Source organism: Furipterus horrens, unplaced genomic scaffold (genome assembly GCF_987537825.1).
Source record: "Furipterus horrens unplaced genomic scaffold, mFurHor1.1.pri manual_scaffold_5, whole genome shotgun sequence".
Taxonomy (NCBI): Eukaryota; Metazoa; Chordata; class Mammalia; order Chiroptera; family Furipteridae; genus Furipterus; species Furipterus horrens.
Window position 1 is genome coordinate 130367918 of NW_028327175.1, and position 60948 is coordinate 130428865.

At 37.4% G+C, this 60948-nt stretch overlaps 1 protein-coding gene, 1 non-coding gene and 1 pseudogene across 4 annotated transcripts; all 3 read left to right on the top strand.

Annotated features, from left to right (window-relative positions):
• Positions 1–7734: 7734 nt before the first annotated feature.
• Positions 7735–52217, top strand: ZNF248 (zinc finger protein 248). 3 transcript variants are annotated; one of them, XM_090277808.1, is made up of 5 exons: positions 7735–7774; positions 37934–38047; positions 38556–38682; positions 38966–39061; positions 49914–52217. In XM_090277808.1, exons 3-5 carry the CDS (start codon positions 38646–38648, stop codon positions 51398–51400), a joined length of 1620 nt encoding a protein of 539 aa, XP_090133934.1. In that variant the 5' UTR covers positions 7735–7774; positions 37934–38047; positions 38556–38645; the 3' UTR covers positions 51401–52217. The 3 variants fall into 3 exon arrangements, with proteins under 3 accessions (XP_090133934.1, XP_090133932.1, XP_090133933.1); XM_090277806.1 differs by lacking the exon at positions 37934–38047 and having other exon boundaries at positions 7741–7774; XM_090277807.1 differs by lacking the exon at positions 37934–38047 and having other exon boundaries at positions 7741–7774; positions 49917–52217.
• Positions 16115–23802, top strand: LOC150009824 (signal peptidase complex subunit 2 pseudogene; annotated as a pseudogene).
• A 2133-nt stretch (positions 52218–54350) lies between the features above and the next one.
• On the top strand, positions 54351–54456 carry LOC150009825 (U6 spliceosomal RNA). The gene has a single exon (XR_016511451.1). It is a non-coding gene; the product is annotated as a U6 spliceosomal RNA (small nuclear RNA).
• Positions 54457–60948: the final 6492 nt, after the last annotated feature.

The following is a 60948-nucleotide window of genomic DNA, read 5'->3' on the forward strand; positions in this document are numbered from 1 at the left end:
AAAGCGGTGCAGCTAACTATCTTTAAAGTTTTTTTCATTTAAAGTTTGTTGTCATTTGAAAGTTAAACTATGTCTGTGGCATCATGAAAGATGTTTAATTTACAGGCAAAAAGAATGTCAAATGCCTTGCAACTGGATGTCTTTCTAATAAGACAGGCTTATAGATTTAGAGACTTCTTTGTGGGTTATGTTACATAAATTAACATGTGTTTTCTGTTTTCAAAGGGCATAAGCCTATGATCTCATTACCTGAGTCATTATCTCTATGTATAGGCCTCACTTAATCCTGTCTGCATCACTGCCTCCTGAGACTCAACGGTTTGGCTGAATTATATGGCTAGGTTGGTGAAGAATGGGGTGGTCTGTGGGCTTCATTTTGAAACTGGTTTCTCTTTTCTGTCCTAAAGGCCTGGACACAAAGGGCCCAGAGCTCTGAGAGTGGGGAAACCTAAAATATTCCCCTCAGCCCATACTAAGTATAGTGGGCAAAAGTATTTTGACAGGTGAGACGTGCCTCGCACACCTTCCTCCAAAGAAATCCTTTTTTTTCCCTAATGTGGGACATTGAAAAATTAATCCGTGTCTTTTATGGATTGAATGATGTGTTTTAACTCTGTTGTCAAATCTGTTGCCCCCAGAATAAAACAAGAATGCCAGCCTGTTCAACCAAGCATGCCGTTGCCCAGGGATAATCAGCTGACCTGGAGTCTGCAAGATACTTCCCCATGTGGGAAGACCACCTTCACCTCCACACCCCCACTCTTATTAGGGATTTCTGGAAACCAAAGTTAGGTAGGACGACGATCATGTCCAGCTCGAAGCAGCTAGAGGAGCTTGAGACCTTCACCCATTGTCCTTTATAAGATTATTAAAAGTCTTAAGTCTGAAAGGGGAGGATTTTTATTTTTTATTGTTAAAATAATTAATTAATTTTTTTTAAAGAATAATATAGGAAAGGGTGAAACCAGAGAACTTGTATGTACGACCCATGGGCATGGACTGGGGCTGGGGGTTGTGATTGCTGGGGGAGGGGTTGTGCTGGGCATAGGGGAGCAAAGGGAAAAAAATTGGAAATATTGTAACAATATAATCAATAAAATATACTTAAAAAAAAGAAAGACAAAAATCACATGATCATATCCGTAAATGTTGAAAAAGTGTTTGATAAAGTACAACATCCGTTTAAGATGAAGACACTCAGCAAAATGGGAATAGGGGGAGCATACCTCAACATAATAAAGGTCATATATGAAAAACGTGAAACCAACATCGTACTCAATGGGCAAAAACTAAAAGCATTCCCTCTGAGATCAGGAACAACACAAGGATGTCCATTCTCTCCACTGGTATTCAACACAGTATTTGAAGTTCTAGCCACAGGAATGAGACAAGAAAAAGAAATAAAATGAATCCTAATTGGGAAAGAGGAAGTAAAACTGTCGTTATTTGCAGACAACATGATAGTGTATATAGAAAATCACACAGACTCCATGAAAAAAACTACTGGACCTGATTAGTGAATTGGAGAAAGTAATAGGGTACAAGATCCATATTCACAAATTGAAGGCATTTTTGTACACCAACAATAAAATTTCAGAGATAGAAACTAGAAAAAAATCCCATTTACTATAGCAACAAGAAAAATAAAGTACCTAGGAATAAACTTAACCAAGGAGGTAAGAGACCTGTGCTTGGAAAACTATATAACAATGAAGAAAGAAATTAAGGAAGATACAAATAAATGGAAGCATATACCATGATCATGCATGGGAAGAATCAACATCATTAAAATGCCCATACTACCCAAAGCAATTTATAGATTCAATGCAATCTCTATTGAAATGGCAGTGACATATTTCACAGACCTAGAACAAATATTTCAAAATTTTATATGAAACCAAAAAATACCCCAAATAGCCACATCAATCTTGAGGATGAACACGGTAAAAGGAATCACAATACCTGATGTCATACTACACTACAAAGCCACTGTAATCAAAACAGTCTGGTACCTGCAGAAGAACAGACATATAGATCAATGGAACAGAATAGAAAGCCCAAAAATAAACCGACATCTATATGCTTAACTAATATTTGACAAAGTGGGAAGGAACATCAAATGGAATGAAAAGAGCGTCTTCAACAAATTGTGCTTGGAGAACTAGACAGGGACATGCAAATGTATGAAACTAGAGCACCAGCTTACACCCTACACCGGAATATATTCACGGTGGATAAAAGAACTTAAGTTTAAGTTGTGACACCATAGAAGTCCTAGAGGAAAACATAGGCAAGAAAATTTCAGATATCCCATGTAGCAATATTTTCACCACTATATCTCCTAAGGCAAGGGAAATATAGGAAAGAATAAACAAATGTGACTACATCAAACTAGAGTTTCTGCTTAGCAAAAGAAAACTTTAGCAAGATGAAAAGGGAATGAACTGTATGGGAAAACATATTTGCCGATGATACCTCATACAATGGATTGATCTCCAAAATATATAAAGAACTTATAAGACTCAACACCAGGAAGATAGACAGCCCTATTAAAAAAATGGACAAATGACCTGAACAAACACTTCCCCAAAGAGGACCTACAGAGAATCCATAAGCATATGAAATAATGCTCAACATCACCAGCCATCAGAGAGATGCAGATCAAAACTACAATGAGATACCACTTCACAGAAGTGAGAATGGTCATCATCAACAAATCAACAAACAACTGTGCTGGCGAGAAGGATCCGGAGAAAAGGGAACCCTAGTGAACTGTTGTTGGAAATATAGACTGGTGCAGCCACTATGGAAAACAGTATGGAATTTCCTCAAAAAACTAAAAATGGAACTACAGTTTGACCAAGCAATTCCATTGCTAGGATTATATCCGAAGTATTCTGAAACACCAGTTCAAAAGAAGCTATGGACCCCTATGATCATAGAAGCACTATTTACAATAGCCAAGTGCTAGAAACAGCCTACTGTCCATTCGTAGATGAGTGGAGTGAAAAACTGTGGTACATTTACACAATGGAATACTATGCAGCAGAAAGAAAGAAGGAACTCCTTCCATTTGCAACAACTTGGGTGGAACTAGAGAGGATTATGGTTAGCAAAATAAGCCAGGCAACAAAAGAAACAATATCATATGATACTACCTAATACTGAAAAATAACGAAAAAGAAAAACAAAAGAGCAAAATTGAACCAGAGGCATGTAAACAAGGAGAAGACAGAGTTACCGGGGATGGGGGGGGGGGGCGGAGGGAGGTAAGTAAGGAAAGGGTCTAGTCACGGAACTAGTATAAATGACCCATGGACATGGACAACAGAGTGTGCACTGACTGTTGTAGAGGGGTAGGCTGTGCATGTGGGTGTGCAATGGGGGAAAAACTGGGACAAATGTAATAGAAAAGCAATAAATAAATTAAAAAGACATGAAAAAAATATGACTAAAAATTTAAGATGGAACTTATTGCCTCTCCCTGAGTGTGCACTGGATTTAGTAATCCATTGTGAAGTGTAGACTGGAAAGGGAAAAATCCTAATTATATAGTGGTGAAACTTTTCAAACACCACTTTAAGCAAGTAGCCAAGGTTAATATGACAAGTCATGTTATATCATATGTTCCAATGGTATCATGGGAGAGAGTGAAAGAATGAGAGGGAACATTCTCTCTGTGGTATTCTTCCTGAATTTTATAATCTCAGATCAAGCAGGAGAAAACATCAGACAAACTCAGATTCAAGGACATTTTCCAAAGATCTGACCACTATTCTTCAAACATCTGAAGGTCATGAAAGACAAGGAAAAAAACCAAAAAAGCAGGGACAGATTGAAGACGAAAAAGACATGGTGACCAAATGTACTGTGATATTCTGCATTGAATCCTGAATCAGTAAAAGGTTATTAGTGAAAAAAATGATGAAATCTCAATAAACTCTGTAGTGGAGTTATGTTAGCAGGAAAGGGCACCAGATGTTACCAGACCTCAGCTCAGCAATCTTGGTAATTGACTTCTGGCTAAGAAAGAATTCTGAGTCAAGACTCAAATATAAGCACTAGTTTATTTATAAAGGCACAGAGGTAGAAGAAGTGAGACAGTTGGGTACATGGGCTCAGAAAACAAATTACAGAGGCAAAATAGATAGATAAATAAATAAATAAATAAATAAATAAATAAATAAGAGCCCTAGGAGAGGAAGGCAGAGAAAACACACCTGGAGGGAGAAGGGGAAAGGTGCATAAATGTTCCAGAGAGAGAAAGAGTGAGCTGAGTCCTTTGTCTTGAGGGTTTTTATCTGCTTTCTAAAGGCAGGGACATAGGGGAAGTTCCAGGGGAACAGTGCAATAGAATGTTCATCACCATTCCAGAGGCATGTCCTTCAGGGTTGAAGTCTCCATTGATTGGTTGGCACCAGGGCAGGGGGGTGTTAGTTACGGCAGCTGGTCCTTATGTCAGCTATGGCATCACCCCACATAGCCATGTTGCTTTTCTGGGCCTGGAGCTAAAACCACAACTGAGGCCTTGATGTTATCTCTAGATCTTAGTGCTTAATGGAGTGGTCTTGCAAGCCTCATTTCGGAGTCATGTGAGGCTATTCTTTAGCCTTCTTTTTCCTTCTTTAAGGGATATCTACCAATGACCAGCATTATGAAGGGAGGAATGGTGAGGTTAAGGTCCAAACTACTTCACCTATGATATGCTAGGGGAGGAAAAGTCACCCTAGGGGTGAGGTCCTTGTTTTCCCAGTTTTGCCTGTTGCTGTGCACCCAGGGCTTTCTGCCCTGGTGATCTTCTGTACCTGGCCTATTCTCTTTGGTCTGTTCATGCCTGTGTAACTGCGTATTACAGTTATAATAATTGCACCTGGATTATTTTCTTAGTTTTGATAAGTGTATCATGTTTCCATAAAATGTTAACATTAGGAGAAGCTGGGCAAAGAGTATATGGGAATTAGCTTTGTAACTCTTCTGGAAATCTAAGGTTATAAAAAAAAAAAAGTAAAAAATGATTGTGACCAAAAACAGTTCACTGTATTTTGTTTCATAGAAAGCTCATCCTGAAATATGTCCTCCCCCCACAAAAAATCGCTTATTAAGATGAATAGCAGTATGATTGCCAAAGGGAAAGGGGTGTGGGGGAAGTAGAAGATGAAAGGGGAGATAGGGATGGAAGGAGACTTAACTTAGAGTGGTGAACACACAATACAATATACAGATGATGTAGAATTGTACACCTGAAACTATATAATTTTATTAACTAATGTCCCCCAATAAATTTAATAAAAATTAAAGTAAAAAATAAATAATACTGTGCTAAAAATATCAGGAGGATGTGCACATAAAGAATGCATATTGTGTGTCAGGTAAATTTTGGTTGGTTTCCAGAAATGGTGTGTGCCCTCCTCTTCATACGAAGTTTCTTACATATGAGCAATTTTTATTATTAATACTAAATTGCTAGCTTGTTTTTTCCTCATTTTAGAGAGTAACGATGGCCACAAATATTAGTTTAGGTAAATTTATTTTCTAACTGCTAAAAAATTTATCTAAAGTAAAATGACAACTGTTCACGTTCAGACGTGAAACTCACCTACAGCTTTCCCTTCTCTTGAGAATCCTGGATCCAGACAACAGGAGTCTCTCAGATAGCCATCTCTCAACTCGGTAAGCAAGGCAGAAAATAAGCTGATTTCTAAAGGAGCAAGGCGTGGTGTATCTACTGGGAAAACGAATCTTGAGAAATGTACTTAACAATTTGCGTGCCAGACACTGTCCTAAGTGCTTTCACAGTGTGAACACCTTTAATAATCATAAAAACCTTGTTAGCTGGGTACCACTATTAGCGTGCTTTTACAGTTTAAAAGTGAGGCATCGCTACACAGGGTAGAGCCACTTTTCCAGTCCAAGCTATTAAAGAGAGCTGCTCTCAGTTCCTCGCCCTCCGCACCGTGTCTTCCCTCTGCGCATGTGCAACCCTGCCTCCTCCTCCTCCTCCTCCTTCTCCTTCTCCTCCCTCCTCTTCCTGGCTCGTCCTTCCGGGCCTCCAGCCCTCCGGGGGAAACAATCCCAGGTTTTCAGATCCACGCGGCGAGGGAGCTGCGGGTGAGGCTTGGAGCGTGGGAGCGAGGGCCGACGGGGCCCTACACGGTTCAGGGTGTTGAGGCGGTGCTCGGTGATAGGGAGGAGTCCCGCGAAACTCGGCGGGACTCCAGGCGTCTGCGGCACTTAGAGCTGAAGGGACTCTGAGCTTCCCAGTTCAAAGAGGACGGTCTTGACTTGGGAAGCGGGTTCTCGGCTTGCGAGGTCCGCGGACGTCCAGCCCCAGTGCTGAACGAGCGGCGCCCTCGTGTGGCCACCGGTAGGTGGTGCGCATTAGTGACGTGCGCACTGCGAGAGGAGTACGCGTGCGCGACTTCTGCGCGCGCTTGAGGTTCCGGCTCGCGTGCGTGCGTGCATGCGTGAGTGTGCGCGGGCGGACCGAATAGCGTTTGCAAGACGGGGTTTTTTATTTGTAAGAAGCAGGTATTAGGAATGCTTGCTGCATTATGTTGTTCTCAGCACCTGTATTCTGTTAGCTGCTTTAATGTAATACTTGCGACTGGAACTTGAACAAGTCTTTAAGGGCCTCCATTTCTCAACTCACTGGGGCAATGGAATTGGGAAAGGGCTGGACTAGCTAAGCAAGACCCTTTCCTGGCTCTAACGTTCTCCAGATTGCAAGTTGTTATTATGTTTTCATTTGTTATGTATTATGTGTGATCATGACACAGTATCCTGATGCCATGGAAGGCTGTGTGACGTGGAAGGTTTGGGACAAATTTCAGAAGAGAGGTGAGGGGGAGCTGAGAGGGGTGGGCACATAGACTATACTGTAAATGTCACACTTTTGGAGAGTTTGTGACCTTATAGTCAGGGATGAAACTAAGGAAATTCTGCCATAACTGTTCACTGGGTACCTGCTGCTCCCGTTATTTTTGTTTTACTCTGTTCATTCTTTCCAGAGGTGGGTTGCCCTCAGTGTCCCATTGATTGTTGATGACAGCTGGAGAGATGCTTAGGTCCCCTCTCTCCTGGGCTTATGCACACGCAGTATGGTAGTGCAGGCAGGTCTTTCTTGGATTGCCTGGTTTGACCTTATTTGAAAGATTTTTTAAAAAATGAGCATGCTCGGATCATGCAATTGGTTAGTGGAAGAACCAAGATTAAAAGCTAGGCCTGCGGATTCTTGAGCTACTAACTTTTTGTCACTGTTAGGTCAAAGTTAGTTTCTTATTAAAAGATTCTTTTGAAAATTGTAAGCAGGTTAGAACAAACATTAAAACATTTACCTTGTCTTAAACATCCCCATCACTTTTTTCAGAGGTTTCTTGGATTATTTGACCTCAAGGGATCAATGGTGTTAGCAGGTAATAGATAAGAAATACTGCTTGAGGGTTTTTTTCTCTACAACATTAGTTTTAACCAATCCATAGTGCTTCCTTCTTTACTGTTCTGTGTTAAACTCATCTTTTATGTTTTTAATTTTTGTGTCATAGAACCTAAATTGGTAATAAATCAGTAAGAAACAAATGTTTACATTCACTCAGTGAAAAATATGTCTAAGCCCAACATATATCGGAGCTACACATGGACATGTAAGTATCTTGTGTGTGGAGCTGTGTAGGCAGGTGAATCCAGGAACTGCAAGGCAAGGCAAATTCTCCTGACTTCCTTCTTCCTTTTCCCTTAGCACCGCCTCCTCCAAGAACAGAAAATGAGCAAATCCCGGGTGAGTTATTTTTTGTTTGTTTATTTATTTAATCCTACTTGTTTTAAAATTGTTTTCTAAAGTTTATAAGGATTAATATTTTTTAAAACGAAAAAGTAGAAACAGGCAAAATTTTACATTAAGGGAAATGTAAGTAGAGTAGGAAATCCAAAGTGGAATAGTTGGTAAAATTAGATGCAAAATGTTTAATTTTACAGTTATCCAAATTATTGCAAAATTTCTTTGATCTTTCTAATAACAACACTGAAATACATGCATTATATTACCTGTAATCAGTGCATGGTGGAAACAGCACAATGTTAACGCAGAAACTCAGTGCATATAGTTTTCAGATTTGAGCTGACAACTCTCTCATGGTCCTGCTTGATCCAGGAATAAAATCATGAAGATTTGGCTGGATGGAGGGACTTTATGTCCCCAAATAACTCCCCATAAATGTTTGGGTTAGCGCCTTTGTATTTCTAGCTTGAGTAGTAAGACATCTGTGACTTTCATGTCTGCATTTATCGTTTACATTTAAACCTAATGAATGCAGTCTTGGGCCTTCACCACCGCTAACTTGAATCAGGTCTGGAAAAGTCCACCAAATTGTAGTAAAATCCAGTTTTTGTCTTTCTTGACACCTCTGCAGTATTTGACATTCTTTATCTATAGTCTGCTTTGAAATTCTCTTCTGTTGTTTATGACACTGCCCTCATAGCTATCTTTTCATAACTGATAGAATTTCTTTCCACGCCTCATGAAGTGCCATTTCCTTTTGCTCCAGACATTGCTTATCCCTGGGTTATTGCTTATCCTTGGGTTACTGCTTATCCATCGCTTATCTATTCTTGGCCCATTGCTCTCCTCATATGTATTTTTTGTGAACAGTATTATATATTTTTAAATAAATGTTTTTGAATTGGTAATATATTAACATGGTTTAGAAAGTGATATAGAAGAGGATAAGTAAAAACTCACACTTCCATTTTCTCTGTACCTGATGCTTCCTCTAAGTACAGTGACATTTATCATATAAACTGAGACACTTTTCACTAAGAGTGAAAGGTTCTACAAACAATTATGCTGGGACAACTGTAGTATATTGGAACAGTCCCAAACAAACTGGAATGTGTGGCCACCTTACTATTGGTATCCATTATTAATAATTTCTTGTTTGTCTTCCCAGTGTTTTTTTATTCATTTAATAGAAAATATGTGTTCATCTACTTGTATGCCCTTTCTCTTTATTTAAACAGAAATCCATTATCCTTAAATGCTTCTCAAATTTAGATGCATCACTGGCATTTTGTTAAAATGCAGATTTTGATGTAGAGCTGGGCAGGGCCCTGGATTCTATATTTTTAATAAACTTCCAAGTGAAGCTGATTCTGCTGTTAAAGGAACCACATTTTGAATAGCAAGTTGATACACTATTTTCCTTTGTTGTTGGTTTTTTCACTTTTTTCATCCTATCCCAGAGATTTCTCTGTAACAGAACATGGATTGCTGCTTCATTTTATGTTATAACTGTATATGTGATTCAGCTGTGGATGTTCCATAGTTTATTTAACTAGGTATTAACTGCTTCCAATCTTTTTCTACTACAAGCCATATTTTAATGAATAACCTTGTACATACTGATTTATTCTATCAGATAAATTACCAGAAGTAGGATTGCCAGATCAAAAGATGAATACAGTTGATACACTTCATCATTTTGGTACGATTATAATATCATTTTGTATTCCCTTTACACTGCACGAGAGTGCTTGTTTCTCCATAGCTATTCTTTATACATTATGTGGTTCAACTTTTGGCCATTGATAGATAGGTTAAAAAGTGATATTTTATGTAGTTTGCATCTGCAATATCCTAACTATGAGTGAGGCTGAATATTTTTTCATGTATCTAAAAGTTGTCTTGTATTTATATTTCGGTGAACTATCTGTTGATACCTTTTGACTATTTTGCTCCTAGGTTTCTGGGTTTTATTTATTTATTTTTTCAGTGTCTAGTTACCTCTTTATATACTCATATTAGGGGTACTAATCCTTTTTTATTCTATAAATTACTATTTTTTGGTATATCATTTGTCTTTTGATAATCGCTTATGGTGTCGTCCCCCCCCCTGCCCCCCATGAAGATATTCTGTTTCAGAAGACCACATTTCACTAACTTATCAGGTTTTTTTAGGCTCCAGTTGGCTGTGACAGTTTCTCAGACTACCCTTGTTTTTGATGACCTTGACAATTTTGAGAAGTACAAGTCAGGTGTTTTGTAGAATGTCCCTCAGTTAGGAGCTGTCTGCTCTTTTTCTTATGATTAGGCTGGGATTATGGGTTTCTTGAAGGAAAACCATAGAGGTAAAGCATCATTTGGTCATGTCCAATCAGGGGTAAAAGCTCTAACATGACTTACCAAGTTGATGTATCATTGCTGATCACCTGGCTGAGGTCTTGTGGTCAAGTCTCTCCCTGTAAAGTTACTCTTATTTTCTTTGTTTTCAACTGTATTTTATAAGTTTTCATACTTATTTCCTTCGGTAGGAAGTGTGGAGTGTTAACTTAAAAAGGCTTTTTCTTATTATCGATTTTAGAGAAGGAGAGAGAGAAACATCAATTTGTTGTTCCACTTATTTATGCATTCATTGGTTGATTTTTGTATGTGCCCCGACATGGGATCAAACCCAAAGCCTTGGAGTATTGGGACAACACTTTGAGCTACCCAGCCAGGACAAAAAGGCCTTTTAAAATGAGAGTCAGGCCCTAGCTTGTGTGGCTCAGTGGATTGGGTAATGGCCTGCAAACTGAAAGGTTGCTGGTTCGATTGCCAGTCAGGGCACATGCCTGGGTTGCAGGCCAGGTCCCCTGTTGCAGTTGCGTGAGAGCTAGGCACACGTTGATGTTTTTCTCCGTCTCTTTCTCCCTCCCTTAATCTCTCTCTAAAAATAAAATACATTTTTAAAAATTTAGAAAAAATAAACGAGAGGCAGAAAGCATTTATTGAGATCAATAAGAATAATTACTTTGGGAATCATTAAATCAGGGTGAAGCCCAGATAATGTTCCAATTAGGAGACAAAGACAATGGATATTTATTTATAAGGAAGGGAAGGGAACAATTACATCAATAGAAGGAAGATGTTTCTGTTGGTACAGATAACATAATGATGCTAATTCTAAATAATGTTTTTAATTTTTCAGTCCAGTAGTCATAATAATTGCTTTCTTGTGATCTTTGCAAACAATTCTTTGGGAAACAAGGTTGCTTAGACCCAGTCAAAAGGTTATTTTTGCCCTATTTTAACATTCCAAAGGTTTGAGACACGAGCCATGCTAGCCGTTTTCTCTTGGATGGTGGTTCTGGCTCCATTTCAAAGTGGCTCTATTTCTATTATGGTTTACATTTTCCCCCTTTTGATCAGGATCTTTCCTTGAAAGCATCACTGATTGGTCACTGGAAAGCAGTACTGATCAGTTATTAAAAGCACCATTGGTCCTTCATTGTCAGGTGGCTCATTTTGGGTATGACATGCCATTTTTGGTGCCTCATTGCCAGGAAGGCTCCGTCCCAGTGTGTCATATACCATGTAAGAGGGAAAGTTTTTTGTTCTTTTTTTCTTAGGAGCCTTAGTCCACTTTTGAGCACCAAGAATGACAAAACAGGAAAGCTTCATGTCTAGTTACTTGAGGTTTCTCACATGAAGTCTCCATAGGCCGTAGTGATCATCTCAAAACATTGAGCAATTATTGTCAGCATGGTGTGTTTTTAACACTGAGCTATGTAAAACAAAGTTAAAAATTTCTCTAATAACAAACAAAATGTTAATTTCCGTTTGAAGAATAGGTCTGAACCAGGAGGCACAATTAGCTAAAGATATTAAAGAACCGTGTAGAGTTAGTGGTCACTGTATTTAATTATTTGGTTTGTGTCCAGATTTTATTTGGTTTTATTCTTTATTTTACCAGAAGTTTCTTATCCAAGTACAACAGAAGTATTAACAGAACAAACCTCATCTTGCTTATCTAGGATATGGCTAAGAGCCTTTCTGGCCCTTGCTGGTGTGGCTCAGCAGATTGAGTGTGGGCCTGTGAACCCAAAGGTTGCAGGTTGGATTCCTGGTCGGGGCACATGCCTGGGTTAAGGTCCAGGTCCCCAGTTGTGAGCGTGCAAAAGGCAACCAATTGATGTCTGGCACATTGATGTTTCTCTCCCTCTTTCTCTCCCTCCCTTCCCCTCTCCCTGAAAATAAATAAAACCTTAAAAGAACAGCAAGAAGGATACGTTAAAAAAAAGGGATGAGCCCTGGCTGGTGTGGCTCAGTAGACTGAGTGCCGGCCTGTGCCCGAAGGGTGGCAGGTTCAATTTCCCAACAGGACACTTACTTGGGTTATGGGATGGGTCTCCAGTTGGGGGCATGCGAGAAGCAACCAATCGATGTCTCTCACACATTCATGTTTTCTCCCTCTCTTTCTCCTGCACTTCTCCTCTCTAAAAATAAATAAATAAATGCTTCATTTATTTTTTAAAAAGCATTGCTGTTGTCTGATACTTATATAAAGGCATTTAAAGGTTTTTCTGGTTGGTTATTGCTGTAGCAGTTACTGGAGCAGTTACTGGTACCTTCATTGGGGCAGACATCCCAGGCATGAAACATCCTTAACTATGTGTGTAACTAGTTGTACATTTTTACCTGTGGAGTAAGTTCAAAGATGATGCCCAATGTTAAAGGGAAAAAGGAAACTATAATAGCGAGTGCTGGACTGTTCATATTTTTGGTGGGATAGGAAGGAATTAAAGTAAGGAAAATATGAAGTTATAGATTATAATAGGCCTGGTCCAGAATTTTGGGTTAGTTTCCCATAACAGATGTCATCTGTTTCATGTCCTAGTAATTTTAAAATTTCAAGTCCTCTGTCAGGTTTAAGAGGTTGCTTTAAATTGGGAAACAAATCCAAGAGCCAGTGCCTTTAAATTTGATCATACATGGATTGGTTAAGAGTACATGAAGCTTTGTATTTTAGAGTGTCAGTCTTCTCCATGAATTTTTCTTAAGATGAAAGATCTTTGTAGAAACATTTTTGTAAAAGCATTAGAGTAAAACAATAATTATCTGTAAATGACAAAAGACTAAAAATGGGCATGGTTAAAGATCTGGTGAGAGTTCACACACACATATATACATACTCATGTATATAATGCAGTTGACTTAGTTATGCATTTCAACCTTAGTTTGACCATATATAAAATTCTTTTCTTAAGATTCTTCCTTCAGGAACCTTCTGCAACATACATAAAAACCTTTTGCAACTTACATATATTTTTCAGTTTTTATCCTATTATTTTTCTTCATTTGAAATAATAATTTTAGTTTAGGGCAAAATTGCTTTCTTTTTTTCTTTACCAACTTTCCCCTGCCCCTCCCAAAATAAAACAAACCCCAAACCATGTCCTTTATATCCTTTTCCAAAAAAACTCATTCTTTTCTTTTCCTGAACGAAAGTGCTTCTTCATGTCACAATCCTTTCTCCACCAAAAACATACATTCTATTATTTATATACAGTAATTTTGTCTCATCCTTAATATTTTCTGGTAATGTTGTTAAAAAATCTTAGCTCTTTTACACATTAATCTATGCAAGGGAACTTATACAGCAGTTTGTATTCTAAAAAGGCCACTTTTTTTTTTTGCTTTTGTCTCCATGGGCAATGTTTTGGTTAGTTTCTGCGTGCTTACATTTATTTCAAAGGCATTGTAAGAGTGACAGCTTTAAGAGAGTAAGAGAGAAGTTTTTTTTTGGCATTATTATTTGACAATGCTTCCCATGTAATTTAATATACCAAATAAGCCAAATTATAATAGTTTAATTTCTTCCTTTTGTAAAACAGGGTAAAAAATCTTCAGAGGTGTTTCAGGGATACTTCTGAAAAATTTCAAAGTTCTTTAAAGTGTCAGAAATCAAGAAAGACATTATTTTGAATCTTGGGAAGTTTGTCAAACATCAAAGTTTTAAAACATTTGGTCAAATAGAATCATAGGTCATTGAGGAACAGTACTTAAGGTATTTACTTAATCACGGCGCCAGAGAGTTCGCAGGCAAATACAGAAAATGAAATAGTTGTAAGCAAAAATTTAGCTTTTCCAATATTGAGAAGACTTAGTGTCCTTACACAATTAAAGATCTAATGATAAAAAGCACAGGAAATTATTTCACCCTGGCTGGTGTGGCTCAGTAAATTGAGCTCAGGCCTATGAACCGAAAGGTTGTCAAGGGGAGAAAAGATGGCTGCGGAGTAGGTAGCATTCCTCTCATTGTGGAAGGACTTGGAGTACAAACCCGGAGAGGAGTGAGTGAGTGTGGATTTCAGAAAGCATGAACAGGGAAGGGTGTGGGAGCAGCGTGAAAGAGGGCAGAAAGCTTGGCCCGTGATCTCCAAGCAGAGTAGCTGGGCCTCCCAGCCTGGTGCCTCTGCCTTACTGCACCCAAAAGGGGCAGGTGCTGACTGGCTCATTAGCCAGGATCTGCTTGGAAGCTTCCCCCTGCCATAGGCACACTGACTAGCAAAGTCCCGGAGCGAGTCAGCGAGAAGGTTTGGTTGAAACAGCCGGAGGCGTGGGAAGACAGTGAACAACCCGGACTGGGAGAAACTATGAACTGAGTCTAGGTGGGGACTCCCTTGGCTGGCAATCCTGGGCTGACAACTCTGCACCCTGGGCACTCACACCAAGGCTCCACCAAACCACAAAGCAGAACTGAGCTGGGGAGAGGGGCCCATACAGGAAAGCTGCGGCAGAACTGCAGACTTGGTAGGGACCCCATGCAGGCAAGTGGCACACGAAGGTGTACAGGCAGGGGCGCAGACTGGTGCTGCAGCTTGGAAGCAACACAGACACTTTTTTGGAGGAGCGGAGACAGGACTTGAGGCTGGACAGAGACTATTGACATGCGTGCGCTGGCTCACCAGCAGAACAGCGTTGCTGGACAAGCCAGAGGAGGGCTGAGGGTGCCGCAGGACCAAGGGGGAGGGGACTCAACTAAGTGTGGCTCACAGAGAGCAGCAGCAGGCCCACGAGTGAGAGAATAGCAACCCCAGAATCAAGCTAGATGCTACATCTCCTCACAGCCAGCCACAGAAAAGATTTGAAACCCATGGAATTTTGACCAGGGGCAGATCCAGAAAAAGAAGACAGTGCCCAAAGTTTGTACTGGGTAAAAACTCGTTCTTTAATCTGTTTCCTACCTTCTCTACCTCCTATTCTTTAATATTTATTTGTCTGTTTTGTGTATCCTCCCTCTCACACTAAACATATAGCATATAACTGCTATATAAACCTGATACTATTTACTTCCACTTTCTCACTTCATTCTGCTTTGTTCCCTCCCTTTTTTAACATACAATGTAAATATTACTGTCTCGCATAGCCTTGACCCTACTTTCTACTATTATTATGCTAACATCTTCCTTCTCAAAAATCATCTTTCTTTCATTTAAACAACTCTTATATGTTTCTCCTATAATATAATATTCTTAACCTCTTTACATTTATATTAATACTGGCTCCTTTGCTGCTGATAGTGTGATTGTGGGTGGGGAATATTTTGGAGGGTGTGCGTTTCTTGCCTGGGTTGTGTGTTTATATTTTAACAACATCTCCACAAAAGAACTTAAAGTGGGCAGAGTGACTCTCAATCAATTAGCCAGAGGAAAGGATTCACCAAAGAGTAACTGATATACAACCAGACAGCTTAAATAAATGGCATAAAGGGCATCCTAAGAGCATCAGGCTTAGGAGATCAAAGAGACTGCACCACTGAATCCCCCAGGTCTTCTATACAGAATCTCATACCACGAAGGCAGGAAATCAAAGCAGACAAATCTAAGAAACAAAAACAAACAAGAAGCATCCAACATGGGGAGACACAGAAACAACCTCCCAATGAAAGGAAAAGAGGAATCCCCAGAAAGAGAAATAGATGGAACAGACATAAGATAACTGTCAGACATGGGATTCAGAAGAATGGTTATAAGGAAGCTCAATGAACTTGATAAACTCATAGAAAACTACAACGAACTCCAGGGGAGTTACAAAGAACTCCAGGGAAGTTACAAGGAACTTATGGAGAACTACACCAGCATGAAAAAGGACATAGAAACTATCGACAAGAACCAGGAAGAAATGAAGAATACAATTTCTGAACTGAAGAATGCAGTAGAATCAATCAAAAGCAGGCTAAATGAAGCAGAGGATCACATCAGTGAGTTAGAGGACAATGTAGAAAAAAATTCCAAGACAATAAAAGAAAATGAAAAAAGACTGTAAAAGAATGACGAGGGTGTAAGAGAACTGCTGGACAGCATGAAACGAAAAAATATTCAAACCATAGGTTTACAAGACGGTGAAGAAAACAAGCATGGCATAGAAAACCTGATTGAAAAAGTAACGACAGAAAGTTTTTCTAACTTGATGAGAGAAAAAGTCATCAAGTCCAGGAGGCACAGAGGGTCCCAATGAAGATGAATGCAAAAAGGCCCACTCCAAGGCACATCATAATTAAAATGGCAACGTTCAAAGACAAAGAAAATCCTAAAAGCAGCAAGAGAGAAACAAGGGAGCTCTGATAAGGCTATCAACCGATTTCTCAACAGAAACACTACAAGAACGAAGGGAATGGCAAAAAATATTTCAAGCAATGAAAAACAAAGGCCTACAACCAAGAATACTCTACCCAGCAAGGCTCTTTTTCAAAATGGAAGGTGAAATAAGGAGTTTCCCAGACAAAGGAAGATGAGAAGAATATATCTCCACCAAACCAGCATTGCAAGAGATGCTAAAAGGAATGCTTTAAGAAAAAGAAGAAGAAAAGAGAGGTAGAGGCACACAGGTATAAAGGGAAATGAATAAATACCTGTCAATAATAACCTTAAATGTAAGTGGATTAAATGCTCCAATCAAAACACATAGGGTAGTGGAATGGATATGAAACATGACCCACATATATGTTGTCTACAAGAGACACATCTCAAAACAAAATATTTACACAGACTGAAGTGAAGGGATGGAAATAATATTCCAAGCAAATGGACATGAAAAAAAAGCTGGGGTAGCAGTACTTATATCAGACAAAATGGATTTCACAGCAAAGGCCATAAAAAGAGACAAAGAAGGGCATTTCTAATACTGAAGGGAACAATCCATCAATAAGATATGACCCTGGTAAACATATACACACCCAACATAGGAGCACCCAAATATATAAGGAAAAAACTAGAAGACTACAAGAAGGAAATCAACAGCAACACACGCATAGTAGGTGCCTTTCACACCCCATTAACAACCATAGACAGATCTTTGAAGCAAGAAACACCAAGGATATTGAGGCATTGAACAACACACTAGATCAAATGGACTTGACTGTTATAAATAGAACTTATCACCCCCCCCAAAACAAAATATACATTCTTTTCCAATGCACAAGGGACATTTTCAAAGATAGACCACATGGTAGGACACAAAACAAGCCTCAAAAAATTCAAGAATATGAAATTATATCAAGCATCTTCTCAGATCACAATGCCTTAAAAATATAAATCAACCCCAAGGGAAAAAAAGGACATTCAACTCATGGATAATGGATAACACGCTATGAAATAATGAATGGGTTAACAGTGACATCAAGGAAGAACTCAAGAAGTTTCTGGAAACTAATGATAATGAACACACAACAGCCCAAAACCTATGGGACACAGCAAAAGCAGTCCTGAGAGGAAAGTTCATAGCAGTAGAGGGCTAACTAAAAAGGATAGAAGAATTTTAAAAAGCTTAGCCCTACAGCTACAAGAACTAGAACAACAACAACAAACAAATCCCCAGCAAGTAGAAGGAAGGAAACCATCAAGATCAGAGCAGAATTAAATGACATAGAGACTAAACAAACAATTCAGAATATCAACAAAAGTAGGAGCTAGTTCTTTGAAAAGATAAAATTCACAAGACTTCAGCCAGCCTATCTAGAATAAAAGAGAGAGCACCCAAATAAACAAAATCAGAAATGAAAGAGAAGTAATCATGACCATTACCTCAGAAATACAAAGGATTGTAAGAAATTACTACAAACAACTGTATGGCAAGAAACTTGACAACGTAGAAGAAATGGACAAATTTCTAGAAACATATAACCTTCCAAAACTGAATCAAGAAGAAGTAGAAAGTCTCAACAGACCAATAACAAAGAAGGAAATTGAAACAGTAACCAAAAAACTCCTGGCACACAAAAGCCCTGGATCAGATGGCTTCACAGGCGAATTTTACAAAACATTTAGGGAAGCACTAACACTTACCCTTCTCAAACTATTCCAAAAAATCCAAGAAGAGGGAAGACTCCCAAACTTGTTCTATGAAACCAGTATTACCCTAATTCCAAAACCAGGTCAAGACACAACAAAGAAAGAAAACTACAGGCCAGTATCACTGATGAACATAGATGCTAAAGTCCTTAACAAAATTTGGCAAACCAGACCCACCAACACATTAGAAAGATTATACACCACAATCAAGTGGGATTCAACCCAGGAATGGAAGGGTGGTTTAATATTTGAAAATCAATAAATGTAATACACCACCTAAATAAAATGAAAGGCAAAAAATCCCATGATCGTATCAATAGATACACAAAAAGCATTTGATAAAGTACAAAACCCGTTTATGATAAGAACACTCAGCAAAATGGGAACAGAGGGAGCGTACCTCAACATAATTAAGGCTATATATGAGAAACCTGAAGCCAACATCACACTCAATGGACAAAACCTGAAAGCATTCCTCCTGAGATCAGGAACAAGACAAGGATGTCCACTCTCTCCACTCCTATTCAACATAGCGTTCAAAGTTTTAGACAGAAAAAGAAGTAAAGACATCCAAATTGGAAAAGAGGAAGTAAAACTGTCATTTGCAGATGACATGATAGTGTGCATAGAAAACCCTAAAGACTCCATTAAAAAACTACTTGACATAGTAAGCGAATTTGGCAAAATAGGGTACAAAGTCAATATACAGAAATCGAAGTCATATTTGTACACCAGCAATAAAATATCAGAGATAGAAAATTTTTTAAGTATTCCATTTACTATAGCAACAAGAAAAATAAGGTACTTAGGAATAAACTTAACCAAGGAGATAAAAGACCTGTTCTCAGAAAACTAGATAACACTGAATAAGGAAATTAAGGAAGATACAAATTAATGGAAGCATATACCATGTTCATGGATGGGAAGAATCAACATCATTAAAATATCCACACTACCCAAATTAATTTGCAGATTCAACGCAATCCCTATTAAAATACCAATGACATATTTCACAGACCTAGAACAAATACTTCAAAAATTTATATGAACCAAAAATGACCCCGAATAGCCAAAGCAATCTTGAGACAGAAGAATACAGCAGTAGGAATCACAATACCAGACATCAAACTATTCTACAAAACCACTGTGATCAAAACAGTCTGGTACTGGCATAAGAACAGACATATAGATCAATGGAACAGAATAGAGAGCCCAGAAATAAACCCATGTCTATATGGTCAACTAATAATTGACAAAGGGGGAAGGTGCATAAAATGGAGTGAGCAGAGCCTCTTCAACAAATGGTGCTGGCAGAACCGGACAGAGACATGCAAAAAAAAATGAAACTAGACCAACTTACACCACACACCAGAATAAACTCAAGATGGATCAAAGACTTAAATGTAAGCCATGACATCATAAAAGTCCTAGAGGAAAACAAAGGCAGGAAAATTTCAGATATCCCACGTAGCAATATTTTCACTGATACATCTCCTAAGGCAAGGGGATAAGGGGAAGAATAAACAAATGGGACCACATCAAACTAAAGAGTTTCTGCTCAACAAAAGAAAATATTAGCAAGATGAGAAGGAAACCAATCATATGGGAAAACATACTTGCCAGTGATGCTTAAGACAAGGGATTGCTCTCCAAAATATATGAAGAACTTACACATCTCACCACCAAGAAGACAGACAGTCCAATTAAAAAAATGGGCAAAGGAAAAGGGGACAACTGTAATTGAAAAACTAAAATAAAAAAAAAAATGGGCAAAGGAACTTAACAAACACTTTTTCAAGGAGGATACACAGAGGGTCCATATACACATGAAGGAATCCTCAACATCTCTAGCCATCAGAGAGAATCAAATAAAAACCAAAATGAGATACCACTTTACACCTGTCAGAATGGCCATCATCATCAATCAAGAAACAAGTGCTGGCAAGGATGTGGAGAAATGGGAACCCTGGTGCACTGATGGTGAGAATGCAGACTGGTGTAGCCTCTATGGAAAACAGTATGGAATTTCCTCAAAAAACTAAAAATGGAACTGCCTTTCGAACCAGCAATTCCATTGCTAGGATTATATCTGAAACATCCTGAAATACCAATTCAAAAGAACTTATGCACCCCTATGTTCATTCCAGCACTGTTTACAATAGTCAAGTGCTGGAAACAGTCTGACTGCCCATCTGTAGATGAGTGGATTAAAAAACTGTGGTACGTTTACACAATGGAATACTATGTAGCGGAAAGAAAGGAACTCCTGCCGTTTGTGCCAACATGGCTGGAACTAGAGAGAATTATGCTTAGTTAAATAAGACTGGCAATAAATGAAAAATACCATATGATATCATCTGATACAGGAGACTAATGGACAACACAAACAAATAAAATTGAACAAGGAAGAGAGTAACAGTTATCAGGGGGAAGGGGGAGGGAGAGAATGGGGATAAGTAGGGGAAAGGTCTAGTCAAAGAACATGTATAAATGACACGTAGATGTAGACAACGGGGTTGGGAATTACTGTGGAAGAAGATGTCTGCTGGGGGGGGAGCAGTGGGGGGAAAATGGGACAATTGTAATTGAAAAACAAAAAGTAAATTAAAAATATATATAACCAACAACAACAACAACAAAAAAGAAAGGTTATCAGTTTGATTCCTAGTCAGGCCACATGCCTGGGCTTTGGGCCAGGTCCCCAGTTGGGGCTGTGTGGGATGCAACCAACAGATGTTTCTCTCTCTCCATTTTTCTCACTCCCTTCCCCCCCCTCTAAAAATAAGTATATAAAGTATGTTTTAAAAAGAACGAAACACAGGAGATTATTTAAATAAAATCTTTGTTTTCCTGTTGTAACTTCAATAAAAGATTTCTGATACATAAAATTTTGTTCTTTTTGTCAGAGGAATAATATTAAATTGTAGCTTTACATAAGTACATCATTGATAGTAAAACTTAATTAAAAAAAAACCCTTATAATAACATTTTAACTTTAGTCAGCTTAATGTATAAGGTAAAATTTATTTTTTCTCTTTGTTCTCAAATATACAGGACAAAATTATTTTTATTTTTCTGAATGAAAACGTCTATATACAATTTTTACTGAAAATACATATCACCATTTTTTATATTAAAATTTTTAACACTTAGAAACCGTAATTTTTTATTTTTTTATTTTTTTTATATTTATTTTATTTTATTTTTTTTTATTTTGGTTTTTCAATTACAGAAACCGTAATTTTATTGATAAACAAAAGTAAGCTTCTAGCACTTTTTAGGTTGGCAAATTTACGAACATGTCATATTCTCTAAAAAATTTTATCATTTCCAAAAACGTATTTTCATATTATAGCATAGAAATTTTAATTAAGAGACTGAAATGTCCAGTTTCTCTGTATTAAGAAGCCAACAGTAAGTACACAATTCATTTAGAAATTAATATTTTTAGAACTTCATCTTATTGTGGCAGATAATATGAACTTATGTTTTGTTAACCTAACTAAAATGTTATATTTAATGTTAAGAAATTTAAAGAAATGTCTCAATTAAACCAAAAAATAAATCAGTTTTAATATTAAATAATTTCTCAGATCATATGATACTGTAAAGCATTTGGGTTAATTTCTATTACATTTCTTAATTTATATAAGTGCTAATTTTTTAAAAGCCAATTAAATAGAGCTCTTTTTGTAAACCAATTTTAATAATTTCCTCTAGAGGTAGGCAAACATACATACATAGACAGATAAAACTACAGACCTGAATGTTTCATTTTAAAATTTTGTCCATGAGACAGTTATATATATATATATATACACACATGCACACACAACCCAAACATTAATTTGTAACAGTTGGAGTAAGTTTTTTATTTAGGTAGCTGAGACTTATTATTTTTATTTGTCCTTGATAAACATTTTTTTAAGGAGACCAGGGCCAGGATCTGCTCAAGCAAAGGAACCTTTTCAGTCACTGTGCCTTTTTAAAAAAGTTTTCTTTTTCCATTTTTTTACCCCTTTGGTTTAGTCTTAGGCAGTTGTGGGCAGTGTTTACATTACATAGGAATCCTTGGAAGTTACCGAGAGAATAAAACTGCTATTAGACTTCTAATTCTGCCAAATTTCTGAAATAGAGTTATTAAATTCTTTGAAGTATCTTCTCAGGTTTTAGCTAGCACATTGTGTGTGGGTGTTCAGTGCCTACGCATTATGACAGGAGCGGGCGATTTTTTGAAATGTGTGTGCAAATTTTGTTATGTAAAATCACTATAAATTGAAAACTAATCTGAATTTTTTTAATGAAACTTTTGTTTACTTTGAATGTATTCTTCATCATTATTATGAAAGATAAAGGCACTCTGTGCAGTTTGCAAAAAATGTAATTTTATGTGTCCCTACAACAATGTGCTAGCACAAACAGTAAGAAATTTTAAAGCACCTACCTATATGGCCAAAGTATTTTTAGGGTTCATTTAGAAATTATTTGTCTTTTAGAAACTTCTGTTTATCAATTAAACAATGCATTCTGTAGGAGTGCAATTAAATGAGTACTTACTCATCTGGAAACAGCCTCCCATAGCTCCTGTGGGTGCATGCAGGGAAAAACCACTCCTGATCTTAATTAAATACATCTTGACCTCTACCAAACAAGGAGGGAGGTTTGTAGATCTAAGAGAGCTTTACAGTGAAGGAGACTACAGTCCATAGAAGACATGAGCACAAAAGAGGCTCTTGTTAGTACCATACCTGGTTCTAGGGTACACTGAACAATGAGGGTGAGGCCACTTTAGTTCCCTTAGTAGTCTCCAGTATGTTAACCCCAAAATAATATAGGGCTTCCAAAGTGAGAGGCAGTCAAGCCTGTCAATTTGAGATCAATAAGTTGAGATCAGTAAGAATAGCTCTTCAGGCATCATTAATTCAGGCAGAAGCCTAAATGTTCCAATTAGGAGACAAATGCAATGGACTATTTGTGAGAAAGGGAAGGGAGATAATTAACATCAAAAGAAGGAAGGGGAGAGAAGTGGTGATGTAGGCAGTAGTGGGTCTGGCAGTGGCCCAACCTGCGGGACAGGTAGTGACCGCAGGGGCTTGTTGGATAAGTGAATGATTGATGATAAGCCTGTGAAAATTGACAAATGGGATGGATCAGCTGTGAAAAATTCTTTGGATGATTCAGCCAAAAAGGTACTTCTGGAAAAGTACAAGTATGTGGAGAATTTTGGTCTAATTGACAGTTGCCTCACCATCTGTACCATCTCGTGTTTCTTTGCCATAGTGACTTTAATTTGGGATTATGTGCACCCCTTTCCAGAGTCCAAGCCTGTTTTGGCTTTGTGCGTCATATCTTATTTTGTGATGATGGGTATCCTGACCATTTATACCTCATGTAAGGAGATTAGCATCTTTCTCGTGGCCCACAGGAAAGATCCTACAGGAATGGATCCTGATGATATTTGGCAGCTGTCCTCTAGTCTCAAAAGGTTTGATGACAAATACACTCTGAAGCTGACCTTAATCAGTGGGAGAACAAAGTAGCAGCGACAAGCTGAGTTCATGAAGTCCATTGCTAAGTTTTTTGACCACAGTGGGACACTGGTCATGGATGCCTATATGAGCCTGAAATATCCAAGCTCCATGACAGTCTTGCCACAGAAAGAAAAATAGAATAGCCAATTCTAAAAACAGCCATCTTTTTGAAGGATTGTGTGGAATCAAGGGTTGAGGGTGAAAGAAGCAGAGAAAAGTAAGAAATGTTAAATGTCCCTGTTTTGTCCTGAAATTGAGTTCCTTCTAGATAAATAGGGTTTTCTATCTGAGGTATGAGAAATTGTAGCTCTGATAGCTAGCTGTAGCCTCCTTGGTCTATTGATGACATAGTCCTGATTTGCTTTTCTGCAAAAACATTTTTGCTAAAAACCGAACAGACTTTCTCCTTCATATCTAGCAGTATAGTATAGTTCTGTGCCATGCAGTGTTTAAAGACTCAGTTTTTAAAATTGCTAATCTGTTGCTGATTTTATTATGTTAATTCCTGTTTTAATAGCTGTTTCCCTCAATTCAGGATACAATTTCTTGTGTACATCTTCACAAACCATTTTTTGTGGTGTGCATATATTTAACTTGGGGTGAACTGGGGAAAAAAAAAACCCATAGCTTTTTCATTTGTTTAAAACAGACCTTCTGCCTGTTACATTTTGTGTGTTCTTAACCAATTAAAGAAGCCAATGACATTTTTAGTTTTATATTGTCTATGCTTTTCACTAGTATATCCCTGTTGATTTGCTGATTTGTTTGTATCCTTTATTAAATACCATTACAATTTTTTTCAATTAAAAAAAAGGCATTTCTATTGTGCTAATTCTAAACAATTTAAAAACTTTTTGAGTCTGGTAGTCATCAGTCTAGTAGTCATAATATATTTTCCTTGTTGTTATTGTTGTTATTTCTGCAAACAGTTCTTTGGGAAACAGGGTTCCTTAGGCTTGGTCCAGAGATTATTTTGTCCTGTTTTAAACATTCCAAAGATTTACTACATTGTTGTAGAAAGCAGTTCCTTTAGCATGGAGGCTCTGGCTTCGTTTTAAAGTGGTTGTGTTAATATTGTTTACAGTCGTTATGCTATACTTCATGATAGAGTGTCCACATAAATTGTTAGGAAGTCTGTACATAAAAGTTGTCTATTTTCTCTTGTTTGTTAATTTATTTAATTATTTACATTAGTGTGGACTCATAATTAGGTATTTACTCTTCAGTTATAGAATAGTACCTTGTTCATTTTGTTGCTCAGGTTGTTCTAGCTTTGTTATTAAGAGCACTTTCAATTAGTTTCTCTGCTCTTTTGATGTACCCCCATTATTGTTTTATTATTTTGTACTTTCCTACTTTCTGGTATTAGAAGATATTCCAGGGTCATCTTATATAGTCCCTGCTCTAGAATTAGCCTTTTCTTCCCTGAGGAACTCTGGTTTCTTTTATTGGAACATGGTATTAGAAACCAAGATTGGGAGGCTAGGTGTGCTTATTGCTACTGGTGTGTCATTGCTTATAGACTCTCTGTGCTGACTGAACAAGGAAATAGATATATATACTAACTCATGTATATACACATATCTATAAATATTTTAGTATGTAATCATCTATGTATATTAAGTATTAGTTCATACTGATATTTCCTGCTATAATTATTGCTACATGGAACATTTTAGCTAGCTTTTTCCCCTTGCTTGCCTGTAACCTCCCACTTCAACAATGAGAATCTGGCTATCATCATCTGAATTGCTTTTACTTAACTATTCAGTTTCAGCATATGTTTATAAGTGATTTCAGAGTTTTTAACCCATGGACTTTTGTTTCCTTCCAGTTTTTGGCCATGGTGAATTAAGTTTCTAACAACATACACATGTAGATTTTGGCATGGATGTAAATTTTCAGACACCTGGGGTGTGAGGTTATTGGATCATGTGTTAATTCTGTTTATCTTTGTGAGAAACTGCTAAGCTCTTTTACAGAGGTGATATATCACTTTGCATTCCTAACAGCTATGAATCAGAATTCCTAGTTCTGCATTTGGAACTGAAACTGATATTGTCATTGTTTTGGATTTACCATTCTAATAAATGTACCACGGTATCTCATTTTTGCATTTCCCTAGTGACAGATGATGTTGAGCATCTGTTCATATGTTTATTTGCTATCCATATATCTTTGATGACATGATTGTTCAGCTCTGCATTTTTTAATTAGGACAATTGTTTTTCTTATTGAGTCCTAAAGAGTTCTTGTGTATATTTTGGGTGCAACTCCTTTATTAAATATATTTGTTGCAAATATTTTCTCCTAGTCTGTGGCTTGTTTTTTCATTTTCTTAGAAGTGTCTTTTGCAGAGCAGATTTTGTTTTTAATAAAACCCAGCCCGCGTATTATTTTTTTCATGTAATGTGCTTTCTCTGTTGTAGCTAAAAACTCAGCATCAAATCCAAGATCACATAGATTTTTTTTCTCTGTTCTCTGTTCTATATTTTCTTCTAGAAGTTGTATAGACTTGCATTGTATATTTTAGGTCTGTGATTCACTTTTACTTAATATTTGTGTAAGGTATAAGATCTTTGTCTAGGTTCTTTTTTCCCCCCGATTTGTGATATTTTTATAGAATTGCATTAATTTTTTATATGCTTTATTGATATGCTGTTACAGTTGTCCCAATTTCTTTTCCCTCTGCTCCCCTCCACCCAGCAACCCACCTTCCTCCAATTGTCCCCCCCCCCTTAGTCCATGCCAGTTGGTTGTGCATATAGTTCTTCTCAACCTCTTCCTATCTACTCCACTCCCTCCTACTATGCTTCTTAATTCCTGGACCATCTCCCTCCCTTTCCCCCTTGCCCCTCCCCGCTGACCTCCCCCCAGTATGTTCCCCATACCTATAATTCTCTTTCCTCTCTCATTGCCTACTTAGTTTGCCTTTGTTTCGATTCCCTAGCTTCTGTTGTTGGTTGTTGTGATACAGTTTTCATTTTAATGTTCGTAGTTTTGATCCTCTTTCTCCTAAACAAGTCCCTTTAATATCTCATATAACAGTGGTTTGGATCTGATGAACTCCTTCAGTTTTACTTTGTCCTGGAGGCACTTTCTCTGCCCTTCTATTCTGAATAACAGGTTCGCTGGATAGAGTAATCGTGGCTGTAGTTTTTTGCTTTTAATTACTTTGAATATTTCTTGCCAGTCCCTTCTTGCCTACAGAGTCTCCTTTGAGAAATCAGCTGATAGTCTAATGGGGACCCTTTTGTACATAATTCTCTTCTTCTCTCTTGCTGCTTTTAAGATTCTCTCTTTATCCTTTATTTTTGACATTTTGATTATAATATGTCTTGGTGTGGTTCTCCCTGGGTTCAGTTTATTTGGAACTCTCTGTGCTTCCTGGACCTGTAAGTCTTATTTCCTTCCCCAAGTTAGGGAAGTTCTGCTTCATTCTTTTTTCACATAATTTTTCAATTTCTAGTTCTTCTTCACCTTCTGGCAACCCTGTAATTCGGATGTTGTCTCGCTTATAGCTGTCCCAGAAGTTTCTGAGCCTCTTCTGAGGTTTTTGTTTTGTCTTTTTGCACTGGTTGACTGTTCCTTCCCTATATTCCGATTTGTTGATTTGATCCCTGGTTTTCCTTCCCTCACCACTTGTTTCATGTGTGTTTTTGTTCATTTCAGCAGGACTAACCTTCATTCCTTCCCCGTCTTTATTAAGATCCACTGTTAGTTCTGTAGCTGTCTTATAACTATAGCTCTGAACTGAGCCTCAGAAAGATTATCTATCTGCTGGTCTGTTAAATCATGTATTTGCTGTCTGGTCAGCTTTGTGATTGGGATTTCTATCATGATCCCTGCCATCCTGACAGGTTTGTTTACCTTTCCTTCTTGGGCAGGGTTGTCACACCTATGCTATAGGTGGCAGAGCCTTGAGCACTCGTCACTACCGGGTGACCCTTCTCACCACACTGTGGCGCTTTGTGTGGGGGCAGGGGTCCAAGATGAATTCCTGCTCTTCACTCTCCACTGAGAGATGGGAGCCTCCTCCTCCATCCCCACGCCCTCTGGGCCTCACAGTCCGAGGCAATGGGGGTCTGCCTTCCCTGGCGTTGGAATCGCGAGCTGATGGGTTTGGTCTGCAGCTAGGGGTGCTCCCAGGCACTTCTTGCCTTCCCTTAAATACGGGTGTCTGTGCTTACCACAGTCCCGCTGCCTGTCGCTACAGCTGCTGACACCAGCACAGCTTGACCTCTCCGCCCTGGCTTCACCCCTCCTACCTGTCCGGATGAGCACCACTTGTTTATAACTTCATACATTGGACTTCCATGTAGCTTTATTTTCTGGAACTTCTGGTTGTTTCTGGTTTTGCGGTAGTTGTAGTCGTTAGCTGTGGAGGGAAATAGAACTTATCAGTCTAGGTCTCCATCTTGGCCAGAAGTCTCTAGGTTCTTTTTTTATTTCTAGTTGATCAGATACCATTTGTTGAAAGACTTACTTTTTTTTAATTTAATTGCCTTTGTGCCTTTATCAAAAATCAGTTGAATATATTTTGGTGTATCTGTTCCTGGATCCACCATTCTGTTTCATTTATTTACGTGCTTTTTTCACTAGGAACACACTGTCTTGGTTTCTTGTAGCTTTATAGTAAGTCTTGAAATTAGGTAATGTGAATCCTCTTTTTCTCTTCTACATTATGTTGGCTATTCTGGGTATTTTACCTTTCTGTACGAACTTTAGAATCATTTTGTCAACATCTACAAAACTGGGTTTTTTACTTCAACTTTATTGAATTTATAGATTAAGCTGGAAAGAACTGACATCTTAATAATATTGAGTCTTCCAGTTGATGAATATGGAATAGTTCTCCATTTATTTAGATCTTTGATTTCTCATTAGTTTTTGTGTTTTCCTTCAAATTTATGTATATATTTTGTTAGATTTATACTTGTGTACTTTTTTGTTTGTGTGATAGTATAATTTTTTTTTTTCATTTGAAAACTTGAAGTTCCAATTGCTTATTCTGATATACCAAGGTATGTCTGGAAAGTCCTGCCATTGTTAATATAACAACAGTTTGCACAACATTGATGTAACTGGTAGCTGAGGAGAGTGGACTGGAATGTGTGAGCATGAATAATGACCACTTCTCTGTACTAGTCAGTGGGGATAGTAGATGCCATTGAGTGAGTGTGTGTGCTATGAGGTCATCACATACAAAATGACTGAGTGAGTAGAGCAACAAATCTGCGTCAGTTTTTGCGTTAAGCTTGAACATTCCTCTGTGGAAACTACTCAGATGATTCAGAAGGCCACAGCTATGGGCAACTGGTGATTGACAGTTTCATCACAACAATACGCCTGCTCATGTATCATGTTGTATGCAGTTTCTTTTTGGCAAAACATCAAATCACGCAGGTGTCTCAGACCCTTAAAGTCCCCCTTACGACTGCTGGCTTTTCCCAAAACTAAAATCCCCTTTGAGAGGGAAGAGATTTCAGACCATGGATGAGATTAAGAAGAATACTATGGGCCAGCTGATGGCAATTGGGAGAACTCTGTGAGGTACCAAGGTGCCTACACTTTGAAGGGGAGTGATAATGTCATTGTCCTATGTACAGTGTTTCTTGTATCTTCTTCAATAATGTCTCTATTTTTCATATTACATTGCTGGATACCTTCTGGACAGATGTCATAGGTAAATAGTTGACTTTTTTATTGTATATTGACCTTTTGTCCTATAAAATGTTGCTACATATGGTTATAACTTCCTGAAACTTTTTTTCTTTTTGTAGGTTCTTCGGGGTTTTCTATGTAGATAATCATGTTGACTTTAAATAAAGACAGTTTTATTTTTCCATTCCAAATGTACATATTCTATTTGTTTTTTTATCCTACTGTAGCCAGGGTTTCCAGTACAAAGTTGAATAAGAGTGTTGAGACAGTACATCCTTGCCCTGTTCTTTTGCTTAGGGAAAAAGTGTCCAGTTTGTTAACTTTAAATGTAATGTTTTTGTAGATGGTGTTTATCAAGCTGAGAATCTTCTCCTCTATGAATATAGTTTGCTGAGAGTTTTTATCATGAGTGGATGTAAGATTTTGTCAAATGCTTTTTCTTCATCAGTTGACATGATCATGTGATTTTTTTTCTTCTTTGGCCTGTTGATGTGCAGGATTATATTGATTAATTTAAAAAAAAAATTTGACCCAGCTTTTCCTAAGTGGAATGAATTCCACTTGGTTATGGTTTATAATTCTTTTTATACATGGTGAAATTTGATATGCCAGTATTTGAAGAATTTTGCATCAATGTTAATTAGAGATAGTGGTCTTTAGTTTTCTTCTAATGTCTATATCTGGTTTTTGTATCAGGGTGATGTTGGTCTCATATAATGAGTATGGAAGTGTTATTTACTGGAGGATATTGTGGGTACTTGGTAATATTTTTTCCTTAAATATTTAGTAGAATTTAATAGTGACATCATCTGGGCTTGGTGCTTTCTACTTTGGAAGTATTTTAATTATTGATTCCATTTTTTAAACAGGGATAGGTAGATCTCTTTAGGTTAATTTATTTCTCCTTTGGTAGCTGTGTCTTTTAAGGTATATGTCTGTTTCATCTAAGTTACCAATTTTTTGGAAATAGAGTTGCTTGTAGTATTCTTTTACTATTCTTTTAATGTCCTTTAGGAATAGTAGTGTCTTATCTATCTTTCTAAGATTTGCAATTTGTTTCTTTTCTCTTTTTTCTTTGTGAGATTGTCTTGAGGTTTATTAGTTTTATTAATTCTTTTCACTGAAGCTGCTTTGGTTTCATTGATATTTCTCTTATGTTTTTAATTTCATAGACTTAATCTGATTTTTATTTCCTTTATTTTGTTTGCTTTAGGCTTAATGTGCATTTTTCTCTTGTTTACTGAGATGGAAGCTTAGGTTACCAATTTTTTAAATTTATTTTTAGATTAGAGTTGACATATTTTAGTTTCAGTTGTACAGCAGAATTCTTAGACATTTTTATACCTTACAAAGTAATTACTACAATAACTCTAGTACCCATCTAGCACGATACATAGTTATTATAGTATTATTGACTGCATTCCCTATCATGTACTTTGCAATCTGTGACTAGTTTTATAACTAGTAGTTTGTACTTCGTAATTTTTATTTTATTCTATTTTACTTTATTTTTTAATTAAATTAGTGGGGATGATGCTGGTTAATAAGATCATATGAGTTTCAGCTATACATTTCTATGATACATGATTTGTATATTGCATTGTGTGCCCACTGCCCACAGTCATCTTGTGTCGCCATATATCAATATTTAGCCCCCTTTACCTTTTACTACATCCCATCTCCCTTCCCTCTGGCAACCATCATACTGTTGTTTGTGTCTGCGAAGTTCAGTTTATATCTCACATATGAGTGAAATCATATGGTTCTTAACTTACTTTAACTGACTTATTTTGCTTAGTATAATATTCTCAAGGTCCATCCGTGTTGTCACAAATGGTAGTATTTCATATTTTCTTATGGCTGAGTAGTATTACATTGTATATATGTACTATATCTTTTTTATCCAATCCTCTATCAAAGGACACTTTGATTGTTTCCATGTTCAGGCCACTTTGAATAATGATAAAATGAACATAGGGATGCATATATCTTTGTAAGTAAATGCTTTCAATTTTGGAGGGTAGATACCCATTAGAGGGATTGCTGGGTCATATTGTAACTTTATTCTTAATTTTTTGAAGAACCTCCATACTGTTTTCCACAGTGGCTTTTCCAGTGTACTTTTCGCACCAACAGTGAATGAGGGTTCTTTTTTCTCCACAGTCTCTTTAATACTTGTTGTTACCTGTCTTGCTTATAATAGCCATTCTAACAGGTGGGAGGTGGTAATTTATTTTAGTTTTGATTTGCATTTATTTAATAGCTAGTGAAGTTAGCATTTCTTTATGTATCTGCTGAACATTGTATGTCTTCTTTAGAGAAATGTTTGTTCAGTCCTCTGCCCGTTTTGTAATTGTTTGTTTGGTGTTGAGTTGTATGAGTTCTTTCTATATTCTGCACATAAGCCCCTTTTCAGAGCTGTTGTTTGCAAATGTTTTCTCCCATTCGGTTAGTTGCTGTTTTGTTTTTGGCTTTTTTTGCTGTGCAAAAGCCAGTCCCATTCATTTATTTCTCCCTTTACTTCCCTTGGTTTTAGGGTCAGATATATAAAATGTTCTCTATGACCACGGTCCTTAAGTTTAGTAACCTATTTTGTGTTCTATGTAAGTTATTGCCTCAGATCTTTTATTTAGGTCTTTGATTCATTTTGAATTAATTTTTCTATATGGGGAGAAACTGTATTCTAGTTTCACTCTTTTGCATGTGACTTTTCCAGTTTTCCCAGCATCATTTATTGAAGAGACTTTCTTTTCTCCATTGTGTTCTTTTGGCTTCTTTTCAAAAATTATTTGTCCGTTTTCATGTGGTTTTATTTCTGGGCTCTCAGTTCTAGTTCATTGTTGTGTGTGTCTGTTTTTCTGCCAATATCATGCTGTTTTGATTATCATTGTTCTGTACATAATTTAAAGTCAGGTGGTATGATACCTCTGGCTTCATTCTTTTTTCTGAGGATTGCTTTGGCTATTGTTTGTTTGTTTGTTTTGTGGTTCTATACAAATTTGATGATTTTTTTCTATTCAAAAAATTTTTGTCATTTGGATTTTGAAAAGGATTAAATCTGTATATTGTTTTGAATTATGCGGACATTTTTCCCAATCCATGAACACAGACTATCTTTCCACTTCATTTTGTCTTTTTCAGTCTCTTAATAATGCTTTGTAGTTTTCAGGATATAGATCTTTCACATTTTTTGGTTAATTTTATTCCTAGGTATTTCATTCTTTTGGTTGCAATTGCAAAAGGAAATTTTTTAATTTCTTTGTCTGAAATTTCATTGTTAGTATATAGGAATGTACATTGATTTTATATCCTGCAACTTTACTGTATTTTTTTATTGTTTCTAATAGTTTTTGGTGGAGTCATGTAATCTGCAAAATGTGATATTTTTACTTCTTCCTTTCCAAATTGGATGCCTTTTATTTCTTTCTCTTGCCTGATTGGTCTGGCTAGCACTTCCAGTACTATGTTGAGTAAGAGTTGTGAGAGTAGTTATCCTTGTTTTGTTCCTGATTTCAGAGGAAAAGCTTTCAGGTTTTCACTATTGAGTATAATATTAGCTGAAACTTGTCATATATGGCCTTTATTATCTTGAGGTGCTTTACTTTTATACCTATTTTATTGCGTTTTTAAATCATAAATGGATGTTGTATTTTATCAGTTGCTTTTTCTGCATCTGTCGATAAGATCAAATGATTTTTATCATTTGTTTTGTTAATGTTGTGCATTACATTGATCGATTTGCGTATGTTGAACCATTCCTGTGCCTACTTGATCATGGTGTATTATTTTTTTAATGTATTGTTGTATTTGATTTGCTAGTGTTTTGTTTAGAAATTTTGCATCTGTATTCATCAGAGATATTGGTCCGTAGTTTCCTTTTAGTGTTATCCTTGCCAGGTTTTGGTATCAGGGTTATGTTGGGCTCATAAAATGTATGAGGAGGAAGTATTGCCTCTTCCTCAGATTTTTTGGAGAGTTTGAGAAAGATCGGTATCAAATCTTCTTTGAATGGTAGAATTCACCAATGAAGCCATCTGGTCCTGGACTTTTATTTTTGGGACGTTTTTGTTGGTTATTTCAATATCCTCACTATTGATCAGTATTTAGATTTTCCAGTTTCCATGATTCATTCTAATGAGGTTATATATTTCTAGGAGCTTACTCATTTCTTCTAGGTTATTGAATTTGGCGGCATATAGTTTTTCATAGTATGTATTCTAGTATGATCCTTCGTATTGCTGTGATGTCTGTGGTGACATCTTTTTTATTTCTGATTTTGTTTATATAAATCTTTTGTATTTTTTCTTAGTCTAGCCAGGGTTTTGTCAATTTTGTTAATCTTTTCAAAGAATCAGCACTTTGTTTTATTAATGTTTTGTATAGTCTTTTTGTTCTCTCATTCAATTCTGCTCTAATTTTTATTGCTTTCTTTCTTCTGTTGACTTTTCTTGCTTTTTGGGATAGGCCTGTACTGATATAAATTTCATCTTATTACTGCTTTTGCTGCACCCCAGAAGTTTTGCTATGTCATATTGTCTTTCTCATTCATCTCTATATATCTTTTGATCTTACCTTTATTTCTTCTTTGACCTAGTCATTTTTTAGTAGTATGTTATTTAGTCTCCACATATCTGGGTTTTATTACTTCCATTTTGCAGTTGATTTCTAATTTCAAAGCATTGTGGTCAGAGAATATGCTTAGTAGGATTTCAGTCTTTTTACATTTGTTGAGACTAGTTTTGTGACCCAACATATGGTCTGTCCTTGAGAATGTTCCATATTCACTGGAGAAGAATGTGTAATCTGATGTTTTGGTATGAAAGGCTCAGTAAATGTCAGTTATGTCCATTTGGTCTAATGTGTCATTTAAGGCAGATATTTCTTTATTGATTCTCTGTTTGGATGGTCTGTCTTCAGCTGTCAATGGGCTATTTAAGTTCCTTACTATAATTGTGTTTTTGTCAGTTTTTCTTTTTAGTTATGTTAAGAGTTGCTTTGTATATTTTGGTGTTCCCTGATTGGGTGCATACATATTGAGAAGTGTTAAGTTTGTTGATGTAGTGTCCCAGTTATCATTATAAATTGTCTATCTTTATCTCTTGCTTCCTTTTTGTCTTGAAATCTATTTTGTCAAGATATAAGTATGGTTACACCCACCTTTCTGTGGATGCTATTTGCTTAGTGAATCATTTTCTCTGATTCTATCCTTGACTCTGAAGCTTAGGTGTGTCTCCTGAAGGCAGCATATTTTTTTTATACAATCTGCTACTTTGTACCCATTATTGGTGAAATAAATCCATTTACATTTATAGTAATTATTGATGTCTGAGGATTTCCTATAGCCATTTTATCTTGTTTTCTGGTATCTCTGTGCCTCCCATTGGTTCTTTTCCTTTGTGCTGTCTGTTGTTTTTGTTTGGTGGTATTCCATACTTTTTTCCTCTGTACCTTTTTTTTTTTTTTTTTAAGAGAAGAAGGGAGGGAGAATGAGAGGGAGAAAAGCATCAGTGTGTGGTTGCCTCTCACTCACCCCCGACTGGGGACCTGGCCCGCAACCCAGGCATGTGCCCCGACTGGGAATTGAACCAGCAACCCTTTAGTTCGCAGGCCGGCGCTCAGTCCACTGAGCCACACTAGCCAGGGCTCCTCTGTACTTTTTTTTGAAGTTATGTTTCTTGCCCTGGGTAGTGTGGTTCAGTGGATTGAGCACCAGCCTGAGAACCAAAGGGTCACTGGTTCAATTCACAGTCAGGGCACATGCCTCATTGTGGGCCAGGTCCCCAATTGGGAGTGTGTGAGAGGCAACCATACATTGATGTTTCTCTCCCTCTTTCTCTGTCCTTTCCCCTCCCTCTAAAAATAAAATCTTTTTTAAAAAATTATGTTTCTTAGTTTGGGTTCTTTTTTTGTGTGGTTACCTTTAGATTTATGAAAAGGAAAGTTTCATGTATACAGTATTTCTTTTTCTTTTGAATGCATCTGATCTCCATCCTCCTTTGCAAATTAAGATGTTCGCCCCTCTGCTTTTATGCTTATGTTGTCACAGATTATCCCTATTTATGTTGTAAGTTTGTTGGTGATCTTATAGTTTTGTGACTTTTTGTTCTTTGTTTCAGGTAGAAAAATACCCATGAGTATTTCCTAACAATGGAGGTATTCTGGTGATAAATTCCCTGAGCTTCTGTATGTCTGGGAAATTCTTTATTTCTCCTTCGTAGCTAAAGGATAGTGTTGCTTGATATATTATTTTTGGCTGGTAATTTCTCTTTTTCAGTAATTCGAATATTTGGTTCCATTCTCTTCTATCATGTGAACTTTCTTCTGAGAAGTCTGATGATAATCTAATAGGCTTTTCTTTATAGGTTACTCTCTTCTTTTCCCTGACTGCCTTGAGAATTCTTTTTGTCATTAATTTTTGAGTTTCAATATAATGGGCCTTGGAGAAGGCCTTTTTGATTGCGGTAACTAGTTGTTCTGTTTGCTTTTTGGATTTGAGAAGCTAGCTCTTTCCATAGGTTTGGAAAGTTATTTTCAATGATTTGTTTGAATAGGCTCTCAGTTCCCTTCTCCCTCTTCCTCTTCTGGTATCTCTATTATTCTTATACAGTATTGCTCCTTTTGATGGAGTCATATAGTTCTTATAGAGTTCTTTCATGCTTTTTATTTATGCTTAAGTCTGTCTCTTTTTCCATCTATGTCATTTCTAGATTTCCTGTCTTCAGTATCATAAATGTTTTCTTTCATCTGGTCAGCTCTATTTCCTTTGCTCATTAGTTCATTCTTGATTTCTTTTATTGAATTCTTCATCTCCAGAATTTCTATTTGGTTCTCCTTTAAAGTTTAAATCTCTTCAGTAAGGTACCATTTTGTTTGCTGATACAGTTTCTGAGTTCATTAAACTGCCTCATTGTGTTTTCTTACATCTCATTGATTTTTTCAGAACTGCAGTCTTAAATTCTCTGTCATTTAAGCCATATATTTCTGTGTCTTTAAGCTTATTTTCTGGAGATTTAAAAATATTTTTCTTTTTGAGCTGCCTTATTACCTTGGTTATTTATGTATTTGATGTCTAAATGCACAGATCTCTCAGATGTTTGTGTGTTGAAAAGGGAATCCTTTGTTGAATTATAGCTGTTCAAGTTGTTGTCGAGGGGAGAGACCAAGGAGGATCTCTCACACCACCATTGCTCTGATGCTAGTGTTTTTAAAGCTTTTATTTCTAACATAGTCATTTGATGCTATAAATTTCCCTTTATGCATTCCTTTCATTGCATTCCACACTTTTTGATAAGTGGTATTTTCATTTTATTTAAAATATATTAAAATTTTTTTTGAGACTCCTTTGACCTAGAAGTTATTTATAAATCTGTTGCTTAATTTTCAAGTATTTGGGGGATTTTCCAGCTGTCACTTGCTCAGTAATTTCTATTTAATTCCATTGTGTTCTGAGAACATACTTTGTATTATTAACTGTTGTTTTAAATTTATTTAGATGTATTTTGTGGCCTAGACTATGTTGCATCTTGGTGAATGTTCCATGTGAGCTAGAATAGGAGGATAGAATGTGTATTTAGTTGTTTCGGATGAAATCAGTTAAATAATATTGATTGATAGTGCTGCTCAGTTCATTTACATACTTACTGATTTTCTGCCTGCTTGTTCTCACAATACTGAGAGAGGAGTGTTGATGTCTCCAACTGTGATTATAGATTTGCCTGTTTCTCCTTTCAGTTCTATCAGTTTTTGTTGTATGTATTTTGATACTCTTGTTAGATACATACATGTTTCAGATTGTTTCTCCTTTCCATATGATTTTGAACCCATCCAATGAGTTCTTAATTTCAGATACTGTATTTTGCAGCTCTAGAGTGCCCATTTTATGTATCTATGAATGTATATATGCATATGTGTGTATGTATGCACAAGTATCAGAGGAAACCCAAGAGCATTCCTAGGTTCAGTGACTCACTGGGATGATCTAGCATGTAGTTGCACTTATGGTTATGATTTATTAAAGGAAAGGTTACAAAGCAAAATTAGCAGAGGGGAAAGGTATATGGGGTCTAGGCCAGAGGAAACCAGGTGCAATCTTCTAAGTGTCTTCTTCCAGGACACACTTAGTCCTCTAGCAATGAGCTGTGACAACAAATATGAAATGTCTGCCAGGGAAGTTCAGTAAATACTCAGTGCTCAGTTTTTATCAGGGCTTGGTTACACAGGTGCTTTGTTTAGCACATAAAACCCCAGACTCCAGAAGGAATGCACATGTATAACATAAACCGTATTGTTTACACAAACAATTTAGGTCCAGTGAACCATTCTTATCAGAGAATGGTGAGACAACTCCTGAAATCCAGAACCCAGTTGCCAGCCAAAGGACCTTCTTACGGCAGACCTTTCATGGGCTAACAATCTCAGGCCTGCACTATTAATATTGTTTTCTGCACAACATACATACCATACATCTGTTGAACTCCCATTTTTCACTTATGTTCATATTTTCATCTGTTTTATTGAACATTGTTCACAATTTATTTTGAAGTTTTTGTTTATCAATTTGAATATCTGTGTCCTGTGAATCTGCTTTTATTGTCTTTTTTTTTTTTTTCTTTCCTTTGGTCCTTGTCTCTTCACAGAACATGAACTATTTTATTGGATGCCAAACATTATATTTAACACCAAAAATGGTAGAGGCTCCAGAAAATTATCTCTTTTAGCAGAGAGGATTCATCTTTTTCTCATGTGGGCAGGTAAAATACAAGGCTGGTCACTTAATTAATCATGGGTTGAACTTGGTCAGGGCGTGCACCGTATTCATTTCTATCCCACTATTCATTTTAACAACTGAGAGTTTTATTTCCTCAGTAATAGTTAATATAAAAGATAATGTGAAACGACTAATTTTTCCTTTGTAACCCCATTCCTTTGGTAACCCCAGTCTACTTGTGGGTACTGCTAGCTCCTGCAATGTCATTAATTTGTCATTAATTTAATAAATGATAATGTATATGTTTCTTTATCAGGTCATAAGCACTGTGAGAACAGAAACTTTGTTTTCATCAATAGTATTTGTAGCAGTTAGGAGAGTTCCAGGCCCTAAGTGGAAATTATACATATTTTATCCTACATAGTATAGCACACAAAAAGGTAACCTATTTGACAATTTTTAGTATACGTTAAAGGGATTAGTCCTTTCACATCTTTTCGTTATAATATAGTTCTGACAGCTTCATAGAGAAAAAGAATATACCGTTACAGGAACCAGTGTCATTCAAAGATGTATGTGTGGACTTCACCCAGGAAGAGTGGTATCTGCTGGATCCTGCTCAGAAGACACTATACAGAGACATGATGCTGGAAAATTATAGCCACCTTGTCTCAGTAGGTAAGAATTTTTCCATGTGACTACTAGTAGCATACATTTCTTAGTTGATGAAACATATGAACTTCCTGTAGAATTTTCTGATTTGAAGCTTGAGCAAATTTAAGGCCCTGAGATGAACAGTCCATTTTGGCCACCATAAAGAATGCTGTCTTACCTCCTCAGGGGTTGGTTCATTTGGATACCTTTTTAAACAGCTCCTTAAGGTGTAACTTTCTTCTTCATTTTTCAGAGTCCCTAAAACCAAGCTGTTTAGCTATAGTGCTATATTATTTTTTGTTAACAGGGTATTGCATTACTAAGCCAGAAGTGATCATCAAGATAGAGCAAGGAGAAGAGCCCTGGATATTAAAGCAAGGATTCCCAAGCCAGTGTCACCCAGGTGAGTTCATGAGTTCACAAGCAGATGGAAGCCATAGTAAATGAGATCTTAAGCTATGGGCTTACTGTTTATCACCTTTCAAATATTTTTCTGAAATTTCTTTTTGTAGCCACACACCTTTGGAAGTGACTAAGGATAATTGGCCCACATCCCTCCATTACAATAATCACATTTCTCCATATGTCACTTTCACTCCTAAATGCTTTCCTTTGTTCTTTGATATTTTAAGAGTGATTTACCTATACCCATAATGCAAAGTCAGTTTGACTTCATTTTAGATAATTTTTCTTGGTTATGTATCTTTTAGAATTATTCACCTTTCCTCTGTTGTCTTTAGACACCTTTTGTTAGCTGGTGTGTTTTCATGCAGTACTTCTTTGTATTCATTTAACAAATATATGATGAGCACTCACTATGATTCAGTTATGTTTTTAGGTAATTAAGAGTAATATCCCTGCTATCATGTAGTGTATATTATAGGCAGGGACACAAAACATACATGTGTGTGTGGGGGGGTTTTGTTTGTTTTTTAATCCTCACCCATGGATATGTTTATTGATTTTTTTTTTTTTTGAGTGAGTGAGAGAGAGAGACAGAGAGATACAGAGAGAGAGAGAGAGATCGAAGTGAGAGAGAAACATCAATCTGTTGCCTGTCATATGTGCCCTGACCAGGGATTGAACCCACAACCTAGGTATGTGCCCTGACCAGTAATCAAGCCCACAACCTTTTTGTTGAATGGGACAACACTCCAACCAACTGAGCCACTCAGCCAAGGGCTGTGCGTGCGTGCGTGCGTGCGTGCGTGTGTGTGTGTGTGTGTGTGTGTGTGTGTACATGTGTTGGGTGGTGGTAATACTATAAAGAGAGTTAAAGCAGTGGAAAGGGGACTGGAGAATGATAGCATATATTGTACTATTTGGCAAGAAAGGCAGAGTAAATCTTTTTTGATGAGATCAACAGAAATGAGACTAATAAAGTGAAAGTGTGAGCTATAGATTCTGAGTATTTTAGGCAGAGGAAATATCAGGTGGTAAACTTCTCAGACAGGTGTGTTCTTAGAGTGAAGAATGGCAAGGAGACCAATGTAGCTGGAGTACATGGGCATGGGGAAGATTGATAGGAGATGATGTCATAAAAAGTAGCATGGACCATAGTAGATACATTAATTTTTATTTTGAGTGATGTGAGAAATTTACTTTTTTGTTTTTGTTTTTTAGTAAATGGAAACAGATTAAGTCATCAAATCTGATTTATAGTTTAAAAGAGTCTCTCTGACTTCTAAGCAGTGAATAAACTGCTGGGTGGATGGTACTTAGGCATGAACAAGGAAGGAATACCAGTTAGGAGGCTATTATGTACTCTAGAGGGGAGAAGATAGTGAGTAAGGCTATGTTGGAAGTGCTCAGAAGTGACAGATATGTACAAATATATTGAAGGTGAGACTAAGAAGGTTTGCTGTTGGATTGTATAGCAGCATGTGAGAGGAAGAAAGGACTGAAGCATGACTCCAATGATTTGTCTCAAGCAATTGGATGAAGTAGGGTATAATTTAATGAGAGAAAATTACAGAGTAGAGATTACGGAAGAATTACTACAAATTTAAATTTGGACTCAAGAAACTCGAGATAACTGTTAAAATCTAGTCTGTATATTGAATAGGAGATTGGATATGTGCAAGTATGGAATATAAAATTAGAAGTATCCATTTGAAAGGCATCAATTTCAGGTGATGTTAAAGGCTTGGGGCTAGAGGAGATCTTCTATAACAGATGTCAGCAAACTTTTGTATAAAAGACCAGGTGGAAAATATTTTAGGTTTAGTGGCCACATGTGGTCTCGACTATTGGCTGCTGCTGCTCCTCCTCTTCTTTTCATCTCTTTCTCTTCTTATTTATTCTCTCTTCCTCTTTTTTCCTCCTTGTTCTTCTTCCTTGCTCTTCCCTACTACCTCTTCTACTTTTTTCCCCTAAAAATGTAAAAAGCATTATTTTTTTAAAAAGATTTTTAAAATTTATTCCCAGAGAGAGGGGAAGGGAGGGAGAGAGAGAGGGAGAAAGACATCAATGTGTGATCATCTTTCACACGCCCCCAACTGGGGGACCCAGGCATGTGCTCTGACCCAGAATCAAACCAGTGACTCTTTGGTTTTCAGGCTAGCTCTTAGCCCACTGAGCCACATCAGCCAGGGCTAAAAAGCATTCTTAGCTCAAGGACCATTGATTGCCTTGTGGTCATAGTTTGCTGACTCCTTTTCTAGAGAGTGGTTGTCTGTGAGAGACTAGTCTTGAGACAATACATTCTTTACAAAGCTTAAACCATTTAAACCATTAAATCTCATCATTACACAAGATAGAGTGAAATGAAAACCAGAGAGGCTGGTTTCCCAGGAGTCAAATAAGGGACATTCTACCATCCTTTTACTATTTTAAGTGGCAATCATGGGTCACTCTACTAAACTCACTACTTTCTCTTACTAGTCTATTCAGACTTCTGTTGTTTTCCTTTCAAAACCACTACTACATTTCTTTATTTTCTCACTTTACAGTGATACTACATAAAACCGGAAATGTCTGTGTTTTTTTTCATTCCTGGCATGAGCCAACTCCTAAATGGCTTTTTTTTTTTTAACCTACAGCATCCTACAGGCTATTAAATGATAGTCTGACAAAGTTGCTGTTTATTAATAAATGAAATTGAAGTCTCCTTTCATGACTATTTAATGTGTTTTTTTTCTCCCTATCTCAATTTTTTTCTTTCTGCTTTCCAAAATTTATACTAAATACCATACTATCTTATATCTTAAACTTCACTTATAAATGCTTTCTCTCTCTTTTTTGACTTTAATTTTTTATGTTTTGATTACAGTTAACATACAATATTATATCAGTTTTTGGTGTATAACCCAGTGATTAGACATTATATAACTTACTAAGTGATCACCCTGGTAAATATAGTACCCATCTGACACCATACATAGTTATTACAATATTATTTGCTGTATTCCCTCTGCTGTATTTTACATTCCCGTAACTATGCTGTCACTACAAATCTGCACTTCTTAATCCTTCATCTTTTTTACTCATCTCCCCAACGGACCTCCCATCTTACAACCATCAAAATGTTCTCTACCTCTAAGTCTGCTTCTGTTCTGCTTGTTTGTTTATTTTTATTTTTAGATCTATTTTGTCTGGTGTAAGTATTACTAACCCAGCTTTTTGTTTGTTTCATTTTTATGAAATATCTTTTTCTATCCCTTTACTTTCAGTCTCTGTGTGTCTTTCCATCTGAGGTGAGTCTCTTGTAGACAGCATATGTAAGAGTCTGTTTTTATTATCAGTTCAGCCTCCATGTGTCTTTTGATTGAAGCATTTAATCCATTTACATTTAAAGTAATTGTTGACATATTTATTTATTGCTATTTTATTATTCATGTTTTTGATCTTTTCTTCTTCTCAAAGAAGATTCTTTAATATTCTTGTACTACAGGTTTGGTAGTGGTGAAATCCTTTATCTTTTTCTTTTCTCAGAAGCTCTTTTATCTCTCCTTTGATTCTAAATGATATCTTTACTGGGTAGAGTAATCTTGGTTGTAGGTTCTTGCTTTTTATCACTTTTGAGTATTTTGTGTCAGTACCTTCTTGCCTGAAATGTTCTTCTTGAGAAGTCATCTGACAGTCTAATAGAAGCTCCCTTCTAGGTAACTAACTGCTTTCTTTTGCTGCTTTTAAGATTCTTTTTTTCTTTAAACTTTGCCATTTTAATTATGGTGTGTGTTGGTGTGGGTCTCTTTTGGTTCATCTTGTTTGTGACTGTGCTTTCTGGACAATATGCCTATTTCCTTTACCAGGTTGGAGAAATTTTCTGTCATTATTTTTTCACATAAGTTTTCACATAGGTTTTCAATTCCTTCCCTGCTCTTTTCTCCTTTTGGTACCCCCATGATGTGAGTATTGGTACGCTTGAAGTTGTCCCAGAAGCTCCTTATTTATCTTTATTTTTTTCTTTTTCCTTTTTGCTGTTCTGATCAGGCATTTTCTGCTTCCTTATCTTCCAAATCTCTGATTTGATTCTTTGCTTCATCTCGTCGGCAGCCGTCCGTCTCGAGAGACGATGGTGTAGCTTCTTAAGAGTCTATCTGCACTGCCGAGAATGGTTGTGCAGTCCGACTCGGGAGTGACACGGTATCTGTCTCCTCCCGTGTTAAATCGACATCTTGCGATGACGCTGGAGTGTCCTCTCCAGTGGAGCTGAAGCTACAGAGCCTGGGCAGGGTGATATGGAGGGTCTGCTGTTGCCCATGCAGCAGACCCCCCCTCTCTTCGCAGCTGAAGGATCCAAGGGAAAGACGGAGTCAATACAGCTTGGCTTCAGGTGCGCCGCAGGAGTTGCCGGTGTTGACTACAACGTCAAACCGCCTTAGGGACTCCGGCTCCGGATTTTCTGTCGGGGTTTACTCCCTTAGCCTTTCCCCTGAAGAGGTATGCTGCAAGGCAGCGGAGGTTTTTTGGAGTCAGAGTTTTCCTTCTCTGTTGCTTCATCTACTCCACTGTTAATTCCCTGAAATGTATTCTTCATTTCAGTTAGTGTATTCTTTGTTTTTGACTGCGTCTTTTTTATGTTTTCTAGTTCCGTTTTTATTTTTCCTGTATCTTTATTAAAGTTCTCAGTAGTTCATCTACTGTTCCCCTAAGTTCATTGAGCATCCTTATAACCAGTGTCTTGAACTCTGCACCCCCCTGGCTGGTTTGGCTCAGTGGATTGAGCGTCGGCCTGCGAGCTAAGTGTCGTTGGTTCGATCTTCCAGTCAGGGCACATCAGAGAAGGAAAACTCTGACTCCAAAAAACCTCCGCTGCCTTGTGGCATACCTCTTCAGGGGAAAGGCTAGGGGAGTAAACCCCGACAGAAAATCCGGAGCCGGAGTCCCTAAGGCGGTTTGACGTTGTAGTCATCACCGGCAACTCCTGCGGTGCACCTGAAGCCAAGCTGTATTGACTCCGTCTTTCCCTTGGACCCTTCAGCTGCGAAGAGAGGGGGGGTCTGCTGCATGGGCAACAGCAGACCCTCCATATCACCCCGCCCAGGCTCTGTAGCTTCAGCTTCAACACGGGAGGAGACAGATACCGTGTCACTCCCGAGTCGGACTGCACAGCCATTCTCAGCGATGCAGATAGACTCTTAAGAAGCTACACCATCGTCTCTCGAGACGGACGGCTGCCGACGACGACGACGACGACGAACTCTGCATCTAGTAGATTGTTTTTGTCTCCATTTTATTTAGCTCTTTTTCTGGAGTTTTGTTCTGTTATTTCATTTGATACATGTTTCTTTGTCTCATTACTTTGGGCTGCATCCCTGTGTTTTTCTCTATGTATTAGGTATAGCTGCTATGTCTCCCGAGCTTATAGAGTGGCCTTATGTAGTAGGTGTGCTATAGGGTCCAGTGGCACAGCATTCTCAATTACCAGAGCTTGGCATTCCAAGTGTGCCCCTCCACCCTATGTAGGCTCTGTATACCCTCCTATTATAGTTGAGCCATGATTTCTATTGGCACCTTAGTGGGATGGATTTATCCCCAAAGCTAAATGGCTGCAGGGAGCAGCTCTGGCCACCATGGAGGATCAGCTGTGCAGGAGCCAACACAATAGCACAGGACTTAATGAGCCTGCTTAGTTCACCCCTTGGGTCTGTTCCTTGTGGAAGATATTGGTGGGGCTTTAATGTGGTCCTAAGCTGTGGACTGGGTGCGCTGGCCTTCCCATGTGGTGCAGGCCAAGGTCACCTTCCACCTGTGCACTACCTGGGGTTACCCAGCATGGCCTCTAAAGTGATCTTCAGGTGGCTGCTACTTGTACTAGGCTTGGAGTTGCCTAGGAGAGGCCAAGCTGTGAGGCCAGATGCTGCTGCTTTGAGAGATTTTAGGAGAATCTGAAGCATGAGCCAAGAGAGGCTGTTTAAATGGGAAAGCCACTGGAAACAGCTTGGGTTGGGCCTACAAGTCAGGTGGAGCAGGGTTTCAGGGAATCTTCTGGGTGGGGCCAATAGTGTTAGTTAAATTGAAGGAGACTCAGGGTGCCTGCCTACAAGCTATGGTGGAGGTCCTAGGAAAGGAACAGTGTCCTCTGCCATCACTTCTGTATGGGAGAAAGCTGCCCATCCAGCTGTTGGCCCAATGCCAGACAACTCAGTTCTTCCCTATATGTCCCTGGTGCCCCACCGCTGGAACTCAGAGTTAGAGAGTCCAAGTAAGTTTAAGTTTGTACACAGGCCCTTTAAGAGGAACACCTGGGACTTCTGAAGCCCTCTCTCTCAGCCACAGTCCAAGCTGTGTTTTACTACCAGAATATATGGGGACTTCTCTTCCTTGCACTGGAGTTGTGGGCTTGTGGGGGAAGGGTGCAGTGTAGGGTTGGGTACCTTCACTCCTCGTGGGAGACCTCTGCCACTGAGATATCCCTCCTGATTTTTATCTGCCACACAAGGGTCTGAGACTTTCCTGTTTCACATCTCCACCTCTCTTACCAGTCTCAATGTGGCTTCTTTACATCCTTAGTTGTTGGACTTCTGTTCAGCTAGATTTCAGGTGTTTCTGAATGATGGTTGTTCTATAGTTGTAATTTTGAAGTTATTGTGGGAGGATTCGAGTACCTCATTTACCTATACCACCATCTTGACCAGAACCCCTTCAATACTTACAGATAAAAAAGAAACTTTTATTCTTACTTACTTGCCTTTCCAGACAATTAATATTGTACAGATAAAGTGTTTAGACATTTCATGGTACATAGTAAAGGCTGTTCTTATTATTTTACTTATTTTAAGTTAGAGCTCAATTTTTTGCTTTAACTAATAGTACATATTTTATGACCAGTGGCTGTATCCCCCAAAACTCAAATCTGATCATATGCCTCTTCCTAAGGGTTTCTTTACTATTTTCTAAACAGAAGGCTCTTTCTTACTTTTCCTAATTCTACTATTGTAATAATTATTAGGTTGATTAACTCTGGAGTCAAGTTTAGAAGAGGTCCTTCTTTTTCATCCATTTAGAAAGCATTTAGTAATTTTTTTTTTAATGCACATTCCCATATTTTCTCCTTCTGTATTATAGTTCATCAGGTACAGGTTAGAAATACTTCATATGAAAATTTCTTTTTAAGAATTATTAAGATATTGTCTGAATGAAGTCAGAGGACATGGGGGTTTGGTTTTTTTATTAAGTATATTTTATTGATTATATTGTTATAATAGTTCCAGTTTTTTCCCCTTTGTTCCCCTCTGCCCAGCACCACCCCTCTCCCAGCAATCCCACCCCCCAACCCCCCACCCCCAGTCCATGCCCATAGGTCATACATACAAGTTCTCTGGCTTCACCCTTTCCTATATTCTTTTTTTTTTAATTTTTAAAAATAATTAATTTTTTTAACAATAAAAAATAACAGTCCCTCCCTCTCAGACTTAAGACCCTTTATAATCTTATAAAGGACAATGGGCGAAGGTCTTGAGCTCCTCTAGCTGCTTCAGGCTGGACATGGTCATTGTCTTACCTACCCTTGGGTCCAGAAATTCCTAATAAGAGTGGGAATGTGGAGGGGAGGGTGGCCTTCCCACATGGGTAAGGATCTTGCAGACTCCAGGTCAGTTGGCTGTCCCCGGACAACAGCGTGCTTGATTTAACAGACTGGCATCCTAGTTGTATTCTGGGGGCAACAGGGTTAAAAGACATCATTCAATCCATAACCACTAGATGACAAAGGGCAGATATTAATTTTTCAATGTCCCCCATTAGGGAAAAAAAAAGGGCGTCTTTGGAGGAAGGTGTGCCAGGCACGTCTCACCTATCCCAAACCCTTTTGCCCATTATACTTAGTTTGGGCTGAGGGAAATATTCTAGGTTTCCTTCCTCTCAGACCTCTGGGCCCTTTCTGTCCAAGCCATTAAGATAAAAAAGAGAGACCAGTTTTAAAGTGAAGCCCACAGACCACCCCATTCCTCACAAACCCAGCCACTTAGTTCAGCCAAACCATTGAGTATCAGTAGGCAGAGATGCAGACAGGATTAAGTGAGGCCTATACATACTGACAATCACTCAGGTAGTGAGATCATAGGCTTATGCCCTTTGAAAACGGAAAACACATGTTAATTTATGCAACATAACCCGCAAACAAGTCTCTAAATCTGTAAGACTGTCTTATTGGAAAGACATCCAGTTGCAAGGCATTTGATATTCTTCTTGCCTGTAAATTAAACATCTTTGATGATACCACAGACACAGTTTAACTTTCAAATGAAAACAAATTTTAAATGAAACGTTAAAGACGGTTAGCTGCACTACTTTATAGTCTACCACTGAGCATTGTGATTTTCCTTGAATCACGATTTTTCTCAAGATTACTCTCCTTATCATTAAAGGGACTGCATTAAGTCCATTTTTAATTTATCCTGTTCATTTGCAACAAGAGCAGCAATTGATCACTTATGATCTTTAGTCCTGCTTTGCTGGAACTTACACAAGGAACATTTAGGGTGACCTTCAGTCTGCCCTTCAGGGCACAGAAGCTGAGCCACATACCTGCCATTCAGCCTTGCCTGTAAACACCTGTCTTTTCCAAGTCCTTTAGGTTTTCCATTGTGCCTTAAGGTCCCTTCTGGCCATCTTTCAGGAAAACAACCTTCATTACTTCCCTGGAAAGATTGCTGTGGACCGCACAACCAACCAAGCTACCAGGCCTTTTTTCTCGTGGGCTTTTATTACCTTCGAAAGTCAATTCTAGTTCCTCAGGGCTTTTTGGTAACAACCAGAGCCCAAGCATATCTCCTTTAGGCATGACATTCCAGTCAAAGCCTTGGTCAAAAAAAACCCTCTATTAACAACTGGTCTTATTAGTGTTATGCAAAGAAACTTATGTCATTACTTACTTCTTCAGAATGCCAAATTCTGGAGGGATCAGATAGGGAGAAAAATATACAGTGTGAAGGAAAATCCTTGGAGGACCTAGGGTTTTGGTAACACCTGCCAAAATCCAGACTGTGGTCATGACAAAGGATGTAGCAGTGAACAAGAGATTTATTTTACATTACAGTGGATTATATAGACAGTAACTTCTAAAGGCAGCAAATGGAGGCTAAAAATGGTGGGGGGTGTTGTAGAGTTGTTGATTTTGTTCTTTAATTTTATTTTTGTGGTTTGTTATTTTAAAGAAAGTATTTTCTGAAGGGTGTCCAGGTTCCAAGGAGAGCCAGGCTGGAATGCAGTTAGTTAAGTCAAAGGTATATTGGGAATGAGGTATTTATGAGAGACCCAGTGAGAGCTACAGAGAGAGATTTTTAATGGACTTGTGGAATGGTGGCTTGAGTACTAAATGTGAATCCAGTGGGAGTTAAGTTAATTTGTTTTTGTTTTGATTTGCTTTTGCCAAGATAATAACTATCATCTGTTGGTCCTTGGAGCACTGGGCTCAGGACTGTTACAGATTTTTTAAAATATGTCTTTATCATTGTTGCATTAGGTAGCAGCAATGAAGTGTAGCCAAAAATTTTTTTGATAATGTCTAATTTAAGATCTTCTCAGAACCATATAGAGGTGATCTTTATGGGTCTTACCGGTGAGTAAAATCCACAGATGAGGCTAGGTATAAAAGCTGTAAACCTAAACATAATAGATAAACCTAGAAATAAAAGCAGACTTAAAGAAACAAAATTATTTTGGGGGGGAAGTAAGCTATTAGACTGAAGTGAAGAAATGTATGTATGACTTAATGGTTAGGACAGTTTTATTAACAACTGTGAGGAAACAAAATGAATGAGGTCCATTTGCAGAGATGGTCTGTTACTCATCTGTGTTGTATTTTCTGTTGAACATTTGTGGTAAATCACAGCTAGGTAGAGTTGGAATCTGAGGTAAGCAGTGTTCCTAAAACATAAGGAGATACATGCTTTCAGAAATTTATTTTGATATTGATATATCAAATGGGGAGAAAAAGGAATGGCAACATACATATTAATGAGGATCTTATGATAGTAATCAAGCTGTGAGAAGATAAGGACATAAACCATGATCTGCCTCTGCCAAACTAATTTCTTCCTCTAATATGTTTTTCAGTCTGTTTTCCTTAAAAAACAAAACCAAAAAAAAAAACCTTCTCTTGTTGAACTCATCCAGTTTTCTGAGTTTCTTGCTTCCTAAATAAACAACTTTCAGAAAATCTCTACTGCTTGTTCACCATGTCTTGGGTTTATTTCACCTTTTCAAACTTGCCTTGTAGCATTTTTTTTTAAATAATTATTTTTTGTGAATCTAGGTCATAGGTTATAGATTTTTATGAACGTTAAGAAGTTGTGTTTTCAGAACTTTAGTTTGGTATTGATGTGGAGAGTAGAGGCATGTACCCTAGTAAAAATCCTGACTCAGCAATCTGTATATGAGGGAATTAGAACTAAACTGTTCTCTCTTTACCATAGGTCATCCTCTGAATACCTTTGTCTACTAATACTCACTGTCACTTTATTCAGTGTTTACTGTCTCCTCTGGGCTCTGAGTTTCTATGTTTCTGAACCAGGCACTCCTCAGTTCCCTGTGCTTTGAATTTTATTTATTTTTTGTTTAGTTTTGAAGTTTATATTTATAAAGTGTTAAATGTCATTGCCAGTTTCCTTTCCCTGTTTCCACTGCAGCATATATTTTCCACTCAAACCAGATGGGTAAAGGAAATGTATACTTGAATATAGTTCATACCAGGAAACCTGGCCTAAAACAAAAAAAAATGACTGTATAATTGGGCATTTATGTAAAAGTCCAATTCCATTAGAAATATACTGATATTCATACATATGGTTATTTTTTCTCATTTCTAGAAGACTGGAAAGTTGATTACCTGATAGAGAGCAGCCAGGAAAACCAAGATGAACATTTTTGGCAATTTGCTCTCACCACCAACAAAACATTAAGCGGTGATAGACTAAGGAAAACTTTCAGCCTGGGTACAGACTGTATTCCTTCAAGAAATGTTTCAGATGAGATATGTGACTCTTGTGAAATGAGTCTGAAGAATATTCCAGGCTTAATTGTTAGTAGAAAGAACTATTCTGGAACAAAGCCTGATATGTTTAATTTATATGAGAAATTGCTTTTTGATATTAGGCATGAGAAAATTCCTACTGGAGGGAAATATATCTATAATCAAAAAAGGAGTATCCTCAGTCATGTCCAGGATCTTACCCAGCCGATTATTGACCAGGCTTTCAAGTATAATGAAAATGGACAAGGCTTCCAGGAGGAGGTAGCCTTTTTCTCAAACAAGAAAGCTCAGATAGGAGAGACACTCTGTAAATATAATGAGTGTCAAAGAACCTTTATCCAAAGTTTAAAGCTCAATTTATCTCAGAGAACTCATTTGAAAAGGGAGCCATATGAATGCAGTATTTGTGGGAATTCCTTCTGTATGGATTTAAGATTGGGACATCAAAAAGCTCTTACAGAGGAGAATCCTTATGAATATAATAAATATGGGCAAATTTTCTGTGATAATTCAACTTTCATTATCCATCAGAGAACTTATGTAGGAAAGATTCCCCATGAATATAATGCAAGTCAGAAAACAGGGGGGAAATCAGCCCTCTTTAAACATCAGATAGTACATATGGGGGGGAAACCCTATGAGCACAAAGAAAATGGAAATAATTTCAACAAGAAGTCACATCTCACCCAACCTCGGAGAGCTCACTCAGGAGAAAAAAACTTTGAATGTGCTGAATGTGGGAAAACATTCTGGGAGAAGTCAAACCTCACCCAACATCAGAGAACACACACAGGAGAGAAACCCTATGAATGTGCTGAATGTGGGAAATCCTTTTGTCAGAAACCACACCTTACCAACCATCAGCGGACACATACAGGAGAAAAACCTTATGAATGTAAGCAATGTGGAAAAACATTCTGTGTGAAGTCAAACCTCACTGAACATCACAGAACACACACAGGAGAGAAACCCTATGAATGTAATGCATGTGGAAAGTCCTTCTGCCACAGGTCAGCACTAACTGTACATCAGAGAACACACACAGGAGAGAAACCCTTCATATGCAACGAATGTGGGAAATCCTTCTGTGTGAAGTCAAATCTCATTGTACATCAGAGAACTCACACAGGGGAGAAACCCTATAAATGTAACGAGTGTGGGAAAACCTTCTGTGAGAAATCAGCTCTTACTAAGCATCACAGAACTCACACAGGGGAGAAACCCTATGAGTGTAATGGATGTGGGAAGACCTTTAGTCAGAGATCAGTGCTCACTAAACATCAGAGAATTCACACACGGGTAAAAGCTCTTTCAACATCCTGAGTATTTAAAAACCTACATCCACCCTTTCAAATTCATTATTTAGTTTTTAAAAATGAGATTAATGAAACCCAAAGAACATCACGAATTACTCAAAAGTTATTGTATTTCAGATGATTAATACTAGAATAAAACCTTATTGATGCTTTAAATATGTGGAAGCTTTTAAGAAAAACTAAATTTTTATCAGAAAATTTGTACTAAGGGAAAATTTATTCACTTAAGTAATATGGTAAAAATCTTCATACAGAATTTATGTTGTCTAAGTTTCATATTCCAAATGTGATACCCAATTTTATTGTAAGTATGTGTGATATTCACTTATATTGGTATTCACAGTGTAATTTGAAGCTTAAAAATGTTGGATGACTATAGCATTAAACATTTATGAGAGGAGTCCCTAATGTATGCAAGCCTTACTTAAAGAAGTATTCTAATATGACAGAAATTTGATATATACTTGATTTGTATATTAGAGCCCAACATGCTTATGAAGAGAAAGTATGAACACTTAAACACCTATCGTGGTCTATATTAATATTTCCCACACAAAATGCCACCAGTTCCTTACAGGTTGACATAATTATATATGCACATGTAAATATATTTATACACACATATTGTGGTGTGCTAGGGTAAGTTTATATTGTCTTGGAAATACTGCTGATTGTCAGATTTTCAGGAATTTTTTGTCAGTTATTAAACATAGTCACTTAGAAACTAAGTTATATATTTACAATTAAATTATATTAAAAACAAAGGTAATAAATATTGAACATATTACTTCCTAATTTTATAACATTTTACTATTCTTTAGGTTACTTATTGAGTCTGCATGGAGAAAGTACTGTATAATGGTGTGCGACTGCAAATCTCTTTCCAACTCTATGTTCAGTGCCACCTTGTTGGTAGCTTGACTTTAGTGGAAATATTTACACATGGAAATTGGCAAACTTTACAAATTAAAGAGTTATTTTCTCATAGAATCTATTGTCAAATATTTACCAGCACACCACTATAGATATAAGAAAATACATTTAGAAAATTTTAAGTACAAACCACATATGTTTTATCTTATTTCCTGACATAAATACATGACTATTTGCTGAACTGCCTCTTCAATAATGAAGGTAGAATATGTTTTTGTGAGGTTTTTAACTACCTCTGCATCATTTCTATTCTTAATATTACCCAAGTCTTTTTAAAGTGTGGCCAGTATATGTTATTTTACAACCACATCACCTGCCTTCTGACTTTTTTGCCATATATGAACGAGTACAGCCATTATTACTGAACTACTACTTCCATTAAAAAATCAAACTTTTTTTCTGAGGTTTTTATGCTGCCTTTCAGTCAGTCAGTGCTGTAATTGCTGTTAATAATAATGATATTTCCATAAATTTAACACAGATTAACAGCAGTTATAAATAGTAATACTGTACTGTATAAATAAAAAAATACCTCTTCGTTGCTGTATCTGTTTAGGCATGATATGTGTAACCTAAGTTGTTTGTAGTCCAGGAATTATGTATTTGTTTTTCATATAATAGAATATCATATACTCTCTCTGTTGCCTTTGTCCTACTGTCTCCTATGTTTCCTTGCAACATGTTGATAAGCAGTTCCAAGAGACTGTACTTAATTGCTGGGCTCTGTTTTGTCTTTGTTTCTTTCTCCCAGATAATAAAAGGGTAAATTCAGATTAGTCTGAGTTAATCATGGATATTGTAAAGATGTTTTTGGTTGGACACGTGCGTAATGAGATGTTTGGAAAATATTCTGCCATGCTTCTGGGAAAGATCTCAGCAATAAAACGTTGTTATGACATGAGAAGACATGTCTCTATTCTACTGGACTTTTTCATTGCTGTATGTTATATTAAATTATAGTTTGTGGCCCCAAAGGGCAATAGCCTGAAGATAACAGTATACAAGATAGGAAAACTCTGGCTTGGGGTGACATCCATTGAGATGCACAACTCTATCTGGACCTTCTCTCTATGAGGACCTTATGTTATTCTGATAATAATGGTTTCTTATTTATCCTTAGTACTATTACTTAGAGCTGAAGGCATTCCCCTCAGTAGAGATTAATTCTTTTCTAAGTGTTAATGTTCTATACAGTGATTTTTGGGAAGAATTATTTCTTTTGACAATTAATATAGGGACGGGTCTTGTGTCAGCCATGGTTCTGGGGAAAAATCAAATTTTAGAAAATATTAATGGCAGACTTACAGTGGTTTGGGCCAGAAAGAAGGGCTGGTGTAGCACCTAGAGACTAGCATCAGCAGGAAGCCATTATCATTCTAAATCCTAAAGGTGCAAAGGATGGAAATTAGTGTTACCAGAGCTCAACAAAATTGTTGGTGCCTCCCTTCAGAGAACCCAAGCAGATGTCATCTGCAGGTAAGCCCAAATGGACAGAGAGAAGCTCTGGGTGGTCGATGGAGAATAAGCAGCACAGTGTTTTTTAATTCCTGTAAATTCCTATGTAAAGGCTCAGTATTAGAAATTTATTCTGCTAGTTGAAAGTTGTGTTTCTCCTTTGTTTTGCTTTGGTGTCACAAATAAATTCCTTTTGAAATGGAGCATTGTGGCAGGTGTCTTCTTTAACACGCGTGAAGCAGACATGTGTATTTGCATTATTCACGTATTTGTTTTGTGTTTGTTTCTTTTTTGTTACATGTGGTGTGAGGTAAGCCATTCTGTATTCCAAATAAATAACCAGTTATCCCTGCACTGTTGATTTATTCAACCTTTTCCTTGTAGGCTTGATATGGCATTTTTATTACATCCTTGCATGACATTTGGTTTTGTCCAAAACATCTACTGAAATATTTGGTCTTGTCCAAAATGTCCATTAACACATTTGGTCCTGTCCAGAATGTCCAATGAGATATTCGGTCCATACCAAAATATCTTTGGCATTTAGTCCTGTACAAAACATCCATGGAGTGCTTGCTTTGGCAGCTCATATACTAAAATTGGAATGATACAGAGAAGATTAGTATGGTCCCTGTGCAAGGATGACATGCAAATTTGTGAGTGTTCCATATTTTTCTGTAATAGAACAAATAAAAATATAAATTTAAAAATATGTAAACATTTTTGTAATCTACTTTTTCACTTTTTGCTATAAAATTGTTCATTTTATCACTATCATCAATACTGTATATTGTCTTCTTAATCCTTGCCAAAATAATCAACCAAAAATTATGTCTCATCTTAATTTTCATTTATATAATTGCTATTGAGATTGATTTGGCTTTCCTTAGATTTCATGGTCACTTGTATTCTTTTGTGTCTTTTGCTTGTTTTTCTGCTGGACTACTCTGTTTTTTGTTGAAAAGACATAAAGTATTTCCTTGGAGATATCTATCTACATATAGATAGATATATAGATATCTCATAAATATTTTCATGGTTTGTCATTTAAAAAGAAATCCATGGAGGCATTGGTCCTATCCGAAATGTCCACTGAGGCAGTTGGTCTGTGATTCATTAAATAATGCATTTAACTTTGTTAAAATTTTATTTGTTATAATTTATGATAAATTTTGGATTTCACATTTATTCTTGTTTGTCATGAAGTTTGGCAGGGATACTCTTTAAGTCAATGAGCAGTTGCTCAAGAATATATCAACCTGATTATTGGCTTTATAGTTATCTGTTAACAATTTTGGTTATACAAATTTGATTTTTTTAATATCATTGTGAAGTTGGTGACTATTTGACTGTGACCACCAAGAACGCATATAACTTTATTGCTTTGCTGTTTATCTTTTGATACTTCAATAACTCTCAAAATTGAAGGATAATACACTACCATCAGCTTTGAAATTTGTTAGGTCACTGTTCCATTTTGTTGTTTGTCCCATGATCAGCCTTTAGTACTGATCTGTATACTTCCCAAGTTTCTGGTGGAAATCTTGAAAGATTCTGGTCTACTGCCTCTGCCACACCTTCCACGGACAAACCCTCCCTCAACATAATCTTTTACTTTAGGTCATCTAAATTTTCTTCTGCATTCTCCACAATGTACTTGTTTTATTTATATCTTCCAAAGGCTTAGTAGTTAGTTTTTATTTTCATTTACTTGTGTGTTAGACACCCTCCACCCCAACTTATTGTTCACTACAGTGGTTGTGGAATGAGTATCCTTTTACTTGCACATTTGCATTTAGAAGTAGTCAAATCACATTTATATTTGCAATCTTGAAATCCATGCACAATGCGATTTCTTTCCTGTGCAAATATATCTGTAAGTGACTTCATCTTTTGTTTGAGCATTAATGGTGTAGTATAACCCAATACTACACTATGTATAGTAAGTAACTGTGTTGGTGCTGTCTTGAGAATGCCATCATTGAATAATGTAGTACTAGCATTTAAGTATTGAATATTATCCAGAATTGTATAAATAAGGATTATTTCATCATCTTGAGAACCAGAACTATGCATAAGATATAGTTCTTCAGATCTGGTCACTATACTCCTGTAATTTCAACTTCATGAAATGAAGTTGGGTTTGGTGATCAATGTCTGTTTTTAATTTTTACTTGCCTCTTTAATGAGTTTTCTTTCTGGTAGCATTGATAGGATCACTATATCATGAATATCATGGAGAACTCTTTGAAGTACCTATGATGGTGTTACACTTGGCTCTTCTGCATCTTTTAACTTATTCAGGGTTTTCCTTACTTCCCCTTCCATCTTTCTGCTGATGTTTTCCATTTCTGTCTTGAATGTTATCCAAATCCTGACTAGCTGTACATCAGGCATTGCAGATTCTCCTGTCTTCATAGCACCAATACATTTTACTACTGTCTGTACTTAAAGGAATGGAAATGGAAACAAAACTTATAATGTAGCATTAGCTTTTCTTTATGTGAGTATACTATTTCTGCCATGTTGTATGGAGAATTTTAAAATCAAGGTGCATATTGCTAAGGAACAGAAGATATTTTTCCTTTCTAGCTGACCAATGATTGCTGGTTTACTGGTAGGAAAAAAATCTTACTAATGTCTTATGGATTTGACACCTGGTTTGGCCCCTGTGGATCAGCCCGTGGGTAGCCACCAGGCAAGGGCATAGTGGTAAGTGTGGGAGTTACACCTACTAAAACCTCTACAAATAGCAGCATTCTTCTTGCAGTCTGCTGCAATCATGCGTTTGTATGACATTATTTCAAGGGAAGCATCAGACATTAACCCTTGCCAATGGATTAGCTGTATGGGGGTTTTTGGATGTCTGATATTCCCCCATGACAGCTGTTATACCTGACTGCTATGTGGTAGGAGAGCCACTCCCATTCTTTCTTCTGAAAAGCCAGATGCTCTTTTTGACTAATTTTTTTTCCCTTTATACCCTACTGTTATTGAAAACAGCCGTACCCAACCAAATGCTCAGTGACATATTAACCACACCATGCATCACGAGATGCCATCCATTGTTTGTTATCCTCTATGCATTTCTCTAATTGTGAATTCCTTAGTACACATAGATAGCTAATTCCAGTTCCACTCATGCACAGTTTGAAATCTGACCCATCTACCTAACCCCATGTACCAGCTTTTATACCAAGGCAAGAGTGTTATTGTGAAAACAACCATAAGACAATTACTGGACCAGTGAAACATGATAATGTTTCTTATGTATTAATCCTGTAAACCAAAAGTATAAACATTATAGGCTATTTGAACCTAGGGATGTTTTCTAAGTGTGAACTTCTTTTACAAGTCCAAATTTTCAGGACCATTTGTCATGGACCAAATATACTCATGTAATGTTTTCAATATGACAAATTTCAGGACCTTTTGCTCTGGACTAACTGTCCCCATGAATGATGGGGACAGGACCAAATTTCAAAACACTTGGCATGGAATAAAAGTCTCAATGGACATTTTTAACAGAACTAAAGAACTAATTTTTATCTACTTAAATATTATGTAGTGGCTATTTCTTTTGACCGCTCAATGCAACATATTTATGTTCTAGTAATCAGTCCTTGAGAGCAAATCCTTGCCCCACATTTCTATTAATGTAGGAATGATTTTTTTTTTTTTTTTTTACAAAATAAACCAATGGGAACCCATCCTAGAATATTTTTTGATTGAGAAGTCGCCATAACTACAAAGTTTGAGTCCTTTTTGCTACCAGCAACTATATCAGGAAAATACATCTGTAAGGGAGAAGTGTTATTAATAAAAATAAAAATATAAAAAGTTGTCTGAAGGATGGTTTGACTTTAAATAGCATGCAGAGGGAAAGACCTCACTGGGAAAGCTGCAGTGGAGAGAGAATGAGCTATTTGGATATCTGGAGGAGCTATGTGTGCATGCAATATTTATACAGTCAAACCTCGTTCTCGAATGTCTCAATTCTCCAGCAGTTCCATTCTTAACCTAGTTGTTCATGGGACAATGTTTCGGTTGTCAAACAAAGCTTTGGTTCCTGAGTCTCCATCTAACAATCCTTTTATGCTGATACCTGTATGATCAGTCAAGTGTCTCAGGCAACAAAAGAAATTCAGTTTTCAAACAAAATGCTCCTTGAACAGTTTTCTGGAACAAATTTAAGTTTGAGAACCGATTGTTTCATGAAACAACACCCCGATTCACACATGGAGAGACTGTGTTGTGGGGCTGTTGGGCAAGGGCCATTGTTTCCTTCTGCACCTGAGCAGTGCCACCATTCTGGTGTTGGACTGTCCCTCAGCTCCCCCAAGGCATCAGCCTGGGGAGTGGCACCAGCTGCTCCCTGTCAACCCCCTGAGGCCCTTCCCTGCCAGGATTGCTCCAGGTGGACAAGTCTTTTTAGTTCTCCATCCTGAGTTCACAGTGAAGACTATTGAGAAGCTCTTAAGGAAGTTTGGGCAGGCTTGTGGAGTGCCAGAGACACAGGCAGAGACTGAGTTGTAAGGCTTTCAAAAAAGAGAGCTTTCTTCCCTGTGTTCCTGAATGGCACAACTGTTCCTGTATTGGGCCCACCCCAACTCCTCAACACATGAGCCTGGAGAGGCACTAGGCCCACCACAAAGGTCCAGGTAGCAACTAGCCTTGGCATAGCCTGTAACTTCTGCTAAGTGACCTCAGACCCAGCACAGGTACTAAATTAAAATCTGTATACACCAAATGAGTATCATTTCCCCTTCTGGGTGACTCATTGAAAACCTGCTTCACACAACTTGCATACTGCCTGAAGCTCTTCCAGAGGCTCAGCCTAAAGGGCAGCTAGCAAATAGTGATGGGTCTCAGGGTTCCCTGGTGCTTTTACTGACCTGCCCAGACCAAGTATGGGTGAAAGCAAGTCTGGGTGCATAGTTTGGCCTGCTGCATCAGAACCCAGTCCCACCACAGGTAGCTACCACCCAGGGATTGCCTTATAGCTCCTAAATGGTAACCCAAAGCTGGTCTCAGGCAGTGTCTGACATTGATGTCTAACAGAGTACCTCGCAAGAGGCCCCAGAACCAACATGCCCAGTAGCTGGCTTCAAACCACATCAGAACACAAATTGATTAGCTCCACAAGTGGCATACCCAAAGGAAGTTCTGGGTAGGCATAAGACCATGCCAGGTTGAATTCAAATTTGCAGGGTCAGGCCCACATATCAGCTCACAGTGTGGTTAGGGTCAGTCCTCTTAGGCATCAGAGCTCAACTCCACCCGTGGTCAGGCCAACAGCAGTCAAGAAGAGGGCTTAAGTAATCCACACAAGAAACATTCCTGGGACACCCAGCTCCGGGAATGAGAGAAACCACACCACTGACACTGACAAGGCTGGAAGATATTGTATATCTAATGAATACATAAAGACAAGCAGAGGCAGTCAAATGGAGAGACAGAAACATATTACCAATAAAAGAACAGAAGAAATATTTAAAAAATGCAATGGAGGCAAGCGGTCTACTTACAGTTCAAAACAGTGGTTATAAGAATGCTCAAAGAACTTACAGGTTTATATACATCAACATAATATGTAGTACACAGTACTACTGAAAGGGATATGAAAATGAAAGCACAGGGACTCTGGAAGTGCTTTATTAGGGGAAGAGTATAAATCAATATTAAGACGGAAAGGCAGAGGGGAGTTTCAGGAGCAATACATCACCACCCGAGCTATCAGCATCTGAAGTTCTCAGGAGCCTCTGGGAGCAGGTATGCAGGGAAAGGCAGAGGGGAGTTTCACAGGGAATACATCACCAACTGAACTTTCAGCATTCAAAGTCACAGAGCAACATGCCGGAAAGCCCCAGGATAGTGGTCCTCTGGTGCCTTGGTGGGAACACCAGGGGTCCCAGGCAATGCATCTACACCATGGGTGAGGCTTCAGAGGATTGATTGCAGCTCCCTAACGTATATAGATTTTACTAAGAATAATTATATGAAGAAAATTGCTCTCTGCATAACAAGAAACACCTGGTGGGTCCTTGGCCCTGGGAATTGGCCAGATTCTCAGAGTATACAGAGCCACCTCTCCCTATTCTAGTGTTCAAGGTCAGTACAGTCTTGTTTTGGGGGGATGCTTATATAATAGCTCTTGGCACTTTTCCCTTCTGGGGTCATGTCTGGGACCATGTGCCTGGGTCACTTTTAGGCCTCAGCAGTACATAAGGCCATATATGACAAATCCACAGCTAACATCCTACTCAATAAGGAGAAACCAAAAGCATTTTCCTCAACATCAGTAAAATGGGATGTCAAATTTCACCACTCTTATTCACCATAGTATTGGAAGTCCTAATCACAGCAATCAAAGAAGAAATAAAAGACACCCAAAATGTTATTTTAAAAAAGAAGTAAAGTTGTTATTTCCAGGTGACATGATACTGTATAAAGAGAACCCTAAAGATTTCACCAAAAACCTAGAACTGATCAATTTAATAAAGTAGCAAGATACAAAATTAATACTAATAAGTCAGTTGCATTTTTATACACCAATAATGAACTATCAAAAAGAAAAACTATGAAAATCCCATTTAAAATTGAATCCTGAAACTAACATCTAGAAACTTAACAAAGTTGCAAAAGATATGTACTCATGAAATTATGACAATGGAGAAGAAATGAACAAGATACAAATAAATGGAATTATATACCATGCTCATGGATAGGAAGAATTAACATCATTAAAATGTCCATACTACCCAAAGCAATCTATATTGCAATCTAAATGCAAGCACTATCAAAATGCCACTGGTATATTTCACAGAATTTGAACAAATAACCCTAAAAATTAGACCCTAAAAGACCCTGAATACCTATAGAAATCTTCAAAAAGAAAAACGAAGAGGTAACACACTACCTGATATCAAATTATACTACATGGCTATGGTTATCAAGACATGGTACTGGCATGAAAATAGACACGTAGATCAAAAGAACAGAGTAGAGAGCCCAGAAGTAAACCCATGACTATATGATCAATATTGTATGAAAAAAGAGGTAAGAACAACGGGGTAAAGATAGTCTATTCAATAAATGGTGTTGGGAAAATTGGACACGTTCATGCAAAAATAAAACTAGACCACTTACTCTATATACATGAGTGAA

Coding starts and splice junctions, on each gene's coding strand:
- ZNF248 (XM_090277806.1), top strand. Junction 38,683..38,965: donor TAGCCACCTTGTCTCAGTAG/GTAAGAATTTTT, acceptor TTTTGTTAACAG/GGTATTGCATTACTAAGCCA. Junction 39,062..49,913: donor CCCAAGCCAGTGTCACCCAG/GTGAGTTCATGA, acceptor TCTCATTTCTAG/AAGACTGGAAAGTTGATTAC.